This window comes from Neopelma chrysocephalum, unplaced genomic scaffold (genome assembly GCF_003984885.1).
Source record: "Neopelma chrysocephalum unplaced genomic scaffold, ASM398488v2 Primary Assembly neopelma1_43, whole genome shotgun sequence".
Classification (NCBI taxonomy): domain Eukaryota; kingdom Metazoa; phylum Chordata; class Aves; order Passeriformes; family Pipridae; genus Neopelma; species Neopelma chrysocephalum.
In genome coordinates, this window is record NW_020897702.1 from 5922333 (window position 1) to 5983236 (window position 60904).

Genomic DNA, 60904 nt, shown 5'->3' on the forward strand with positions numbered 1-60904 from the left:
AGCCAAGCACTTAGGACAGCATTTTTGTCAGCAAATCTCAAGACCAGTAAAGCGTCAGCACAGGAAGGGAGATTTCTGCAGCAGAGAGAGAAAAGCCAGCCCTGTGCCAGGACTGTAGTGGCTTCCCCGGGTGGGGGGAGCTGTGTCTGGGGCCAGGTCCACCCCAGGAGATGGGGGCACTGGCACACCCTGAGGTTCTGAGGCAAGACATCACCCATGCCAACCTCGCCTTCAGGGCTTGCTGCAGATGAGCCAACAGCATCTGGTGCAAAGCAGCCGCACTGAAATGTTGGCTCACCTGAGGACTTCCCACTGGTGAAGCCCACATGGGTATTTTGTGCCAGGTGGCCCAGCATGATGGGTATATTTCCACTGCTGGGGCATAGGAGACTACAGCTCAGGAGTGTTCCAGCACCAGTGGCTGGTGTTATTTGTCTGTTCAGGTTGCACAGAAATACTGTCACAGGGATTAAATGTTCTGCTACAGGAGAGGGGGCACTGTGAGCCAGCATCTCATGGAACCAGCTCCATTAAGTGTAGATGGGGAAGGGGAGAAAGGATGGCACAAGCTTATGTGATTTGTACAGTCCATTTGCAAGGGATCCTGGGCAGGAAAATGTTGCAAGCCCCTCTGAGGACAGAGAAATATTACAAAGAGACCTACAGAGAAGCAGGAAATATGAGGAGGAAACAATAAAATGAGGTTCAGCTTGGAAAAATACAAGGGAATACAAGTGGGGAATAATATTTAGTAATAACTTCAGTGGGAGGAAAAGAGTGGAAAAACAGAAAATCTGGAGGGAGAAGAAGAGTTCCGGCAAGACCAAAAGTGAACAGTGAATGAGATTTTTTGAAAGGAAGGTCTTGAGGTCAATGTGCTGAGCTGAGACGTGCACCCCAGCTCGCTCTCCTGTGGGCATTAAGGGCCGCATGTAAGCAATGGCTTCTAATTGCACCACACTCCCCATTTTCCCCTAATAACCTTGATGATGGCTGGTAACAGCTGTACAGGGGCATGAAAACCCCCTGCTAATGGGCTTTGTCCTCTGACTGTGCCCAGCTAACAGGTAGGACATTTTGAAGTGGTTCTCCACATGTGTGTTGTGAGGGGGTCACGTCTCTGGTGATGATTTCTTGCTGTTCCCTGCATAGCTCAGTGGTATGAGCACTGTGGTCAGTACTGGCCAAGCCTGATGGGATTGCCTATGGCCACCTCAGGGGCACAGTTCCCCTTGTGAGGACACCATCAGCATGTTGGTGTGTGCTCTGGGCAAACCAGCCTAGCCTGTGTGGGTTTTGCTGGCTTCTGCCCACCATCAATACTGCTCACCCTGCACAACACGTGACTGAGCACTTCAGTGCCCGAAATAGGTAGCAATGTATTGAGAAACAGGGACAGAAACAGGATGCCATACACTGTAAACTGCAAGTGAGCAAGAACATAAATTTAAGGGGTGTAAGCAGCAGGAAAAAAAGAGGAATGTTTGGGGCAGTCTGGGAAGATGGGACTGAGTATTGGGATGAAATTGAGCAAGGAAAGAGGTGTACAGCTTCTTGGGGTGAGTTTCCTGAGCCATGCATCATCCCTCACCAAGCTTCGTGACTTGGTGTGAAGAGCACTCAGCTAAGGTTGCAAATGGGTGATGTCAGGAGCGTTTCCATCCCTTCTTACAGCAATATAAGGCCAAAAATGTATTTATGGGCCATGCAGCAGGTTTAGAATTTTTTAGGCCCTTGCATTTTAAAGAAAATAAGGAGACCATCTCTCCTGCAGAGCAGCTGCATATTCCTTGGTAGGAGCTAAGAGCTGCTGTGCCCATCCTGGTCCCTGGTTCGAGCCCAACTCTGGACTGCCGTGTCCCAGTGCTACGCAGCAGCACTGCATGAGGGTTTTCCAGTTCCTGTATTGCATGTGGACTATTCCTTCTGAGTTGCGATCCAATTGACCTTGGTCTCAGCTGGCACTGTAGCCTATAAAAAGTAAATGCACCACCACTTGTGCTTGCTCAGAGTTCATCAGCAAGTTGCCAGACTCTCTTTCCCCATGCCATCCATAGTTACCACATGGAGCAGGAAAAACCCACCTCTCTCGACCATGGGAAAAAAACTGCCAAGGAGGAAAAAACCCCACATAAAAATACAAGAAAAAGCTTTGACACAAACTGTTGGCCTCTCCTGCTGCAAAGTGCTTGCCACCTCAGCACATCTACTCCAAACCATGGCTGACCCCCCCCTTCCCTGACAGCTTTCTGCTTTCAGCCTTGCTCCCTCGCCTCCCCCAGATGCTAGGAAGTGGTGGCATTTTAGGACATGTCGTGTACAGCCTGACCAAGGCTACTTTTTTCCCAGACTGGTCTTATTTGAGTCATAAACATGCAGATCCAACAAAGACCCAGTTTCCTATCCATGCCCTCTTGGCTCTCCCAGCCATCTGCCTGCCCACAGAGTGCAGTGCCAGCATCACCAGCAGCAGCAGGGAGCAAACACCAGGAAAGCAAAGTGGCCTTGTCCCAAGCTTGCATTATGCCCCCTGGCACAACGGGGGTTTGGTTTTGCTCTTGGTCTCACTTATGAGGATGGAGTTTGCTCAAGCAAGAAGGGTCCCCATGCAGAGGGTGGGGAGAACAGCAGGGCCTCTTACTGAGTTGTACGCTCAAAATGCTCAACTGGTAACCATGAGTCCTACTGAAACCAAAATCCTCCGAAAATGCTGTTTGCTGCAGAGCATTTGGTATTATTTGGAAATGGGGAACCTGATGGGGCCATGGGCTCTGGCCCATCCTGCTCCTGCTGCTGCTCCTCAGCCACCCCTGTGGCCACTGAGACATGAGAGGTCCCCATCTCACCTGATGCTCAGATGCCATCTCCCTGCTCTCCTTCTCTACGAACATACACCCTCACATATGCCCCACTGGGGCACCGCGTTCAGCCATGTAAGTTGATGGGTTTACTGTTACTCTTTAAAAACACAGCAAAAAATCCAAACTTTGTTTTTTTTCAGAGTCTGGAGAAGTGGGCTGGTCAGATATGCTTTTGTAGACAGAAGAAAGTAAATTATTAACTGAAGAAAAAAGAGCCTATGACAAAGCAAACAAAACTAAAGTCACACCGTAAAGTATTTATTAAGAAACAAAGGGGGCTTTTTTCTTCATTTGTAAGAAACACTTTAAAGCAAGTGCTCTTTCAGAGATTTAAAAGCTATATTAAATGGTAACATTGGTTTTACATTATTGTACATGACATTAAAAAAATCACCACATCTCACAAAATTCCTTCTATTACAACTCAGGTTTCTCTGCCTTCAGTTGTAAATTAATTTCTACAGACTTAAATTTAACTTATTCTTTTTTCTTTTTTTTTTTTTTTTAACAAGTAAACAATATACAAAGATTCACCTGAATTTCATAGGTCAGAGGAGGTGTTCTTGCCAGGGCCTGTGCAAGGCAGTGTGTGCACTGGTGGCAGGGGGAGCTGATTTGGTTCACAGCTGGGGAACCTCATGACCACAGAGATGAGCTGCTTGTCTGGTCATGCAGGAACAGGCCAGGTCTCACCTGGGGCCAAGCGCCTCCAGCTCCTTCTGAAGCCACAGGCAGCTGCCAGCTCAGCTTGGGAAGGTCAGTGCAATCACACTACAATGTGGGCATGTAGAAACCTAAATCCCCATGAGACCAGACAGCAGGGTGGGTCCTTCAGAAGCTTGGCAGCACCCAGCTCTGGTGCAACCACTACCTTGAAGATCCCCAAGCACCACGCTGTGCAGGCAGAGCAGGGTGGGCACTGACACCTCCAGCAGCCGGGCACTGCCTTCCCGAAGACGCCCAGCCTGGCTGGAGGGGATGCCAGGTCCCATACACCAATCTTTCTGTCCAGGTTCTGCACACTGACTGGTGATCGCAGCCAGGAACAACAGATCTGGGATAAATTACCTATTCATTTCCCCATGGCAGTGGCCAAACCATTTCTGCCCACTGCAGACTGCCTGTGTGCGGCATGTTTATGAGCAAACCACTGGATTTGGCAAAGTGTCTGCACCTTATGTGTCATTTAAAAACAGACATACAAAAAATAACAGTATCACAGTTATTGCTACATATTGATATAGTATCAGACAATAAGAAACCTTTTGTAATGTCTGGTCTGGTTACGGTAATTGCCTGTTCTTTTGTATAGAGCCTCAGTCTTCTGTTGCAGTGTTTTGGCTGAAGAACAAATGGATGGAAATGCAGAGACTGTGCTTTTTTAAGAGACAAAACCAGCCTTAGTTTGCTACATCTGGGTTGATATATTACAATTAGCATGATCTGATTATTCCCAGCACGCTGTTGCCTTTCCACCTGGAGAGGTGTTTTCTCCAGATGAAGCAAAGCAAGACAGAGCCAGCAGCTCCAGTGTGAAGTGTCCCCCCTGTCCACACCTCACCACCTCCCTGATCCCCGCGGCACCGCAAGCACCCTTGTCCTTTGGTTGGGCCTTTTTCCTTATTTTTAAATACAGCTATGCCTTCCTAGTCCCCTGCCCCACAGGCAAAGAAGAAAAGAGGACGGGTTTCAAACCTGTGCCAGCCCTACCGTGTCCCAGCCAGGGCAATTCTGTGTGAGACTCCCCCACTCCCACTTGGGAGGGCAGGGGACTCAGAAAAGGCTGGCGGGGGAGTGGGACAAACTCCATTTTCCTACAGGCAGACTCAGCTGCAAGCAGGCTTTGGGGCTGACAACTTCATGCATATTCCTGCAGGTTTACTGTTTCATGAGAAGTGAGGTTAAAGCGGGCATATATGGAATCACAGTATGACCTTTCCCTGTGAAGGCAGTTTCAGCTCAGTTGCTGCCAGCTGTACCAAAGCTTTGCTGAGTATCACAAAGAGCAAGCACCTCGTACCATGTTTTTAGTAAAACGTTCACAAAGATTGTGCAAACCACTACTGGGTCCTGATCTTGAGACAAAACCAAATCAAAGATTTCAAATGCACTGGAAGAAGAGCTGAGTAATTCACTTTTCTAATTCCTACATAAATACCAGGGACAAGGAAAACTGGTCTTTGCAAGACCAAGTCTCTCGTGGCATTTAATCCCAAACCAGGTGTGTGTAAGAAGCCGTGAAGGCTGGTACCAGCACCCTGCATGCAGGGATTGCATTGTTTGGCTCTTGATTGTGATTGTCTGTAAAGCATCAGGAAATGTCATTAAGGAGCTGGGAGAGGAGAAGAGAGGTTTCTTAAGTACTGTGGTCTTGTACAGTGTAACAAAACTCTTTCTACGAATTAATTAGGCAAATACTTCTGAGCATGTCATACCTGAAGGGCACTTAATGGCTCCGACATTTATCTCTCAAGTACAGTAATGTGAAATACATATGCATTTTCAGCGTAATCCACCGCTGCTGTAAATCACGCACTGGAATGAGAGCGTATCTGGCAACGTTAATTCCGAGATATCATCCTTACAGTTTCTGGCAACAGACCCCGTTGAAAATAAATGGTTTATAAACACTGTCTGACATGCATGAGCCTTTCAAAATTATTTACAAGTGATGTTCTGGGAGCTTCATTCCAAGGAAGTATTTCTCCTCCGTTCAGTTTAGATATTAAAATCTGCTGGGCGAGGAGGGGGAGGAAGGTATCAGCGCTACACAGTCACAGCTGGGTACATCTTCTGTTCGCTGTTGGTGTGCGGGTAGGGAGACTGGATCTGCCTGTAGCCGCTCTGCAAACCGTCTAGGAAGGGGGGCACCGGGGTCAGTGGCATGGAGTCATGCTGCACAGTGTAGCCCACATATTGGGGGTGCAGGTACTGCCCCTGGTGTGGCACAATCTGGGTGGCCTGCTGGCAGTTCAGCACTGAGAAGTTCGTCGGCATGTTGACATAGACGTTATTCATGGTCCCTTCTGGCAAACAGCAGCTGGTCTGGGACCTGGTCGGTGGGGCTCTGGCCCCTGAGTTGGCGCTGGAGCTGGAGCTGGCAGCTGTGCTTGACTGGCGAGAGGAGGAGCCCCGGGAGGTGCTGGCACTTGGGATCATGGGGATCGTCTCCATCAGGCGGGTGCCCCCAGGGGCTCGACTCTGCTGGGGCTCCTGCTTGGGCCGCAGGCATCTGCAGCAGCAAGCTGCCACCAGTGACCCCAAGATGATGAAGGCGACAAATACAGATCCAACTATAAGGAATGGCACGTAGATGGGCACTGCAACAGCAAGGAAAACATTGTCACTGGGGCCAAAGACAAACCTCAGCAGCTCCAGCAGAAGTCCCCCCTCATCCAAGCAGAGCCCATTCCTCCCAGCACATATCAGTGCAGGGCAAGCACTGACAGCTGTGTGTGCAGCCAACCATTTTACACTGGAATGATGAAAAGGGCTGCCTAAACCAACAGCTTAAGTTTCCAAAAGCATCTTTACAGTTATTAGCAGGGATGAAAGCCCACAGCTCACACCTTGAGGGAGGACAGCTCACTCCTGGTGATGGTGGTCTAGTCCACATTAACCACTGCTCCACCTTTCATCAGACTGCGTCTCCAATATGCCTTGCTAGAAAAATTAGGCAAGATATCGCTAGGTTTGAACAGTGCCTTAGGGAGATACTTTGGGGGCAGGATCCCTGCTGAGGGCTCAGGAGTATAGGGTAGTCAAATACCAGTGCTGCATCACATCCCTCCCCATCACCAGCCCACTCTGGCTTGTTGTCACCCCCCTGGGGAAGGGAGACAGCCAGGCAGTGACCAGACAGCAGTCAGAGGGACTCTGACACCCCACAGCCCTGGGGATGAGCATCTGCTTGCTCTGCACTTCAGCCCTGGCTTTAGGGAGAAACTACAGAGCAGGCAGTGGGGAGACTGCACCATGCTCCAAAGCTTTGCTGCCAGCGGAGGGACAGCATCACTCCTTGCAAGGCTTAATGAAGGGACATCAGGGCAGGACAAGTGAGGGTGGGCAAGGGGTGGGAGCAGAAAGTATGGGCGATGCTTTACTGGTGGGGTCAGGAGCCACCAAGCATGGCAAACACCATCCTTGGAAGGACCTGGGCTCCAGGTACTTATGCACCACTCCCAGGAAAAAAGCTGTTTTCTCTGCCTCAGTAAGAAATGTGCATGGATATATCTGGGAATAATGAAGGAGAGGTGCATCCCTTCAGTGCTTGTGAATGCTCCCAACAACGTGCCTGGACTTCATCATTTCCACCAAAAACCAGCAGCCCCAAGACTCCGGCAGGGCTGTGGACCCCTGCTTGACCCTGTCTGACCCTGCTAAGGCAGTCACTGCTAATGACATGCAAGTTTAACAGTGCCAGTGCAGGGCAATGGCTCCCAAACCTACTGAGCAGTAAATACCAATTTTAAAAAAATGCCTTTTTCTGAGAACTGCAAAGAAGGTTTATCTATCTGCTCAGGTCAGAATACCCCCTTGCACAGCTGATTACAAGGAGCAAGTTATAACCAAAAGGACACAATTCTTCCATCATTTCAGCACTTTTAAACAAAAGGCTGCAAAACATCATCTCCACTTCTGTGCTTGATGCTGCAGCGGCTGTTAAGCAGGTGCATGCACTTGCTACAGACAGTAATGCACAAGTTTTGCAAGAGTAAATCTGTCCTAATTATAACATCACTTCAGGCTACTTCTCGTGTGCTCAGCGTGCATGAATGGGAGCAAGGGTGCTGGGGAGCCACCGGGGCTTTTTTAAACAGTAGTAGAAAGACTTGAGTTTATCCTTGAAATTCAATCTTGTAAAGCCAGTCCTAAGTGGGGATATCTGAGCTGGAAGAACATACACAATTACAGTGGGGACCAGCCAGAGTTCTTTTGAAATATCCTGTTACTTTTTCTTTTTTGCTCATATGCAGTTGTCTCCTTCTCTTTTGAATGGGGAGCACAACTGGGGCTGAGAAGCCCGTTCGAAGTGGCGGCAGAGCTGCGCCAGGCCGGGACTGTGGGGAGTGGTGTCACCTGCTCTAACGGAGACGTAGCTGGGATTTCCAATAATAAGGGCAGGAAAAGCCAGGCCTTCAGCTTGGGCACTTCTCTCTGTGTAACAGCCGCCGCCAGGCCCGGCCAGCCCCACGACTCGACGGAGGAGGGAACCGGCGACATGGGGGGGGAAGGGGCGGGCAAGAAGTTCAACGCAAACCCGCGCGGAGCCGCCGATCTGGAGAGACCCGCGGTGCCGCCTCACCTGCCGCGCCGTCGGAGCCGTCCTTGCCGGGCCGGGCCGGCTCCGCGCCGCCCTGCCGCCGGTCGTTGTCGCAGGTGCCCTGGTCGAGCCGCGCCTCGGCGCTGGAGCAGCAGTACCGGAGGGCGCAGCTGCCGCAGCAGATGGTGGCGTCGCCGCCGTCGAAGCGCTCAGGGCACTGGAAGCCGTCCCGCCAGCCGCCCTGCCCGTCCAGCCAGCCGTGGCAGTACTCGCCGCTAGCCGCGGCCCCCGCCGGCAGCAGCCAGCCCAGCGCCGCCAGCAGCAGCCAGCCCCGCATGGCGCCGCCGCGGGGGCGGCCGCGCCGTCAGAGCCCCCCCGCGCCGGGGCAGCGCCGCCCGGCCCCCCGGGGCAGGCAGCCGCCGCGCTGCGGGGAGTGTGGCCGCGGGTCCCGCCACGGCCGCCACATGCCCGGGGCCGGCCCACGGGGATGCTGGGACACACCGTACGAGCGGCACCGGCGGGGCGGGGGGCGCCGCTACTCGACTCTCGCTCGCCGCCGCCGCACCGTGCCGGTCCGGCCCGCGCCCTCCTCCGCGCCCATGGGCGAAGGCCGGCGGGTGCCCGCGATCCTCCCACCGACGGACTGGGGCGGGCGCTGAGGAGCTGCCAACACCTTCCTTGGGAGCCCCGTCCGGCACCGCGCCCGCCGCGCCGCTGCGCGTGGGGGGCGCCGCTCCCGCTCTTATAGGCGGCGGGGGGCTGCCCAGCGCGCATGCGCCCGCCCCGCCCCTGCCCGACGGGGCGGTACCGCTCCCGCGGCGGGGAGGAGGAGAAGGGAATGAGGGAGAAGGGGACGAGGATGAGGGGATGGGTGCGGCACCAGAGGCCAGCCCGGGGGTCGCGCTGCCCCTCCCCCAAGACCCACTGTGGCTATCCCAGACAGGCGTTCTCCCCACCGCCCTTCCGGGCGCTATGACCGAAGCATCCCTCCGCCCCCAAAAGAACGGCCGCCCGTACTTTTGCCTCACGACTTCTTAAAAGTCAGCGGCAAACCAAAGATGCACCTTTAAACACGCCCGAGGTGTCAACAAAGTTTGTGTTTTCTCCTTCCCTCTGAGACAGCTCTTGTGACACCGATCGCAGCTTTCACTTAAGCTGCATTACGTCAAGTAAAAGAATACTTCTTTTAATAAAACGGCACAAACAGGGCAGCTCTGATAAGGGGCACTGGTTTTAAATCTTGCTGGTAAGGACTGTCACTGCAAGGAATGTGACTGCAAAGTATTGTTTATTTCTCTCATTCTTTCAAGCTTTTCTTCAATGAAATTATTGTCCTTCCCTGACAACATATCGGTCCTTCCCCCACCCTCTTCACCCGCTGTTTTGTTCTCTTTTCAGACACACGCTGGAGCTGCAGGCTTTCATGGAGCTGCTGGTCCAGTGGAGCAGATTCTGTTCAAATTAGGGCCCAGGTAGTTGCATTTTACCCCTTGAGTTTCGCTGTTGCTCGCAGTGAGTACTTTCCCAGCCGCAGCCCTTTTGCAGCTCAGCCAGTGGCTGAGCAGAAGTGGTTCCCACACACATCACACCTTACTTACCTCAGAGATGGTTAGTAACCCGGAGCAGCTAACCTTTGGAAAAGTCTGTAGTTATCAAGATGAAAAGTGGGATTGCAGGTTCTGTGCCATCAAATCAACCCAGCTGGGTGAACAAGATGAAACTTGCAGCAATTTGAATGATGGAGTTTGAGATGCTCCATCTCAAAACCTGTCAGCTCAGGCATGAGAAGCCCACCACAGACAGCTGTGGATTTTGTACACTCCCCCCGCACCACCCACAACACCCATTGCCCAAGACACCCCTGCGCTGTGGGTCAGCGATGAGTCACAGCAAGGAAAGGGGGTTGTCTGGGGAAGGAATTAGAACCATGAGCTTTCGCCAGTGACCTGTCTTTGGTTGTCTGGCAGCCACAAGTGACTGCACAGCAGCTCTTAAATGCCTACATTCACAGAGATCTTCCTACGAGATCGTTTTCTTTAAATCTGAGCTGGAGTCACATTTTCTTAATAAGAAAAGCAGCTTCTCAGTTCTTTTATACGTGGCAAGCAAAATACTTTCCCAGCCTCGTCCTTCGAGTTGATGATTCACTGATACTCAGTAAGGTGGATCTCTTTCAATAGCAATAACAGACTATGAGAAGATAGGTAAAAAGCAAATTATCTAGTCTAACCTATCTATACTCCAAGTTAGGGCCTAGATCACAACAAAGTACCAGCACCAGATCTCCTGCGGAAATTATCTGTAACAGGTACTTTATATATTCAAGCTTGGGATTTGTTTCAACTTGTATGGGTAGCAGCAGAGATAATAGCATACCTCATTATGCTTTTGTAAAACTTAAAATATTTGGCACTTTGCAAAATGCTTTAGATCCTATTTAGCAATAGACTAACTAGTGGAGGGGTTTTTTCCTCACTGTCTTTACAAGCTGATCAGGTAATACCCCTATGATTTAAATTTAAAAGCACACAAAAAAATCCAGAACCAAACTATGCGAAAATACGTAAGTATGGCAACAGTCTTTTCCACTCTGCGACTTTTTCACTCACTTTCTGGTGTCTAGCATCTATTTCAATATAAAATAAACTCACCACTAAGGTCCCAGATCCTGTGGGACACAAACCCCACTTATCCCATCAAAGTGAGTGTTGTGCAGCTTTTAGATATAACTGAAACATCATATAGATGTTAGAGTGGGAAGAGATTTTGAAAGCCTAGAGATATTTAATAATGATCACATAGTCTATAAATCTCTATCTGCTTCACCTTTCTTTTAATTTTTTTTTCTACAAACCTCTGAATTTTTAGTCCTACTACCAGGTGTAGTTTTCTGAGGCCTTTGGGTGAGTAGACATGTTCTTTGCCCTCTCCAGCCAAAAGCATGAGCTCAGGAAAGCAAATAACCACATTTTACTTCAGTAATTTGAAGAACTCACTTGCTATTCTGCTATTCCTGGAAAATCATCTCCCTTAGAGCAGGGAAAATAATAGGTAAAAAAACTTTTGTTAGTTATCTGAAACTGCTAAAGTGCATTTCGCATATAATTTTTAACACTCTGAGCTGTAAACTGTCAGTGCAGCAGCGTAGGGGATAAGCCCATCTACAGCACTTTACAGCTTCTAAAGGACCCAGTGTTTAGCTGTTGCACTGGCTGTGTGAGAGCAGTACCTGCACATCTATATGCCTGGGCACAGAGCTGTGGCACAGCTCCCTGTGCCACTGATCCTTGCAGGTAGAGCTGCTGTGGGATAATCGCCACCATATGCTCAAGTGACTGTGTAAGATCAGTATGTTCTTACCTTGTAAATTCATTCAGTCACTGCATTGACAGACATTCTCCTTATTATAACAAAGGCATTTTTGCCGTTTTCCTACTACAGTCCCTCTACAGATGGGAATTTTATGTGCCTTCAGAGCACAGTGCCTTGCTTTCCTAAGGTTGGCAGGCCTAATTTACTAATGCTCTTTGCAAATACAAACTGCTCCTAATTAAAAAAAAGACAACAATACCAGAAAAGGTGTGAAAAGAGAGATAATAAAAAAGCACGTCTTTCATCCTGAACAGCTCGCGGTTCAAGAAGGGGAAAAACAAGGATACCCCACTTTGAGTCTGAGCTGCTGAACTGTTCACAGCAAGGTACCGCAGGCATTTGCCAGGGCTGGCTGTGCCAGCATGCGTCAGACAGAAAGGAAAGAAAAGAAAGGACAAATAAGAAGAATTTGTAACAATAAGTAAGAAACAACAGTCTCTCTCCCTCCCCCTTCGTGTCCATCCTCCAAGATAATGCAGGAACCCAGACCTCTCACCTTATTCTGTATCTCTGTCTGTTTTGGTTGGAACCTCCTTAGAGCTAGGAAGAGGAAAGCCCTGCAATGCAACTCTCCAAGCATCTGTGAGCTTCTGTAGGTGTGTGAGTGGCTCTCACTGTTAGGGATGTTTTGCTTTCCCTATCACATTTCCAACCCATGCTGTTGCAGCTTGCCATGTTTCCTTGATGGTCAGAGAGACACAAAACCAGCAGCAACTCTTATTCTCTTTTCTTTCTGACCCATTGGAGATAAACTTTAGATAGTGGATGGATGCTTTCTTCTCTTCCCCTTTGGGATTTTCTGTTTCATTCTTGATAGCCTTGTCACTTGGGTATAAGTGAGATTACCTGCTTTTCATTGCCCAGCCCTGGATGCCAAACAGGCACTTTTGTACCTTTCTCATTATATTTAGCTCATGTACCTGTCATTACATCATTACCATCAAAAACTTTTGCAGCCTTATCAGAAACCTTGAAAATCTGGATTTGGGAATTCTTTGGCCCTAAAGTTGTGTCCACGACATTGCAAATCAGGATTGTAAACTAAAACTTGTAACCTAAAGTCTTCTCCCTCCCTTATTCCAGAGAAAATCTAGAATTCATTATCATGGTACTATTGTTTAGATGATTTAGCATGTAAAAGCCAGGCCACGCTTACCACAAGAGCTGCATTTTATTGCAGTTTGTACACCTCTTCGACAGCAGAGATCCCTCTTCCTGGTAACATAAAATAAAGGAAACCATTCCAGTCTGCAACCCCATGTAGTTGTTTGTGTGTTTTTTTAACTTATAAACAAATCACCTTGGAGCCAAGGGTTGGCAATCCCTGCATCTTTCACATTTATCCTGGCAAAGTCGCTTCTCAGGCAAAACTGTATTTCCTGCTGATAAAGCAATACCTTGCTGCCCCCATGTGAAGTTAGTGGGAAGGGTAGTGTTATTGAAACTCCATCACTATGGGTTTTGCACCGGAGAACTGTTGAATTCGACACTGCAATCCATACTGATAGGTTTTACTAACGTAGTTTCCCAGATGAAAATAGTTACCACAATATATGGGCTTAACTTAGTAGGGTTTCCTTCTCTTTACACCCTGGTTATTAACTACCCTTTACACTAGTGTAGCTGCACCTGTGGTAAGCATAATTAAAACACCATCAATACATTTAAAGCTCAAAACTGCCACTCTGATTGTGGTATTAGTTGCATAAGCCTGACTAGTTTTTATTTCTGCTTAGGGACCATATTTAATATCTACATTTTAAAATACACATGTATTCATAGCAAAAAGCTTTCTTTTATTGGCTCTCATTTCCTGGAAAATAATTAGATCAAGATGACCCAAGGAAAAAAAAACCAACACTCACAGAAGGAGGCAAAGGACTATAAAAATAGCTTTGAATGAAATGATATGAAGTTAGCACACTCCTCAGGGGCTGGGCTATGGATCTTCAGTGGCTACACCGGCACTGAGCATGTCAGTGGGCAAAGCTCGGCTCCTGCTGTCAGTGCTCACTGTCTCAGAACACGCAGCAGTGACAGCAGAAATCAGCGCTGGCACCACCTTATCACAGCCAGCACAGACACCTTCCCTATCGCATGTCTGGCTCCAAAATGCACCACTGTCTTGATAATGGGTTTAGGGGATGCAGGCTGAAGGGAGGTGAGCAGGGTAACAGTATCTGTGAGCGCTGAGGGACATCTCCGTCCAAATTTACCAGCGTAGGAGGAGGCTGTTTCTCAGAAAACATCCCGCCAGTTCCAACACAGAGCCCCGTTGGACCAGGGCTTTAGGGAGTTTGTTAGCATTGTCCAACTACTCAGCCCTGATCAGTACAATTGTCAGGCTCCCTGTAGTCTTAGTACACCGATTTTTGGAGTTTCCACTTACTGCAGACTCAACAGGTTGCTGTCCAGTATGTAAAACCCTGGACACAAAGCTGATGTGCACATCTTCAAATTGAAAGGGATGCCATTTCCTAATTAAATTATTATTTCTGCACTAACCAACCACTCCAGACACTGGCAAAAAACAAAAGAATTTTAGCCTTTTTTTTTCAGCTCCCCAGACAAAAACAAAGGAAGAATTACCTGTGGATTAAATCCATCTTCCCACTGCCTGCCCTCACAGTGACACTGGTCAATTTAACAAGGCATCATTTTTATAAAGTTATTTCAACTAAAAAAAGAAAAAGCCAGGAAAGCACAGGAATTTTCCACATTCACACTCCAGTTTATGCCACACAGGGCATAAAGCATAAGCATTTTATCAAATGCAGGCAGAGAAAACTAAGGATAATTTTAAAACAGAAATTTACTGGTGCTCACCTCCTCATGCCACAGTGCAAGACAAGGATTTAGTCACCATGTAGCGAAAGCAGCGTCACCACACAGCTGTAGCCCAGGTTATTGCCTGTACAGTAAGTTCAGTGAGCTCAAGCAAGTAAAAAAGCGCTTCTTCTCTGGGTACAGTTCAACAGGACTTGGTACAGCTAAATTTGCAGTTTTGGGTTTTATAGAGGGATTATATCTGCAAATGAGCAAGAAGCAGCAACTTGTTGTGGAAAACTAACAATATTTATGAGAATATTTTCTAGATCAGGACATTTTTTTATACTGCTTACAAAAGAAGCAAAAAAGACTGTATTGCGTCATTCCTGTTTTACTTGACATTAATACCATAGCTCAAATATGACTTACCTTAAAGATGATCTAGCCTGGCAAGGAGGCTTTGGAATTTCTGTCCCCCTCCATTTCCCAAGGCTAACTTTAAATGATACATCCAGCACTCTGCAGGGATGTTGCATTTTAATTTTACTGTTTCTGTCACTGCTGGAATGGTATCACCATCTGTCTGCCTGAGATCAGGATCTTACCCCTATATCACTTTAGCCCCCATATTTCCCAACAGCTCCGAAGCCTGTTAAGCCCTGATGCCACCCCAGCATGGATACTGCCATGACAGAGCAACATGTATTGACTGCACCAGCTACTGCAGCACTAGAAATAAGTCACAGGGAGAGGGGATGATGAAGGTGACGATTCTGAAGTGTAAAATCACAAATTACTCAGAAGAGTATTTCTAGCTAAATACTGTTATTAATGAAGTATAATTTTAAGCTAATATGCATTTGTATTAGACCTGCATCTTCACTACAGAAATTAAATCTGGATGAGCTACCAGTCCTTCTGCAGTTTCAGCCACTTCTGCACATCCCTGATGCAAGCAGGAGGTTGCTGTTGGCACTGACAAAGCATCATCTTACCTGAAGCCAACAAAAACAATGTTAACAGCCTTCACTCTTTGCTCTCAGAGCAGTGCTCAGCATCAACTTCACTTTGCTATTGCAGGATCAAGTAGGAGCTTTGCCCTGTGGTCCATACTGCATAAGCTTAGTTGGCAGCCAAAGGTCCTGCCCTCCCTGGGAATGAAGCTTGCTGCTGGTTTGGCAGCTGGAGGTATGTGAACATGTGCCTGCTTCTTTAAAGCTATTCTTGTACTTTAAGCATTACATTGCTACTGTGGGGGTAAGCAAAGGCAATGTTAGGTGCAGTGAGTTCCCTCAGACAGCCACCAGTTCCCTTAGTCAGCAACCAAAATAAAAGGCAGAAGAAAAAAAGACAATCCCTGTTTGAAACTGATAAAATGTGCATTGCTAAGTTTAATTTCCATGGCATCAAGGCTAGCACTTTCCTTTTGCTATCGCTTCCGTCAGTTCACTTTGACCTGGTGCTAAATCAGCTGCCTTTGGCATTGCTGTTAAGGATAAAGGAGGCAACACACTGGACGGCTGTGCCGAGCACAGCTGCACTGAACAACAAAGGCAGCACAGTGGTAAGATACAGGTATGCTCATCATCACTCCTCCACACATTGTCACAAAATGAGTGTCTCCAGCAGAGATGGAGAGATGTCCCTACACTATGAAGGACTATCTGCTCACTGCCATTTCATCCACTTAGCATTTGTGCCCCATTCCAAGCTTTTTTTTAAAGATAGACTTTTTTTTTCAGAATGGACACCTTTATCACATGTATCTTACTTTGTCCCCAAATAGAACAACAGTGAAAGTGTTTATGCTCAAAGTTTAAATTCCTTTGTGTGGATGTTGATAAAGAAATAAGGGTAGCCCAAACAGCCAAGGAATGCTAACACTCTTAACAGGATGAGAGGGGTTTGGATGTTTTTTCAGTTTAGGGTATCTTCTACTTAGGTACTCAACCATGGAGTTAATAGACTACCCAACTGTACATAGTTTGTACATACTTTTTTCCCCAAGGTTTCACTCAACTGAAAGTCTACTTCAGCTGCCTGTCATCATCTTTTTCCCCCATGAGAACTTACCCACATCTTCTCTTAATAAGAGTATGTGGTATTTTTCAGAATTTCAAGTTTCGTATAATAAATAGTTTGATTTTGAATATTCATCAAGTCTGTGTTTCTTTCCCATTTTACTACAGCATAGTGTCTGATCAAAACCTCATCCTCCTAGCTTGCTTTTGTGACTGGGACCATCATTGCCTCAGAAGTATATCCTGTTAACACAAAGTGCCATATTAAATACAGAGAGCCAGCAAGGGATTTTTTTGACCAGGAGGTATACACCAGCCTCTATCAGAATTGGATTTTGGAAGCAATTATATGACGTTCTAAAAAGCTGCTGTCCTTCTTCTGCCCAAGCACATGCCTTAGGGTGACACCTGCATTAGAGAAAAGAAAGAGAGAAATCCATCAGTCTGTGAAACATTATTGAACAAACAAATAAAGTATCTTTTGCTCTTTCAGCTATCGACCTGTTTAGGATAGGAATACATATTCCAAGTTTTCCATAAACTGTTCAACAGAAATGACCTGATATCCTGGTGGGGACCAATCTATACTCAAAAGTAAAATCAATGCAGAAGCTCTTCTAGTTTGTAGATGCTTCTAAACTTAATCATAGCCTGTTCATAAGAAGCTAGAATTGGCTTACTTCTAAAAGGTGAGAAAACAGAAAACAAACCATTCTTTGGAAAAGGTATCAAAGCTAAAGAAACACATAGCCTACTCACCTCCTCACTGCAGCAGCCGTGGGCTATAAAGATTAAATTCCCAAGGCTGAGTAAAAAAAGCATTAAGTAATAAACCTCCTAGCAACAGGAGTCAAATGGGTCAGAAGGACTGTTCAAATATTGAAGTTTAACAAAAGTCTACCACCTTAAAGGCGTTTCAGAAAATGTTTATGACCTGAAAACAAAAGGTCACATGTTCACCACTAAACTATGTCCCTAAGCACCATGTCAATGGGTTTTTTGAACACTCCCAGGGATGGCAACTCAACCACTTCCCTGGGCAGCCTGTTCCAGTGCTTGACAACAAGCCTTTCAGTGAACAAATTTTTCCTAACACCCAATCTAAACCTCCTATGGCACAACTCGAGGCCATTTCCTCTTATCCTGTCACATATTACCTGGGAGAAGAGGCTGACCCCCACCTCACTGCTACTTCCTTTCAGGCAGTTGTAGAGAGCGAGAAGTTTCACCTGAGCCTTCTTTTCTCCAGGTTAAACAACCCCAGCTCCCTCAGCTGCTCCTCATAAGACTTGTGCTTCAGACCCTTCACCAGCTTCACTGCCCTTCTCTGGACACACTCCAGCACCTCAATGTCTTTGTTGTGAGGAGCCCAAAACTGAACATAGGACTTGAGGTGCAGCCTCACCAGTGCGGGGCACGAGGGGTCAATCACTGTCCAGTCCTGCTGGCCAAACTATTGGTGATACAAGTGCACCCATCCAAGCCATGATCAGCCAGTTTCTCCAGGAAAATGTGCTGTGGGAGATGGTGTCAAAGGCTTTACTGAAGTCCAGGCAGACAACATCCACAGCCTTCCTGCTAAGTAAGTCACCCTGTCACAGAAGGAGATCAGGTTGGTCAAGCAGGACCTGCCTTTCACAAACCCATGCTGGCTTGCCCTTGTCCTGCCATATGACAGCACTCGACATGATCTGCTCCATGACCTTCCCTGGCACCGAGCTCAGGGTAACAGGCCTGTAGTTCCTTGGATCCTCCTTCTGCGTCTTCTGGTAGATAGGCAACACATTTGCTGATCTCCAGTCAACCAGGACCTCCCTGGCTAGCCAGGGCTGCTGGTAAATGATTGAAAGTGGCTTGGCCAACTCTTCCACCAGCTCCTTTAGTACCCTTGGGTGGATCCCATCTGGCCCTGAAGACTTGGGGGTGGCACAGCAGGACACTGACCATTTTCCTACACACGCTGCATGACAGGGCTTTGTGGTGGTATGTAACTGGCAGCCTCCTGCCACCTGGTGAAAGCAGCATTCTCCATCAGAACTACTGGAATCCTGACAGGACTCCCTTGATTTTATATTTTAATTCATTTGGTTATGGAGTTAATTTATAATTTTTTCCCCAAAAAAGTTTGAAAAAAAAAGAATCAACCATCTAGAAAACAAAACTGCTATTTCTACCTACTAAACAAAACATTCAATCAATACAAGAAAATCATATTACAAATGCAATTGTTTTGTGACTAGAAAAATATCAAGATACAAATATTTGAGATCAGAAGAAATTATCCCCAACTGAATTAAAATGAGTTGTCCCATTCACAATAGGGAGCCTTGCACACTATATCCCCTCACCTCTTTCCACACTTCTCCTCCCTCACCTGATCCATCCTCTTTAAGCAACCTACCAGTCTCGTTGGGTGGAGATGGCACGTCACAGCTGGGCTGGAGCTCCGTGGGCACTGTCACAGCAGGTAACCACTGCCTTCCAGAGCTGCTGTAGGCATCACCTCCCCTCCCTAAACCCACCTGCCCATTTCAAGGAGAAGCTGTACCAGTCTACTACAGGGATACTTCAACCATCCACTGGTGTCTGGAGGCAGCAGCCACAGCACTGAAAGGTACTTAATGAGAGGGAAGAGCAAAAAAGCCTGACAGCTGTTTCCCAGCAATTAGTCCAAAACCTACATAATTTATTGCTGGAAATTTTTGGGGGTAGCCAGTTCTTTGTTCTTAGAGCATAAATGCTTTATGCTCTGTAAAAAGTTTGTTTCCCTAAAACCCTTATCCAAGTTTCTATGGTACAGATAGATTTTTTTATATTGTTACTCTCAATTTCTCATTATGTATCTGCAAGGTGCCTCTTTCATATGTCCTGCTGAGACATTCCAGGTATAACCCAGAATAACATGTAAGACAGCTGACATGATTGACTTTGGATTATTTCTTCTGTTATCATGAGTAGCAGACTGGAAAAGACCAAAGAATTACCACTGACGTCAAAGAGGGAAAACAGGCCACTAAACCTGCATTCCTGAACATTATTTTAATTCAAAAAATTGTGTTATAAAAGCAATCAAGGTTGAAAACACAGTTATGTTACAAATACACAGATGGAAGGAGTATAGCTGCATCTGGATTTTTTGTGGTGAAGAAGATGCATAAACTCTGTCTCACTCCACCTTATCTCAACCTCCTCCCTCACAATCTACAGGAAAGCAGTAAGTGTAATATCTAGCTAACTGATTTGCCAGAAACGGAGACAAATGTGAGGGCAAAGAAAGTTCTGGACCAGAAAGAGGTTCCTGAAACAAGCAATCTAAGGCATAACTCTCTCCCTCCTCCTGCTATCTTCATCATAGAAAGAACACTGAAGAAAAAACAAGTTAATTCTAGTAAAGAAAGAGGTCACATACATAGGTTTACACCACAGCTGTACACCAATGCACAAACTAACACAGAACCCCATCTTACTCCAGTACATACTTTTCTTTCTTTAAAGAACAGATAATCCAGACTTGATTTAATTTCATGGTGTTTAAGTATAGGTCAGCTTCTTAACTTGCTTTGTAGAAAACCAAGCCACACCTTGAATGTATTTGTATTTTGCATTCTAATTACATATCTTTAAACTGGGGGGAAAAAAATAATTTGAAACAGTGTTTACAATGTTGATCCCTGAACATCAGGACTACATTCAACCACCCAAGTAAATATTCTGGGAATATAATTATTTCAAATCCCATTTTGACTTTAGTTTGTAGTCCAGCATGCGATTATTCCATTTTATAATCCCATTTTCACTTAGACTAAATTAAGGGTATAACTGTTGCTTTAATGTGAAAAGAAACAGAGCACAAGTACCCGGGAGGCTCAGACTGCTTCCCAATTTACAAAGCCATTCCCAGCACTGTGTTACATTACACCACGATCCAGGTTCATATAGCACACTATGAAGAGATTCTAGACAAACCCACAATACAATACCTCCCTTCATTCCACACTTTCAATCCAGAGATCAAGTCCCTAAATTCAGCAAGAACAGTTTTGCACTATATAAATTCTAGGAAAAACGATTCTACATATCACCAATGGGGTTTTTGTTTCTCTTATAATGCAGGAGAACAGCAGGAAATGATCTTTCAGATAGGCAAATGTGTATTACAAGGATCACAGCATTATTGTTTTATTGTTTACAGAATGGTAAGATGCACATATGGACAAACAGTACACATTTAGAATTAGTTTCACAAATTAATACATTATAAGAGAGTCCAGTGGTTTAACATATTAATTATTTAAAAAAGCAGTAACAAAGGAATACAAACATTACAGTTTTGACTGCAGCCCAATAAAAGTTTAAAAACAGGTCAAAATCAAAATAAACTGTGAGCTTTATTTTTCCGTGACATTAGAAAAACCACATTATATCCCTTCCTAAGAGACTGCTCACAAAGATGCAATAACATACAAGTACAAAAGTGAAGAATTCTGTGCTCAGTTTCCCTTAATTTTATCAGATCAAGTGACAAACTGAACATTTGTCGAAGAGCAATCACTGCTGAATGCAGACACTTGTAAAACATACAAAATGGTAATAACACTTCAACAATAAAAAGCAAATGACAAAATCTCTGCATAAAAAGCAATTTGGCTCCAAAGTTTCATGCTCACACTTCAATCCAGTATCGTTATTTGCAAAGACTCAATTGATCTATTTCCTCCTTAAGATATTTTTCCCAGATATTCCTAGTGCACACCAAATTGGAGATGCAGCACAACAGGCTATGATGCTGTAATATATAAGACTCATAAACTACTGTTGCAATAGCTTTAACCTTTAAATTACATAATTTCCCCCCTCCATTCATTAGCAGCAACTTATTGTACTATACCTTGTATTAAAAGCAGATACCCAACTGCTTTTAAGTCAATGCCAGCAGTGCTGATAAGAAGCTAGTGAATCAACTCAGTTTTGGAACGGCTAATTCAGCTAATTAGCACAGCATATCCTATTTCCCTCAACTGCAGGGAAAAGCTCATCCAGCCTTGCTTGCACGTAGACCTTGTGGCATCCTGAGCTTTCAGGTGAAATCCTGCAATACCCTCCCTCTTCAGCTCAGGAGAAAAAAAATCCCTAAAATTGAAACAGTTTGGGAACACTACCTATGAAATGTCTGTGTCAAAATCTCAGATACTTCTTTAGAGTTGGCTGCTAAATGGGCCAAGAAAAAAGATTTAAAAAAAACCAAAACCAAAAGAGCTACTAACTACTATCTACCAAACTTCATGAAATAGTAAACTTTTTCAGCTGGTTTTAAACAACAAAACACAAGAAGCAATGATGACATAGCCTGGGACCCACTATTTGAAACTCTGTGGGACCACAGAGCAACATGGAGAAACAGAACACACAAAGAAAAGGAGATATGTCTATGGGGAAAGGTATGCACATCTGTGTTTTATACATATATATATACACATACATACACACAGATGTGTGCACTGTACTGTATATATTTACATCCATATACACAAAGACACCCTGAAGTACATTTAAAGGCCATATCCAAGAACAGAAGATATGAACTCTAGTATTTGTACTAGAATAGATTTTATCTGTACAAAAAAAACCCCAAACAAATATGCATATATTCATATGGTATAAAGCTTATTAACAAAAAATATTCTGCTACTAACATTAGGTTAAATAGATGATTTTACAAGATTCTTTAATAATAATGCAGTATAGAACATTTCTAAAACTAGGGCCCAAAATAAAAATACATAAATGAGTTTCTATTCACAAGAAAATAGCTGTTCAATATGATTTAATTTTGTATTTCAGACAAGGGAAAAGTAGCAAAATTTTTATAAATCTCCTGGGATGCAATTTAATTAATGCATCAATCTAGAAAAATAGACTTTTCAGATGAACAAAGTTGATTCACTTCCCCCTCCCTAAAAGGGAGGCCTATCTTTTCCCTCGCTTGTTTCCAGCTGGAGGTTTCTTCAGCTGAAGAAGTTGCCCTCCTGTCCCAAAGCCTGCAGATGCAGGATTAGACACCCCGAACGTCAGGCCAGCTGATGCTGTGATGCCGGGATTGCTGAAGTTAAACCCAGATGTAGTCGAGCTTCCAAAGCCTTATGAAGGAAGGAAAAATATTTTAAAACATAAGTTATATCAGGACTGCAAGTCTGTTCTCCTTGAAGTTATGAACACCAGGCACTTTACTACCAGCATTTGTAATACTTTATACTAACATTGTAGAACACATTGGTAGTGCACTCGGACTTGCCAAGACAACTTGGATATTACAGCACTAACACAGCCTATCTCAGTGAGTGCAATTATATCCTAAATCACAAGTCTATTATACCATTATCCTACAACAGTAACATCCAAAAGTCCCACTGAAACTGTAAAACAGAAGAACCATTTTCTTGAGATTCCTCAAGTTCTCAGTATAAATATGCAGTGCACTCCTAAGGTGGGAGAGAAGGCAGAAGGTACAGGTGGACCATGGCCCACTCAGTTCACTCACAACAGATAAACGACAAAGCTGGAGTCTGAGCACCCAGTCTTCTTCCTACTAGCTTGGCTACCTTTTCCTGGCTTTATAATATGCATGGCACATACCACACCTTAAATGTGAAGCAGAAAAGGGTCAAAATCCTTGCCAAATTCTTTATATTTAAAAATACCTTTTATGACTTAAACTAAAAAGCAAAACTGGAGACAAAGCTTTGGAAAAACTGAATGACTATGTAAGCAAATTGTGCTATTTTAACTCCTCCACCCTCCTCTATCAGCGTAAACAAAGTGAACGTTTGGTTCAGCTATGAAACAGTATCAGTTGAAGAAAATCTGCCTCCAGTTTCCAGCAACAGTAACACCAACTCATTTAACTTTCTTTTATAAATTTATATCACTTGTGAACAACCAACTTAGATAATAATTGCAACTATTACAGAATGCTATAAATTTCTCCAAGATTAGTTAATAAGAAGCAGAGCTTTATAACTTCCCTTTATGTTCTCTCAGGAAATCAAGAAGACAACCAATCACACAAAATAACAAGTATGACACAAGCAAGTTAAGATTTTAACAAAGAGCTTCATGTAAGTTGTACCTGGAAACCTGTAAACAATTAAAATATTAAGAAAAATGGGACTGATTCACAAGTAACAAAGGGTATATTCTCAACATGCATTACTTAACATTGTTTCATTAGTTCTCTAGTAGTGAAGCAATCCTTTGATCACATCAGTATCTTCAACTCAATGCCTAAATATTTTGAAAGTACAGAATTAAAAACCCAACTGGTTGTCTCCTCAGAATCCTGAAGCAGCTCTCACAAGCCTGTGTCTTCTGTTCTTAATCAGGGAGATATAAATGAAAAAAAAAAAATCTTTTAATAACCAAAACTGTGCTTGGTAAGTTACCTTTTTATTTCAAGTATGTACCTGAGATAACAGGTAAGCATTGCTTCCTATAGAAAATATCATTAACGCCATTCATGATAAAGCTGTATGTGATCTATAGTGTCAGGAGTTCAGCAGGCAACGGTAAAGTGTTCATAAATTACCTCCACGTTGCTGCTCCTAGATGCAGGGATTATTTTGAAGCATGCGGGGAAGGCAGTCTGAGCTTTATTTGAGTAATATTAGAGTAAGAGATGCATAGATTATGTGATAGAAGACTGAAAACATGCTTGTTAATTTAGATACAACTTGGAAAGTAATAGCTGTTATGTTAGAAGTACCATTTAGGGCAGCCATAAAAGTGTAGAATGGCAGAAGGGAAATTCATCTAAATGGTTTTGTCTCATCATAGCAGCATAGCAAGGCCATGGTATGGTACTTCATTAACAGTAAACCAAACCCTAAAGCTGAATACTCAAATGAAAAATCTTCAGGAAAAAAACCCTTGAACAGGGTATACATTGAGTCTTATTCCCATTGCAAGGAAAGAGAATCAGTCACGGAATAGCTCAGTTTTAGAGGGAAGAATCACAGTCTTGAACTATAGCTACAATGTGGTCAGCAATTTCATTGTTGAAATTAGTATTACTTATGTGTAAACAGCCATTTTCAGAAAGTAAATGACAACCTGCCCTTTGAAGGCACAGCCTTTGCATCTCCCTGAAGGGTGTTAAGAGGTTTTGCATCTCTGCTTCCATCAGCCCTTTACCTAGGTAAGCCAAAGATGGGTACACACCTCCCCATAACAGTATTTTTAATTTATTTTAATGCTACAGGGATGAACAACAGTTCAGCAGATCTCAAAGCCAATCTATTTCTGCCTTCATCCCGCACACCACAATGGGTGCTCTAGATCTAAAAGTATTTCCAGGACAGCTTTGACTGATTTATTATAGCCTCTGTATCTAAAAGCTGCTCATAGTACCCATGGGATTATATTCAGGTCCATTTTTCAGCAGTATGAGTATGTCCAGCCATGATCCCACTTGATTATCTCTTATCCCATTTACTGAGGCTGCTATTCTTCAGTAAAAATAAGTCTCCGACAAAAATTCTGAACTCAGCTCTTCAAAGAATATTTAGCATGTGTTTTCACAAAAATTGTGTTTGTACACCCCTTCCTCCCTTAACATTTTATCTATAAATTCAATGGTGATTTTTGTCCTTTTCCCATCACTTTGAGAGTCCTAATGCCCTTTACAACAGCCCACTCACATCGGCCTTTCTAGTTGCCATTAAATAAATAAGAGTAGGAATTAAATGTGACTTGGTTTGGAGTCAGCTTTCCACAGTGCCTATATGTGTTTCAGGGGGAATCCGGAGACACTGTTCCACCTTGCCACTGTGTGCACTAAAGGAACTGTGAGAAGGCTGCAGTTGCTCTGCTTTTCATCTGCTGATACAGTGGACACAACGACCGCTCCTGGATTAAGCCAAATTTACTATTAGAAGACACTCAAGTACTGTCAGAGGACTCCTAAATCTAACTCATACACTTGACAGAAGCAATTTGGAGATCTATAATTTTCATTCTAAGATAAGAACAAACTCATGGAAAACGTGGAGGAGAGTTGGGGCATAATCTAAGCAGCCTAGAAGAACAGGGTGTTGGGTGTTACTAGACATTAGTCTGGGAAAATATTTAAGATCTCATATCTAAACAAAAGCAGCAGCAACAGTAAATCCCATAACCCACATTCACCCCATTTGTCTAAAGAAATAGATTCAGAAACAAGACACAACTATTATACGGTAATATAAACCAGAATATGGTTTCAGGATCCTGTAAATATTAGCTAAGAAACAATACATGTAACAGAAAATATAATCTGGCGAGCCTCAGGCATCATTCAAGCCTATTTATGCACCCTTGATAAAATTAAACTGAAGATCATATGCTATCCAGATGCTAAATGACATAGGATTATGAGTATAAAAGGTTAAAGTTAGTGTGTTTCTGGGATACCTAATTTTTTATAGAGGTGTCGGTTCCATAATCCCAATCTAGATCAGGACTTCATGACCACTTAATTTTCTGGCACAAAATAACTGAAATTACATTTCGTCTTTTTCTATTCCTGGTTACTACCTTTTGCAGCTGAGACTCTTGACATAACTGAAAATCTACATTTTATTGGGTCCAATTCCTGCACTTGCAAATGAGAGACTGGTGGCACTGGCTCCATGACAAAGCCTGGTTTGAGGAATACAAGGAAATGATACCTAAAACTGCCTCTGCACGCCACCAACATAGCTAAGACAGACTTGCTATTTACTTCGGTTTGATACTTCCTTAGTGATGGAGAACTGATTCATACAACTGGTTTTCTAATTATATTTTTAATACGCTAACAACTAAATTATGAACTTTGTACTTTAGCAGCCTGAACTGCTGCAATATTATTTATATAAATAATATATAGAATAGTTAATTTAACATAGGTTTCAGGAAAAATAAGCTACAATATAAAAACATAAGCAGTGTAAGTCTCTCAGGTGTTTCTGATATTAAAAACAAAGCATAAGAAGATTTATGCGTACACACTGTATACTGTAAAATCAGCGAAAGTTCTATCAAGAATTTACTAGGTTGTTACACATTCATGAACATTACACCAGCTTAGTGAGCCATTTCCACCTTATGATACTTAACAGGCCACGCAAGTCATCACTAACCAAGGAAAATCCAGAATAAAAAGCATTGCACTTCCTAATAAATACTATCAAAATGCTACTTTTGTATTAATAGCCATTAAACAAATACTTTGCTTTTAAAAAAAAACATGCTACCAAAAACCAATCCCAGGAGACATGATCCTCCTTCAATCTGCCATTGAAAAAAAGATTGTAAGACAGACTATAGTAATCTATTTACTTACTCGTAGCTATTACTCCTATTTAAAAGGTAAATAGGTAAATGCAAGCTATAGAAGTTACTAAGATTTCAGACATTAGAGTTAAGGAGCAATAGGATCCATATTTTAATTTAATCACCCCCAACAAAATGAAAACAAAAAAGTGAAATGAATGCTGTGTAGTTCAATTGCCACAGAAATGTTTTCAAAGTAGTTAATGTAATCATTTACGAATATATACAGAGATAACATACGCATAACTTACTATTCAACTAGAAAGAGTAAGCAGTTATACACTTTAAAGGAAACCTTCTGGGTTTCTAGAAAAGAATTTTAACTTCACTTGTAAATACAGTAAGTCAAATTACTGGTATATTTGTCACAAAATTTATATACTAATTTCAATAGCTCAGTAACTGCTGCCTATGCATTCAAGTAGTCATTGCTTTTCTGTGCCTCAGACTGCATCTGATCCAATCTGATGCATCTGATCTCCTGATTCCACTCCTAATTAGAAAGACACCATCAAATGGGAAACATTAATGCTCACTCAATACTGTCTACCTAGGAGACCTTTCGCAGAACCTAAAAATTGATCTGAAAATGTGTATTTAGTAAGTAAACAGTTACTTCACTGGTGATATACACATGCACCTTTAAGCACATTTGTTTCAGTAGCTTTCATAGACTGAACACAGCAGTTTGATTATAAGACTTTTGCTTTAAGATAACCTTGAATTTCAAATTAAAAGAAAAAAAAACCAACCTGCACTTAGACTTCCTGATGGCTTACTTGTAGTTCCAAACCCAAATGATGATGCTCCTGTGGCACTACTTCCAAACGCAGAGCTACTTCCAAATCCTAATAGAATAATAGTAAAGACATACAACAAAAAAAATTCAGACACAGCAATTAAAGACACATAGGTTTTGGGTGAGTATTCTAAAACCAAACATAATTCTAAGCAATATTTGGTAAACAAGTAGTCCTAAGATTACTGTCTCAAGAGCATTTTATTCTCAACACAGCACTGTGTTAAGAGTGCAAAGTGGAAAGCATTAGAGAAAAATACTACCTTCAAAATCCAAAACTGAGTAAAGGAAAAGCTATAAAAACAGGTGTTGTAAATTATCAGAGTTCAAGAAATTTCTTTTGAATTGCTGTAAATTGTCAAGAAAATGGTAACCAAATGGGCTAAAACTAAGAAAATTCAGATACAAGTTATATCACTTCTATTACAGAAAGCCATAATCTTCATCTACAGCTCTGGGAGAAAAATTATGCTTAAAACAGAGTAAGCATTTTTTTCAGTTTACATTTGGTTTATTTTAATGTCATGCCTCTCCCAGGTTATTGGAGATAAGCTTTATCTAGGAAACTACTATAGGTTAAACAGAGAACAGAAACAAAATTTTTAACGTGAAAAATCATCATATAAAGGACAGCCATAAACATAGTTGTAATAAAACTCATTCTGTTAGTTTTGTAATTGTCCTTTATAATTGCATAATATAATTTTTTTAAGATTTCAAATCATGTTATTAATACAAGATCACTTCAAAGGAAAAGTAAATTGATACTTGCAGTTTGAGATAGAGGCCAGATAATAGGAACTGTAAGAAAACCATATTCTCTGATTTTGGCTGTCTCAAGAGCTTTTCCAAAAGAGAACAGTATTTGTATTTGAGGAAATTATGCCCCTGTCTTAAGTTTCAAGTGTCAGGGAAAATCCTTTCATTTACTGCAAACTGAGCCTTTACTATTCCTTTACAGAAATAATTTTGATATTTTAAGACTAGTAAGGATTGACCACACTATCTGAAGCAGTGTTCCCTAGTGTTCTGAAATGTTTTAAAATCAAATGAGGTTTAAGGGTATATAATGGCAAGTATCATATGAATGTAAGATAGTTTATTTAAATGATACAGTTTGTGTCCTATCTAGGTTGAAATTGATAACCAGTAATCAGATAAGGTGCCTGCAATTATTTAATGAAGCATAGGATCTGTGCTACATAACTTACATACTTAAATGCAAAAGCCTCTGTTTATCATTGACAAAATTCACAGAAAATTAATCAAGAGAGCAAATTTCCCCAATTAAAATGGTGTTTCCAGAGCATACATTAAAAATTGTCCCATTCAAAAAAACCCAAACCCCGAAGATTAAAAAAACCAAACAAATTTAAGTAATCATTCTGCTATTTTGTTTCCAAGAACACACCTACAGGTTATTTTGCAGGTATGTATTTATTTTTCTACTTGCTTCTATCACATAGTCTTTTAGATTCATCAAAAGACAAACATTTTGCAAATCAATAAGGTAAGCAAACACCTTCCTAAGTAGATAACTAGGAAAAAAAAAAGAATACAAGTCAGCTTTTTCTGACAAAACTAGAAGCAGTTGGAAATGTTCTTTTATTTACATTGGTAAGACTGGTGAACAATCTTTAGTTTATAATGTTTTTGGTAGAAATGGAAGAATTTTATAGGGATTTTTTTAAGGCATTTAAAAGATTGTGGGAAAAACTGGTAAATCAAAAGTGATTTCCTTTTAGCCCACTATTGTGTTTTTTCTTGTTTAGGCGTATACAGATTTTCTTCTATCTGAAAAAGCTTAAAATATGAAGAGAAAGGACATTGGTAGATTTAAAGATAATTTCAAGGTGATTATTTAAGGCAAAACTCATGTAATGTTTAGGTTACATCACCTTTCCAACACTGAGTGATGTTTCATCATTTAAATACATTACAACACCGATTTGTATGTTTGGTTCACAGGCAAAATGTAGAAGTGTGGACTGAGGCTGCAGAGAAGAGAGGATGTAGCAAGAAAACCCACAACACGTTATGTTTGCACTCAGCAGATGTATCAATTTTCTTTGCAGATCTTACAAAAGCTTCAGAGGACATTAGTGTCTGTGGGAACCCCCAACCTACATAGATAGGAAATTTATATGCACATTAGCTTCTACTAATCACCTAAATTCTATCTGTAATTCTACTACTGAGAACACATTATATTTAAATGAAAAGGTCTACATTAATTATATAACTTTTTTAATACCACCTACTCTTTCACAGTCATGTGTCCTCCTGGAATATATTGCCCATTAGCATTATTAATATTCTGGTAAGTATTTTTCCCTCACTTTCAAATGTTGCTTTTTCAGTCGAAGGAAGGATTTTTTCTTCCACCTCAGCACTGAGGCACAGAGTGACTGCTAAAGCAAATCTGTTTCAGCAAGCAGAATCCCAGAACTGAAGTAATTTTTTAAGATTCATTCTTATCTTAATCCAAGCAGAAAAGGGTCCCTATAGTTAACAAGTGAAAAACTTCTATGGATGAGCTACAGCATGGTCTAATGTCTCAGGTGTATAACTTTCATATATGTAAAATTAAGTCAAGTTGGAGTTACAAATGGATGTACTTGATGTATTTCCCTAGCTTTAAGAGCACAGTTTCTACATGATTATTTCTTCCTGTTTATCCTGGGTTTTCACTACAATGGCTTAGCCTTAGCAACTCCTTCTGCAAGGCAGGAAGAAGCCTGGAAAGCACAGACCTCCCAAATTTTAAGGTCTTTCCCTGAAACAGATCATCCTCCTAGCAGAGTTAAAGGTTTGCAAGAGATTCAGATGTGCGGTATAAAATTCAATGAAAGATTAGAAAAGTTAAAGTGTACCTCCAAGGCTTGAAGAACCTAAGCCACTTGATTGCAAGCCAGTGCCAATACCTGAGCCGAATGGCGTTCCAAAACTAACTCCCAGAGATGGCTGTGGCCCTGGTATAAAAAAAATGAGAACAAACTTGCCTTACTCTTTCATAGTAAAGAGGTTCTTTATTTACTTATTCAAGTATTTGATAATGTGAACATCATTGCTTTCAACAAATCCCATTAAGATCCCAAATTTTACCTCATTAAAATTTCTCACTTAACTGACTGACTCTACATTCACCTAGTAAAACTCCAAGAAAACACTGATTATAATAAGGTGAAACTAGTCAAAACTGATAATATAAGAACATAATTTAGTATTTTTAAAAGTTAACCAGTCTCACCTTAAACTTTAAAACATTAATCAAAACCTTGAGATAACTCACAAGTAACAATATTTTGCCACCTTATTAATGGAATCAGAGTAAGGGAAAACCTTCAAATTAAAAACATAAGAACTGACCCTAATGTAACTAAAACTGTATTACCTAAAGTTAATTTAATAAAGAGGATTCTTCAAAACTACTTAAGTATTCCATCCAAATTTAAACAGAGCACTGAGATAAAAAACAAGACAATGACTTTATTTTATTAAATTTATTGTTCATTTTTAAGCAAGTCAAGTACACAGTAACATGACAATTCATTTTTTTCCACACAAGTGATAACTGAGTTCTGTTAAGCTCTGCTACATAACACCATTCAATAAGGTAAAACCACCTGTTTAAATAAGTATTTACAAAAGGCACAGTTCTGTGTACCTTAATGAATTAGATACATTCAAAATTTCAGAGTCAGAGTTTGTTCCATAATTTAAAAAAGTTGACAGTACTTTCCCTGCACATTCACAATAAGATGCAGGACTGTCAAAAAACAATTTCAGTCTGCCAAGATGAAATTTACAGCCTCAATTCCTTTTTTTTTCTCCTTAAAATTGGGGAATAAACAATCAACTTGCTAGCCCATTACTAACACATTTTAAAATAATTAATTCTGATAAATAATTAATATATTTTGACAGTTTTCACAGTACAATCTTATATTCCTGTCTTTTTCAAACAGTTTTCAGTGCACTATTTAAAAAGTTTAACCATTGAAGATAAAATACAGTGCCAAACTCTTAATCCACAGACATCCGCACCTTTGCTCAAGATAGCATCTTCAATTTTGAACATACTTTACATACTGTATCTGTGAAAGTGATGATTTATTCAAATATTACTATAAAGCTCAGATGATTTCAGCCTTTTTCCTAAACCATTATCACACTTGGGCTACTTTCATTCAAAATTTCTTCCTTTGTACTACAAAGTTTCCCATTAGTAATATTTTTACAGAATTTTAAAATGTGAATATTTCAAGCTTTTAAAATAATTTCAGTATTTGAGTATTTAAATGGAAAATCATTTTGAATCAAGTGAAAGGCACTGTATATTGAAAAGTAACATTTTTTGCTAGGAACACAAAATTCTTATGTGATCCCAGCTGAATAACATCTGTATACTCGAAGTAGTGTTAAAACTAAATTTTAAGGGCAACTAAAGTTGTTAGCTTTCAGTCTCTGCTTAGCAGGGAATAGTTGGGAAACCGAGCTATTTTTTTCAACTTAAAAAAAGTATATCAGGTGTTGCAATTACAAAATTTCACATAGATTTCAAACTAAAAGTTGTTTACATCCAGTTTAAATACTGATACGTCTACCTAGCAGCTCTTTAAAAATAAGAAAAAAATTGTTAACAATGGAAAAAGCAAACCCCCCTACACAAATCAGTAATCTAATAAAGTAAAAGAATTCAAAAACACACATCCAGTTCCTTCTCAAGTACACAGGTTTCTATCTCAGTAGGAGGCACTATTAGTGGAAGACCTTTTAAACAAATCACTACAGTCCTCCAGGCCAAGCTTTTTACCGAATGCAACATGCGTTTTAGAGTCAGTAAAAACATTATACTAAAACACCTCAGATCATATAAAACAGGATCTTATTCCTAAGGCTAGCAAACTTTTCACTGAGCAACAGCATATGATATTTGTTGATTTTGTACCATAATGTTCTGAAGGTATCATCACTACTTATAGTTCTTGTAAATAAACATAATCTTCACCAGCAAAAAACAAGCAAGATTCTTTGATGCCAAAAGCACTAGCAAAAAAAAAAAAAAAGGCGCTTCTGGCTATTATAGGTACGAGACAAATTCTTTATAACAAGTATTTTAACATTTTAAAACTTGATATATTTTGCCCCGTAGAGCATTTCAGTTTAATGAATAGGACCCATTACAGAGAGTCCAGACAGGTCAGCCAGATTTCATAGTGACATTCTGCAATTTTTAAATCACAGCTGGTCCAAAGAGTGAACAAATTTAGTGTCATAACTTAGATCTGATTCTGACAAAGTAATACACTGGTTAATTTTAACCAAGGTTAGTATCAAACTGCACAATAAAATTTTTAAGTGCTATAAGGATTTCAGTATCATTTCCCATTAGCACTTGAATCTCATACTGAATCAAGTCAAAACATAACAAAGCATGCTGACAGCTTGATCAAGCTTTGACTAACTCTGTACTTCACCAGTTAAGGAGAGAGTAACTAAGTTGTTGGGGGATATTGTATTTTTAGAGGAGAAAAGGTGAGCTTGAAGAAAAGCCTTTCTTTAAAACAATTTAGTCTTACCCAAGAAAGATCAGTTTCAACCTGACACATTTACAGGTCTCATAGAATTAAAATCACAGAATGCTTGGAGTTGGAAGGGACCCACAAGGATTGAGTCCAGCTCTTAAGTGAATGGCCTCTAATGGGATTGAACTCACAACCTTGGCATTATTAGCACCATGCTCTAACCAACTGAGTTAAATGACTCAGTGCACTAGGATTTAATTTCCTCTAAAAAATCTTACTGTAGTCCAATCAATAATAATAGGTAGATTAGCCACAGTCACTTTAACTTCCATGCTGTTCAAGATTTCCCAGGGAAGGTGGAGGTGAGGCAGAGCTTAAAATTCTAGCTGCTATGGCACAAAAGCATAACCAGCCTCACTCTTATCAACAAAGCTGTGCTCGGACCAAAAATGCTAAACTAGGGAGAAAGGTTGTGTGCAGACAAAAGTTAAGCATAATTTTAATAACTCCAGCTTCAAAAAACTGCACAAAAATTGTATGCTTCAATGTGCACGCCACAGTCCTGGTGTCCTGATTATCCATCCCAGGTGCCCAGTGGAGTGCATCTTTGCTCCCTTTCTTCCATATGGCCAGGATCCACTGGCTTTATTTATTTCAATAGAAGCCAGACATGTCTTGGCATACAGAGAGAACACAGGGTGCCTATCTACACCCAGGAACTGGCATTCCCTGATCCCACAGCTTAGATATAGCTATTAAACTTTTGACTTCTGAAAGCAAATTTGAAATAAATTATTTTTTATCTTTTTCAGAGAAAGAACAGTAACTAACTTCATCTTATGAAAGATTTAACCACATAAACATAAAATATTTTTTAAAAAAAGACTAAGCATCCTGATTCCTTAATACTAGAGTACCATGTATTACATTTTAGTCAAAACCTTCAAAGGCCAGATTAATTTTTTTGTTTTATTCTTATCTTCAAGAACAGCAACAGCAGGTCAGGTATTACACAGACACCCCCTGCCCCTTCTTTACATACACCTCATTTCACAGCCTTTTCTCTCAGAACCTTCTACTATCCCTCATCTACCCCACCCTTCAGGATCTAGATCTTGCAAAGAAATATACACAATTTTAACTTGTAGAAGATAGTTTATCCAAATCATAACATAATACAAAGTTAAAACATGAAGCATTTGCAGTTCTACTGCAGCAAATGGCCATCTGAAAACTCAAACAAGGAAAAGAAAAATAAGAGGGTAAATTAGGATTCCTGCAAAACTGAAAGAACAGACTCTCCTCCTTTTCCACTAAAAGTAAGACAAAAAGTGGTAGCCTTAATCTGAAACTGGGAGAAAGTCAAGCACTGAAATTAGTAATTTAGGAAAGCTATGAAATGCTCCCATCCAGCATGCTTTTAGGACTTCAAGACAACTGTGAAATAGTTTAGACCTGACTAATTCTATTTTTGAACTGGAGGGAACTCAAAGTACCTTTTCTATTCGTCTAACCCTACTTTTAAAGAGTTTTAAGTATTCTTGAAGTGCCACCTAAAACATCAGTGTATCTCTATTTCTCCAGGTCTTCAAGTAAGCTGCATGGAGGATAAAAGTATTCCAACTGTAGTAAAAAATTGTCACCTACTTCTGTTGGTATGTTTGATGTAAGTTAATGGTCTTGCTCTATCTGCATCACTCTTGTATTTGGCACGTTTTTGGCTTTTGAAATACTCAGTTCAAAACAACCAACCAAAAAAAAAAACAACAAACCAAAAATCCAAACCAACCTACACACACTCCCATTTGCTCCTTTCACTATAAAATGTTATAGTATAGTCACCTCAGTTCTGTTGGTACAGGTCAATTCTGCCTTTTTTCTTCTTTTTTTTTTTTTTTATCTTCCTCTCTTCACTCCTATTCCTAAGAGAATATTCACAAAGTCGTGCCATAAGTGGCATAAGTTTACTGAAGTTATTAGCAGCTCCCTTGAATCTGGACTAGTAAGTCCAGGAACTTCAAATCCCTCACTTCAATTCATGAAAATGCAGGAATGACTTTTAAATGTGACATCCCAAGTGTATGTCTTTCATAAACAACTAATCCTGTAATGACTGTAAAAAGTATTTAAAAAAAACCAAATATAAGACAAGGAAAAAGATCAAGAAAGGGTGAACTACTTTGGCAACACTAAGCTGCACAAGCCACAGTCCTACCTGTATTAAAAACCCTGAAGTGTGACATTATCTCATGTTTTCTATTTAAAACCATACATTTTTGTAGACATCATTTCAACAAAATCTCCATGGATTAACACAGCAGCAACAAAAAGACTGTGGCCTGTGACTGAAATGTAGAAGAGAAGTATTTCATAAAGACTTTGTATTTTGTTGTGTTCAAAATATTTTGGCATATTTGTCATTTAAACCCATCTCCTTGCTGTTTAGAAGGGCCAAGGCTGGAAGCACAATGTATTTTCCTCTTAAGGAAAAGGCAAGGACAGTCTAATAATTTGTCAAACTTAAGGTGATTGCTGCATAAGTTTTTAACTAGAATCATTCAAAATATAACTGTTGTTATAAGACAAGAGAAGGAGCTAATATGACTTTCAGTACACCTATGATAAACATTTTAGAAAATAAACAGTGGAATGAGTGCTTTTCATAATTTGCTGACATAGACACATATCCACGTTCAAGTAAAATTAAATGGAATTTACCTCATTTCTGTTCAATGATGACATATTAAGTCAGTTCTCTACATTCTGGAATCCCTCTCAGAGAGGGTTGGTTAGTATAACAATGTCAATTAAGGTGCCTAAAGTTATTTCCTTTGCCATACATATCCATTCTTCATTAGCAGTGGGTCATACATTTCCTCTATTTTGGTCTTCCTCTTACAAACATGCAGAACCACTGACCCACTCTACTTCCTCTACTACTTATTCACAACAGCAGAATGGCCAGCAAAAACTGCTCCAACACCACACTGACAAAGGAGTTGGCTATAAAATAAGCCAGGCATCTGACTTCCTATTCTACAGATGTTTGCTGCACTATCCTTCCTATTCTGTAGCATTTTTTATTCTACAGTTCCAAAGTGCTATATAAAAATGCATTGTTAATTTTACATAGGAAAAAGATAGTATGCATTTAGATATTCTCTCCTCACCAATTCAAAATAATTTACTATAACAATACAGTTTCTGGAAAGAGGCTATACTACGTGTATTCAGAGATGTTACTTAAGAGTGAAGACTCACATTCCAAGGGGTTAGAACAATACAGTAAATATCACTAATACAAGTAAATTCACAAGATTAAGTATCTGTTGTATAATTATTGCTAAGTCTACCCTGCATTTTTCTATTGGCTATGTATCAGTAACTTTGCTTATCACAATGTTTAGATTTTTAGTCTAACACACAGGAAGACTTCATAGAAAATTTTACACAAATTTACTATTGTGGTAACACTAATAATCTATAACTTGAATGCACTCAGACCTGTAGCAGGCTGTTGCTGCTGAGTAAGTGTTGCAGCCATCGCAACGGCTGCTGCATTTGGTATGTTGCTGAAAGGAGTCGGTCCAGTGGTTACACGTGGCGCGCTTTGCCACTTCTTAGCTTCTGTTCGTCTTGCCTCAAACACATCCATTGCATCTCCCAGAAAGCTTTTCCTGTAGCCAAGGTATTGGTCTTTGAGCATCTGAAAGGGGTGGGAGGAAATCATTTTAGTTCCATGTATCTGACATAAACCCTTAACTTAATAAGGAACAACATTTCCTAAAAAAGGCCACAAACCCCCCCCCCCCAAAAAAACCCCACCAAACCAACAAACACCATCACCGAAACAAACAAAAAGCTCCCCCACAGCCCAAAAAACCCTTGTTGGGCTATGAGCTAGAAAGAACTGGTTTGCATCAGCTACAGCCAGAACAGGTTCCTTACTTAAATTTTGCAAAGCTGTCAAGCATAATAGACTAACATACTAAATGGTATCCAAATCTTTCAAAGTTGGTGCAAATCAGCACAATTCAATTTGTATCACTATACCAGCTGATCTAAGAGGCAAACTAAAGACACATTACTAGCTTATAAAATAACACCCCTTTCTTCAGTGTTACCCTTTCTTCACAGTCTGCTTTTGCTCCCCTATCACCTCCACCTGTCTTTCCTTCCTTTCACTTTTGCATTTCTTTCTTAGAACAAAGCTAAAGAAGCTACCAGTATTTTAGATTTCACTCTTGTTTCTGATGCATTTCATTACTGATATTACACAGTCAAAATGCAATAGATCGTTCTGCCTTGGGGTAAGAAGTAGTCCAAGCCTGTTGTCTTGTGCCCCCCCCTCCACTTGCCTATGCCCTCTCCCTCCTCAAAACCCCACCACCTTCTGTGGCAATACCAGCAAGGCCTGTTGAGCAATTTCTACCTGTCACAGATGCGGAAACTATGGATATCTTAGGTAACATAAAAGGTATAAATAGTTTTAACTAAATAGCTGATAGAATGACTTCCATCTTACAATAGAAAATCTTTAAATGCAATATACTTATTAAAGAACAACAGATTCAATTTTATGGAAGGCATACTATGTTCTGTATTTCTGGACAAAGGTATGCTAGTTTCCTAGAAAAGGAGTTTACAGTCCAAAAATTCTGACTCAAGATTTGAACAGCTGTAATCCCAAATCTACCAGCACCAGCAGGCAACACACAAAAGAATAACTTTACTATCACATCAGGAGTACTGTCTGTCTTTGGAGAGAAAAGGCATTTGTAGAACTCTGACAAAATTTAATACAATGCCATACTCACTGCTCTAGGAGCTGACAAATGCCATGAGACATCATAGAGCAGTTCTTAAGGCTAGTCCGTGCTGAATGATAATAGTAGATAATGACATTACCTACTCAAATTGTGCCCAAGCACATTTTACTTTTCACTGACCTGGGATACAGAATGTATGTACATGTTCATACACGATATAAATATATTTAGCAACCCCACGCAAAGATGGCCATGTGTTGGTTGGGTTTGTTTTGTTTTGTTTGTTTGTTTGTTCTGGGGGGTTTTGTTTTGGTTTTTTGTTGTTGGTGGTGGTGGTGGTTGTTTGTGTTGTTTTTTGTTTGGTTGGTTGGTTTTTTGTTTGTTTTTTTTTTTTTTTTTAACAACTTCAGACCTTTGAGTCAAAGTGTATGTGCAAACCAGAAAGCCTACTTTGGGCAAAGGAATGAATTGTGATCACAGCTCTGCCTTCACAAACCACATCACAACCATCAGATAAGGGAGAGATAGCAGTTTCAAAACTGCTCTCCTCTCCCAGCATCTTGTAGCTGATAAACTAAAACAGATGGTTATAATGACAGATTCACTTTAGCATTACATTCGCTTTTCTGTTTTTTGAAGCTTTAGCTTTAAATTGCCTTCCAAAGTATCAGCATTCATATCTACCAACTAGACTAAATCTCAAAAAAAATTTCCCAAAAGAAAAATCCTCAAACCACCTCCTTAGTTTCAAGCAACAGAATACTACTTAAACTGAAGAAAGGTCTTTCCTATTCAGTCACACTGGCAAGGTACTGAAGATACTATTGCTTATACTTGCATACTAATCTGGCTGTTCATACTGAAGAACAACAATAACTCAGCACAAAGACCACTGCATGAGTTCAGGCTACACAGACATCTCAGAAGTGAAGAACCCTGAAGATATTTGGGACACTTTTTGTGTAATTCTGCTGAAAATATGGAGGAGTTCACATATTCCATACCTGTTACCAAAACAGAGTTAACCAAGAGCAGCACAAATATCTGACGGCAGGCAGCTGTAAACCAGTGAGTATCTATGCTGACAGAAGCAATGCCATCCAAGCAATCTAGATCATACAAGATCCTCAGTATTCCTGAACTTTATTCAGGAAAAGTAAAAAGTTTCAGATGTTTAGAGAACTAACAATACTTTGCAGAAGAAGCTTAGAGAAGGAAACAAGATTTAAGATATCTATTTCCATTAAGGAAGTTGGTTTGTTTTGTTTTTTGTAACCAAGAAGGGTTCTATGTTTCCAAAAAAATTATGGATTGTAGAACAGTGACATTTTGTCAACATATCCAGAACTGCAAACGGGAAAAATCAAGCCCATGATGGAAAAAACCCAACCTAACTAGGACCTTTGATACATAAGCATTTTTTCCACATTAGTCTTTTTTCCTTCTATACATACAACTTACCATGAAATCCAGGTTTAAAGAAGTTAAACTAGTCAGAATACAATTTTAACCTCAATTCTTTGATATGCTGAAAAATCTTACATATGGAAACTTACTTTTTTTTTCTCCTATTACCCATTTGATCGAGAGCAGATTTAAATCATCTTTGTTTGAGATCAAGAGGTTATTAGGCAAAAATCAAAATATAAAAGCATGAAATCAAAGACATTTCAAAAACTGATCAACAGTTATAAGGAAAGGAGTTAAATGAAAAACATTTTGTAACCCAAATGATTGTGGCCAGTTGCTATCATTATTACCAGTAAATACTTCAAATTAGACTTCAGTTGAATAAGTTACCTTTTTAATCAAAGCACTTCTCTAGGACAGTTTGAAAATTTTTAGAAGCAGTGAAATTAACAGAAGGGGGGGAAAAATAAAGGAAACCTGAAGATATATTTTCAAAAAACAACTCTTTGCAGTCCTTTCACTAAATACACAGGAACACATGAAAACAACATACCTTTACATTTTCATGGATTGATTGAAGTTGTGCAGCTAAAGCTACAAATGTTTGATAGATTTTCTGCATAGCCATAGACAAATCTGTAAGAGGCATGTAAAAGGCTGGTAAGTGACAATCTCATTACCAGAAGATTTAGTATTAATACTAAATTAAGAAGCTCACCCAAAACCCATAGAGCACAAGCATGTGAACAAGTTAATGTCTATAAGAAATACAGGATTACAGCAATTGGGTGACACAAGGCTTCAAACTTTATTTTGAAAAGTACTCTTTCTCAGATTTATTTTTATATATACAGTTAAGAGTTTCCTATGATTCTATCATCTGCAAAGCTAAAAAACAATATTTAAACTAACTTTATCCAATTACAAAGGAACATTTTCACCTTATCAGCTTTTACCTATGTACAGTTAAATGAAATTTTCTTGCATTTGTATATATTTTCCACTCTTTCTGACTTAAAGCACACTTAAGTGTTCAGTTGATTTTGTCAGAGACAGCAGTAGAATGGAAGATTTATTTACATTTAAAAGACATAATTTTAACAAGCATCATGGGAACTCTTAATCTAGCTCAACCCACAAGCACATCATAAACAAAGAAAAACAATAGGGAGCTTCTTGCTTACAAAAGTCTTGTATTTAGGATATCCCACTTCCTACAAAGATATGAAAGTATTTTCAGGGCATTGACCCAACTAACATAAAATTTTAGTATTAAAGGGGAAATCTCAAAGATTTTGACAAAATGAGGCATCTGCTGACAAAAAAAATGCTTTTCTCAGAGAAGCAATGTACAAAAGTGGAGGACAGAAGAGTGCTGAAGTGGTCTTTTATTGTAAAAAGATCAGCTGCATTTCCTCTGAAGGATGCATATAACCAACTGAAATGCAAAGAGTAGCTATCAAGTTCTTGAAGATGCATGGTCTAGCAATGATTCTTGAACTGAAAATGTCTGCCTGTCCATAGGGGAAATTCTCCATTATAAAAATGAAAAACTGTGGAATTAGTGTCATGCCACCCTGCAGGGTTGTGGAGGCAGTGGTGCCTAGAAGACCGGCCACAAGTTTCCAAAGACTCTGGAGGCAATTTATTGATACTGAATACTAGACACTTCAAAATTTTCAGGACATTCTGAGTCATGGAGTCCTGCATGGCAAACTAAGTTTTTCCTGTATGGTAAAGGCTACATATGCAATACAGTGTTGACTAGATCACTACATCATTTGTTGACAGTATGCTCGTACTGGCACAACAGATTGAGCCTTGTCCACACAAGCAAGGAACCTTTAGATTCTAGCAGAAACTGCTGAAAAACCTTAGGAAAATCTGTGAAGGCATCCCTCTCATACTCTTGATGAACAAGAAGTCTGCACAGAAAAAGAAAGAACCCTCAGGATTCAGCAGATTTTCTACTCTGGAAGCTGGGTCTACACAGTCCTCTTTCTTTTTGACATATAAGGTCCATAGTTTATGTTCCATCCTGTGATGGCAAGATTTTCAAATATCGTTTAGCACAGAAAGACACGCACTTGAAATCACTGCTTATTGCAGAACCTGTATCTAAAATGGCCCAAAAGATAAAACTGTCTATGATCACAGGAATGGTAACCAAACAGAAGACTACTGTCCAGAGGTCAGTATTCTTTAACCAGAAAGGTTTTCTCAAGATTGAATGATGTGGTAGCAAACAAGACTAAATTTTCTTAGTCGATCAGAGCTGAAGGCAATACCAACAGGCTGCAAACTAAGGAAAAGTTCCGATTTTGATCTGGAGCTGGCAGGAGGTACTCATATTTGCCTAGTCAGACAGCCCAGTGGAAGATAGAAGGTGCCAGACATCACCTAGATGCTGGAGGGAGATGTGGACGTCAAAACAAACCAAGCTTACAAATCACACCTCAGAAACTGGATCCATCTTAAAAAGCTCAAGAACCTTTATGAATTTAACATTTAATTCCAAATCCTTACATTGAAGAACTAAGGAATACATCCGAACACTAATTTCTGTACATTAAATGAGAAAAGCCAGCGATAACAAGAGAGGAGAGAGATTAATTACTAAGTTTATGTTAAAGGTATAAGTTTGTTTAATTCTTCATGTATGAAAGATTAAAACTGAAACATTTACCTTGTGGAGTTATGTGTGAATTATTTGCTTGAGTAGCAAGATGATTTTCCAGTTCTTCTATTTGTTGCCTGTATTGCTGCAGCTGTACTTCAAACTGTTCGACCAAGATTCTGAAGTAGCTAGATGAGTAAATCAAAGAAATTGTATAATTATACTTCATTAGTTTACCAATACTTTTTATCTGATCTGTATTAGCTGCCAATTTTCATTCAATTCATTGCAGTGTTATGTTCTATGACATTATTGGCATCACTTTACTACTGGAAGTCTAAGACACTAAGATAAATTAAATGCAGAAATAAAACACTGATTCTATGAAGCACTCCATGCTACAAGAGGCAGAAAAAAATTGTAATAAGTTCACATAATCACAGAATGCTTAGGTTGGACTAGATGACCTTGAAAGGTCCCTTCCAAATCCTCTGCCATAAGCATGGATATCTTCAATGAGATCAGGTTGCTCAGAGCTCTGTACAACCTGACCTTGAATGTTTTCAGGGATGAAGCATTCACTACCTCTTTGGGCAACTTTTTCTAGTGTTTTACCACCCTCATCATAAAAAATTTTTTCCTTATATCTAGTCTGAATCTACCCTCTTCAATTTACAATCATTACCCCTTGTTTTAATAGGCCCCCTACAAAGTCTGTCCCTGTCTTTTCTACAAGCCCCTTTTAAGTACTGAAAGGCTGCAATAAGGCCTCCTCAATTTTTCTCTTCTTCAAGTTGTATCATTGACTATTTTTTATGAATAACAGCAACTCACTCTGCTGGGGCTGTATTTTCGTGCTGAAGACCAGGAGGAGTTTTCTGAGTTCGTAATGCTATTTCTGCATTCTTTAGCTCCTAAATAAATAGGGAAAATTAATAAAATATAAGGTTCTGTATGGAGTGTTCAAAAAGAAAAATAGCTAGGACTCTACTATTCGTTCACATAAAGTATTTTCTTCATATATTTATGTTAAAATTGTGATAGAATCTGACTAGAATTTCTCCAAAAAACAGACTGCCAGAAAGCTGGAGACCTGCAAATACTAACAGAAGTTTGGGGAAGGAACAAAAGATAGCACATACTGAAAACACTTTAAGCACTCAAAAGTTGAGAAAATATTACACTAAGCTGTCAGAGATAAGATCTTTCTATTGTACTTCAGAAATATTGTTATAACTACTGAGGACTAGAGGGGGAAAAAAGGAACATTCAAGTGCAAGGAAGTAACACACCTAAAAGAGAAGAAACAGAGCAAAAAGGATTATTTTGTCTTTTTAAAAAAATATTAACTAGTTTAGAAAAATGCCTCTCTATGGAATTGATCATGTTTTTGCATGATAATTACAGCATACACTTCTGTTTAATATTTCTAATAACTCTACCATTAAGAATTTCTCAGCGCCTGGTTCTGTGATTACACTCAACTGCATCACGTACAGAAATATGAGAATATAATTAACAAGTTTTTGTTTTCACATAAAACTGTTGGCAAGGCACAACTAGAGAACAAAATACAGAAAAAACATCAACGTTTTTACTTTAGAATAAAATATTACTTATTTATATAGCAATACTTGACACGCTAGATAAATAAAAAGTGGTACAGAACTTCACCTGAAAGGCATTTGCATCAAAACTCAAGCTCAAACTGTCTGCAAAGCTAACGCAGACTGATGGACAGAGTTGTGACTCAAGTTCACTAAATGAAAACTAGTGCTAATTACGATATTTTGGTTCCTGAAATATTATGGGGTGTATTTTTGTTTGGTCGTTTATTTTCAAAGTCATCAGAAGAACACACACTTGCATTTCTGCTGCTCCGGAGTCCAGCGCGTTGTTTCAAATGTATCTTCACTAGCAGCTGAATATATTACTGAAACTGAACTAAAGTGGGCACACATTCCCTTCTGTTGCCTCTGCTAGGTAGGAATGCTTTCCTGAATAAAAGTCTTTTTACTGCTGTTGTACTTTTCTGAAAATACTGACATCACAGATTTCAGTCTCCCCTGGTATCTTCAAATAGATCAGAAGTGATTCAATTTTTCATTTTCTTTACAACTGTTTTAGTTTGGATGCATGTGTTAATTTTACTGATAAAGAAGGCTAGTTATCCTACATGAAACAATCAACATACAAACTCTACATAACAAAATTTATATTCATTTATACCTGTGCAGTTTCAACTTTCAGCTTGTCAATATTAAGAGTGTTTCTCTGTAATCCACTGGCAACTACAGACAGAAGCTGTTTCAAAGCTTTAATGTCTTCTTGTACTTTAAGCATTGCTTTAGAGGACATTCTACTAATTTCTTCCTGAACTTGCTTTTGTTCTTTCACAAATTTCCTGGGGAAGGTAAAAAGAGGGGGGTGAAGAAGAAATAAACATAACATATAGAACCTGAAGTACCCAACTGTTTACCTCTTGGTCACATTACTTAAATACCTCTTGTTTTTTTCAAAACCAAGTACTGAACAGTAAAATTACTGTATGGCACAGTACTATCTTAACTTCTAGCTTGCTAATACTGTAAAAGTACAAAACAGAAACAAAAACAAACCCCTCCCCCCAAACCCTTAACTTCAAATAGCAAGTGTTTAAACATGTTACGCTGACTGACAAACTAAGATATTTTTAATGCTATATATATGTAGTAATATATAGCATCTATATAAAAGCAATTACTATTTTGAACTCACAAATACAGTGACATGCAGCCAAGTCTACAACCCATTCCCTTCCTGCCTGAGGGAAGGCTCTTTTTGCAGTTCTCTACTCCATATGAGAGCCATAATACATGTGCAATATGGACATAAGGTTCAATACTAAATATACACGTGCAACAAGCTTAATACTCCTAGAGAGAGATGGCTAAGATTCTAAGGGCATATTGTTGGGCAGGCCCATTTGCATAAATGAATCAAAAAGCGAGACTGAAAAAAGGCCAGACTAAGACTTCAGCTACTAGAACTATCCATCTACTCTGTTCTCAAAGTTGACCTGCCAAAAGGCCTTGGGCTCCATGCAGCCTCCAGTAGGGTGTTCCTGACATAGAGCATCAACAGCACTTCAGCTAATCAATTATCACAAATAAAACCCACTACTTACTGTAGATTTTCTACATCTTGACAGATTACTGGAGGTAGATTTTCATCCTTCAGTGCTTTGCTATCTCTATGAGAGACAATGAACGTTTAGATGGCGCTTTCATATTGCCAAACATTTTTGCATAACTACCAAATATCACTAAAACATTCAAGTGAGTGATTAGTTCTGCACCCATTGCACAAGTGTTGCAGCTAGGAATGATCAGGATTAATGCACACTATAGATACTATGTCACGGTCCAAGCCTGTGATGTAAGCATTATACACATTTGCAGAAACCATTTTTCAGACCAGATGATCAGCCTACAGCAGCTGCCAAATAAGCTGTAGGTATTGCATTTAAAGGAAGAATTGCTGCATTTAAAATGACGAACCAACACTACTAAATTGCTCATATTGCAGATGTTGGTTATGTACATCTACTCTTTTTTCAATATCAAATCAGTAGAAAAGCTGAGATTTTTTTAGCTGTTTTCTAATAAGACATGGACTGCAAAGAAAATCTGACACTTACTCTGGTCTTGTTCCTGTTTTATCACCTAGAAAAATAAAAACTGTAGGTCAGAAATAAAGCTTTGAAGAACAAACAAAACAACCTTAATAAGATTTTAGGGAAGAACTAATGACTACAATCTGCTTGGTTTCTCTTGATAAGCAGAACAGACTAGACTAGCCACAAAAGAAAGAAGGTTTTAATTTACATCCCCTTCACAGATAACTATCTTTTCACAACCAATGCTTCAACAGTTGAGGTGCTAATTTCTTGGCACACCGAGTATAACAAAACATCTTGTGGCACTATATAAGTCACTACAAATGCATAAACAACTGCAGTTGCATAAGAAATCTGTTCCTGCTTTTGCAACCACAACTCACTTAGACCTGCACCCACGAAACGTTCGTTTAAATTCAGCAACAGCAGTTTCATCTCAAATACAAAGGCAATGAACGTTTGCCCACTGGAGTTCCCTAAGAATTCTGCTATTTCAGTAACGAGGTTTTACAGAACTGAAGATGCTACTGCTTACCTACCACCTCCACACTCCAAATTACACATCTGTGGATCAAGATGCCAAATGCCTCTGAGTGATGGAACACAGCTGAAAACAGTATCATGAATAACACAGGTCATGACTATTTCTAGTTATGGCCAAGGGCAGTAATTGCATCCCATACCACAGCAGTCTGCTAGGAAGAACACTCACTCAGAAAGCCCAAGAAACTGGCTTCATCTTCAGCTGGATCCAATTCACGTTCTGTCTTCACTCTCAGTGCCACCAAGACAGAAAGTAGCTATGCAGCTAATGCTAGTACCACAAACTAAGTTTTAAGTTGCACAAGTCAGGTGCTCCTGCCAGGAGTAGCTACTACTTTTAGAAGTAACATCTACTTAAACTGTCTACAGACTGTCACCCAGTACCTTAGAGATCCTGCACTCACAACCAGTCCTTATGCCTTTTGCTAAGGGAAAAAAAATAATCTATAGCAAGTTGGGAGGAAAAAAAAGTGGGAGGGATAAACACCAGAATTTAGGACTTCTTTCTCTGCTGATAACTGAAAAATTAGGCAGAAGACTAAATATGCTTTGCTTTCTCTCTCCACCCACTTTTTTCTCTTTTTTTTGTTTGTTTTGTTGTTGCTGTACATCAGGACAATACTTATAAAGTAAAACATGCAGATTTGAAATCAGATTTTACTACTTTCTGGGCAAGCAAGTACTTCAGATTTTACATTTTTTAACATTCTTTTTAGCAATACATGAGTAAAAATTAGAACAGCTTTTTTTTTTTCCTGCAACCATATTTTAAAGAAATACAGGACAGTCAGCTTTTAGAAGGAAAAGCTTTTATAACCAATTGCAGAGGAGAGAACATAGGTGCTAGTCCCTATCTGTCCTGGGATTCCTAGGGCACTTTTCTTTGCTAGTCACATCTCCTGCTTCCTTTTTTCATGAGGAAGAAAGGAATAAAAACCTCAAAATCATAGAAACCACCACTCTCAAACCTTAACACAGTTCCTCATATAGTAGTACTAACAAGTATACTGACAGAACTAAGTTGCAGCACCTAAATAGGGATATTTGTCAGGGCTGCTTAAGCCAGCACTAGCCACTATGAGAAACACTCCTAAATTAAAACAAAACCACAAAAACAAAACCACAAAAAACAGTCTCCTTGGACATTTCCCACTGCTTAGCTAAGGGATCTCTGCTTATCCTGACAGTCCAACTCACACAGTTCCACTCTTCAATACATAGGGCAATTCAGATACTCATGCAAGTTTCTGCCCTAAGAGATGAACAAAACAACACTACTACCAAAGTAGAATTTGAGTCTGTGGTTCTCTGGTCCTCATTTTATGACACCTGTATGTTATGGAAGTGTTGTGATATCCCAGTATTATAGTAATGGAAATCCCACAAGTACATAGGAATCAAAGCTTTTCACCACTCCCAATTTCGGTAATAAAACACCAAAACCAACATCATGCAGAGCACTCCACTTTGGACAGACGATATGCCCTCTCTTCTACAAGTAAGGAGACCTCTCTCTCCACAACTTATGTTACTCTGTAAAAATGGTTTCATAGAGTTTCTATATTTTTCTTCTCTTTTAGCTATTGGCACATCCAATTCAAAATTTGACTCCTGAATGAAATCAAGAAATTAAATTAACAGCTCTGATTCACCAGAGAAAATGCACATTTTAGAATCAGCTTTAGTTAAGCTTACTCTGGAAGTATAAAAGCAAGACAAATTATTAAGTGTCCACACATCAATGCTCAATAGTTCCTTACTTAAGTATTTTGAAGCTACCACAGAAGTTTTTGTAACTTATTATAACAACCTGATAGAATGTATCAGATAGAACTACGCACCATCAGAAACACAGATTTGAAGAATATCATGTAAAATTAGCCCATGTTAATTGTGCAGGCTTTCAAAAGAAGAAACCAAGTTTAAGATCTTTTACAGCTGGAGAATGCTGATTTCAAAGCAGTACTTTTCATATTAGCACTACTTAAACAGCTCTGTTCCTCCCTCTAGTGACAATCTGACATGCGATGGCATCTCAGCAAGCAGCCCTGTGAGTCTTCACTCCCTGAAAGCTAAAGGGTTTAGATCCTGGTTCTCAAGCATGACACTAGCCTACACTTATTTTTACATAAATAAGTTCATTTACATTACATTGCATTTGCACACAAGAACTTGTTCTTCTGTACAAGCACAATATCTAAGAATGAATTTAACTGAAATGCCTTGTAAGGGAGAGGAAGTTAAAAGTTGACTGCTTCAATTCCCCACTCCTCACACAATGAAATGGTGTCTTTGCTGTAGTGTTCTGACAATTCTCTCAATTAAAAAAAAAAAGAATATTTAAAAAAAAACTTACTCTTTTTGTCTGAAGAACTACTAAAGTCAATGCCACCAAGACCTTCATTGGCAGTAGTTGAAGGAGCTGCAGTTGTCCCCAGAGTCAAACCCAAAGCATTCTGCCCAAGTCCTACAAAAAATCCAAACAGCATTTCTGCACTTCAAGTGTTGATAATTCAAACTTATTTTGAACTAAAAGCATATATAAACTTTCTCAAAGTTTCAGCGTCCATTTACTACACTTGGATTGAAAAATATGCAAAATAAGCAGAGAAGAAAACAAACTGCATGAAGTTTCATACAACTTTACGTGAGTGTTTTATGCAATTTCTTCATGTTACTTGGTAACTAATTAGATCACTAACTTTAACAAAGAGCCAGTTTGAGCCCAATTGATGAAGCTGAATAGCCATAAGACTGTGATAACATGCATCCCAGGGTCCTGAGGGAACTCGCTGATGATGTTGCCAGGACACTCTTCGTCATGTCTGAAAAGCCACGGTGGTCAGGTAAGGCCCCCGGTGATTGGAAAAAGGGAAACATCGCTCCTATTCTTAAAAAGGTGAGAAAGGAAGACCTGGGGAACTACAAACCACTGAGCCTCGCCTCTGTGCCTGGAAAAGTCATGGAGCAGACCCTCATGGAAGCAATGTTACGGCACATGCAAGACAAGGAGGCAGTTTGAGACAGACAGCATGGCTTCACTAAAGGCAAATTGTGCCTGACCAGTCTGGGGGCCTTCCATGAAGGAGTGACTGCAACTGCTGACAAGGTAAGACCGACTGTTGTCATCTATCTAGACTTCTGTCTGGGGCCTTTGACGTGGTCCCAAGCAACATCCTTATCTCCAAACTGGAGACAAGGATTTGAAGGGCAGACTATTTGGTGGATAAGGAATTGACTGGCTGGATGCAGCCAGAGGTATGGTCAATGGCTCTATGTCCAAACTGAGGCCAGTGATGAGTGGTGTCCATCAAGGCTCTGTCTTGGGGCTGGTGCCCTTCAATATCTTCATCAGTGACACAGGCAGTGGGATCAAGTGCACCCTCAGCAAGTTTGCAGAGGACATGAAGCTGAGCAGTACAGCTGACACAACAGCAGGAATGGATGCCATCCAGAGGGACCTGGACAAGCTTGAGAAGTGGGTCCATGAGAACCTCATGAAGTGCAAGGTGTTGCACCTAGTTCAGGAGAAATCCCAGACTGGAGTACAGATTGGGAGAACCCATTGAGAGCAGCGTTGAGAAGACAGACTTGGGAACTCTTGTGGATGGAAAGCTGGACATGAGCCAACAGTGTGCGCTTGCAGCCCAGAAAGCCGATCATATCCTAGGGCTGCATCAAAAGCAGCATGGCCCGCAGGTTGAGGGAGGTGATTCTGCCTCTCTACTCTGCCCTCGTGAGACCCTACCCGGAATGCTGCATCCAGCTATGGGGTCCTCAGCACGAGAAATACACAGACCTGTTGGAGCGAGCCCAGAGGGCTACAGAGATGCTCAGAAAGCTGGAGCACCTCTCCTATGAAGACAGTCTGAGAGAGCTGGGGTTGTTCAGCTTAGAGATAAGGCAGCTCCAGGGAGGCCTCACTGTGGCCTTCCAAAGGAGGCTTACAAAAAAGAGGGAGAGCGACTTTTTACATAGGCAGATAGTGACAGGGTAGTGGGAATGGCTTCAAACTGAAAGAGTAAGTTTGGATTAGATATTAGGAAGAAATCTTTACTGTGAGCGTGGTGAGGCACTGACACAGGTTGCCCAGACAAGTTGTGGATGCCCCATCTATGGAAGTGTTCCAGGCCAGGCTGGATGGGGCTATGAGCAATCTGGTCCAGTGGATGGCATTCCAGCCCTTGGCAGGGTGGTTGAAACTAGATGATCATTAAGGTCTCTTCCAACCCAAACCATTCTGTGATGGCATAACTATCTTTCTGTTTCATTTAAGAGTAGTGTTACCAAAACTACAACAAAGCACAAATTCTTCCTCTAGAGCTGAAAAAAACTAGGAAGCCATGAAATGACAACACTAACAGTAAAAGATTTTATTCAGACCAAAACCCATCAAAATAAGGAGCTTTCAACTTCTGCAGTTATAGATATTTTTATATCATTGCCCTCTCCCATATATGATCAACTTCCCTGAGTCAATTATGACAATGACAAAGATTTCCTTGCATTTTCATTTTAAAGAAGTATTAAGTACAAACACATTTAAGAATAAGAAAGGAGCCAATTATTTCAGATTTAATTTTTATTGTCCATGGACAGCAACACTGTTCTTAACCGTAGCACTGTTAAAAATTACAATTCTGCAGGATTAAGACTTTGTATAAAGTTCAGTTATGAATTTGTGCAATCACACATTAAATTTCAATGTTTTGAGATAGAAGGAGCAAAAAAACTAACTTACCTGTTGCTGCTGTGCTTGTATTCTGGAAGAGTGAACCTCCTAAACCCGCTAAGGCTCCTCCTAAGGAAAGGCCTGTGGAAGCAGTTGTAGTTGGAGCAGTTGTGCCACCCAAATTTAATGTAAAGCCAGTAGTTCCTGCAGAGAAAGGAAACAAGCTTCATGCAGACACTGCATTCAAATGTGTCCATAGACAATTTCAAATAACTGAAAGGTCTGAACAGCATGTTCATCATAATTGGATAATAAACATTTTTTATTTCCTTCAGATTTTTCAACCACAGCCATAGAGTTTTGAATTATAAGTTATTTTGTTATACGACCTCATAACCCTGATCAGTCTATATTTACCTGCAACTATACAGAAATTTTGGCAGTCCCCCAGAACACTAGAGAATCTAGAACCTGGCACAGAATTTATTTTACAGCATAATAGAACTCATAAATGCTACTGATTTCTACACTAAAATGCTGAAATTTTAATGTTTATGCTTAGCATTAAAATATTTACACAAGACACATGATACAAGAACATTTTCATGGTAGTTTGAGCTATCTTATGGAATTAAGCATCCCAGCTTTTGGTAGGACAGAGAAGAATCAAATAGAGAAAGACCACAGGCATAAAGGGACAGAGCACAGAGGGCACAGATAGCTGAGCTCAAATGCAGTCTCCTAAGGCTAAGAAAAATGAACTGCAGTCTAAATTATTATCATGCATGGTGCAGTTCAGCTGAGTTAAATATGACGGCAGGTGTATGTCAGTATGAGAAGTAATTTGGGAAAAAACTTATTTCTGCTAATAGTCAACCATTTCAGGCCATCTGCAATAGGTAGACATTGAAAGCAGGAAGCTTTCAACCTGGGGTTAACAATATGAAAAATGATTTTACATGACGAAGAGCTATTGCTCTTTGTAGCTCTTGCTACAATTCTAATGACTTAGATTATATAGTGTCTACATCACCTGGCATACTGGCCATAATTCTATCTGTATTAGAGTACCCAAATTTAGAACTCAAGAAGCTCAATGAACCTTTTCATTTAAGTACCATAAAATTATGTAAATAATGAAAAAATAAAACATAGAACAGTTTTACAACAGAGATTTACTGTTAAAAAAGCAAACAAAAAACCCCTAAACATTTTCCTACCTGCAGCAGGAGTAGATGTAAGAGCAGATGATAATGACAGGCCACCCGCTGAGGTAGAAGTAACGGGTAAAGCAAATGGTGTGGCTGAACCTGCAGGTTTGTTGAAACCTAAACTAAAGCCTGTAGTAGCTGCTGATGTGGTGGCAGGTGTGCCTAAAAGAAACCCAAAACCAATTATCGCTCTTGGAACATTCTGTTTGAGAACGAATGCTAAATTCACCATCTTTTCTGCATTCTTCCCATTTAACCATCATGAGCACCACGGTGTGCAAGATCACTTGCATCACGTAAAATATCCCCACAGCGCTTTCAAATAAATGTCAGAGGTTTACATCAATTGTATAGGCATTTTTAGCTCCAGAATTTCTAGGGATCCAATAGGCTTTAATCATGGACTGGCAATTATATCTAGTGGCAATCTAAAAAAATTGTAACCAAAAAAAAAAAAAAAAAAGAGCTTCCACCAAGAGTATCTAGTAGATGACACAAATATAGGTAATCGGAGCTATAAACAATACTGCTCAAAATACAGAGTAAAAATTCTCAATTGGATGTGCATACCAAAATGAATACACATATCCTTTCAATTTGCAAACAAGAAAAATTTGTCAGGATGTTATTGCCACAAACTTTGCTTTTGAACACTTCTAAAGTAAAACAAATAAAAGTTCCCACTTTCTGCTGTTTTCATGGTAGGAACACATTTCATATTCTAGAATCCATACTCCAAAGTAAAAGAGGAGCGCGCACGTACATACAGAAACCACAATAGCAAACACATAGTTTGTATTCTCAGTAACTGCTGTTTGTTTTGGATGAAATCATTTCATTCAGCTATTGAAAAGAATTAATGGTCATGTCCATACTACTGGCTTTCATGTATGATTATGCATCACACAGCATCTTCTGGGTTAACAGCTGCTCCTCCCTTCTTCTGCCCATTTCATTTGCTTCTTTATTCAACACTATTTTTCCTATTTATTTATAGTATGGCTTCCTAAGTTCTTTGACTTTGGTGAGTCTTGTAGCACCACCCCCATCCCTAATATTTGTGGTACTCAAGCTCAGTTACGGCTCAGACCTCAGTAGTCCATGTTTAAAAAGAAAAAAAAAACAAACGCGAAACAAAACAACCCAACAATAACCCACATATTCCCGTATTTGTAATGACAGCTGAAAAACAGTCACCCCAGGTGCATCAGAGAAACAAAAAATATTCTTAAAGTCTGTTCCAGTTCAACCCTCTTTATTCTTCTAAAAGAGATAATTACCAAACAGACCTGTTCACACAGAGTTCGTTAGACCAAGAAATTCTGTATTAATAATTCTTTGATAACATATTCTACCTCCCCTCTGCTGAAGGATGAAGCTCATTAGGGGAACATAAAAACAAAGTCTAACTTTTCACTGTGACTGTTGTACAGGAATTGAATAACCCTTTAACAAGTAACAGTGCCCAGAAGTGCAGAGTCTCACTCTGGTCTGCAGCCTCAACTTTTGGGCTGGCATGCACATGCTCAGATATGATCACTAACTGCATTACAGGAAAGATCTATCTCCTGGGGTTTTCTTGTGTCTGTATAACATTAAAATACAAATTACGTCCTTACCTAGTGTCAGTCCTGTAGCAATAGTTGTTGCTGTTCCGGCTTTAAGAATGAGAACAAATAAACAGAGTAAGAAGAGTAATTGAAGACCACAGAGAAGTTATGACAATAACAAACATGAAACAAAACACTGAAATAATGCAACATTATGAGACAACTATTATACAAGTTTTCTTCTGTAGTGTGTTTAAAATAAAACACTAACACAGAAAACAGTATTTGTAAGCACCAGCAGCACAAATCAAAGCACAACTGACTTTAAAAAACATTTTTCTTTATAAGAAACTGCTACCGCTGAAGCTGATTTTAACACAGCAGGATAGCAAATTGTATGAAACTTCAAACAAATGAAGGAAAAACATGGAAACTAGTAATTCCATCAAGTATTTTTATCAGTCATACGGTAGTGTATAACATCAGCATGTAAGCCAGCAGATTTACAGTATAATGAAGAGGATTATAGAGTTCAAACTCCTGTTCAAACACAGTAAAATCCTGTGTCTCAGTTTAGGGTTCTGCCCTACTGGTAACTTGAAGAGATTATTCTGAATACAGTGTTACACCATCTCATATTTTAAAAACCATCTGACTAGAATATCAAAAGAGTCTTTGAGAGCTAAAAGAAAATTATCCCAATGTAGCCAACCACAGTAATACAGGCTTTCAGTCTACTGTCGAATTTATTTGTAGTAGATTGGTTCTTAGAACTTTCCCTATCTACTCATAGCAGCATACAAGAAGAAAAAGACCATTTTGTCTAGCAATATTGGAGTCAAAGTAAAATCCATTATGTCTGTTTGATGGTTGAAGAAAAATACTTCTGGTCAGAAAAGTTCTACTCTTTTGCACTCCGTTACTCCTATAAGAAGCTGTCTGTTTATAGGCTGAATTAGAGACCTAAGAAAATACTATTCTATTTCTTCATGTGTATTGCTAACATTAAAAACCCCCAACAAACCCAGAAATGTTTACTACTGTAGGATTACATTTACTGCATTACAAATGCTAACAATTTCAAAATGTTTTAAAATATTTTTTAGTTCAAAATACAACTCATTCTTACATCATAATTTTGAGCATCCTGGACTTAGGACTCAAGACTTAAATTTCTAAAAAACATCAGGATTCAAATTATGGAACAATTTACACATAGTCCAGGCAATTTTCTGGTAATTGCATTTGTGTTTCTGCAGCACTGGTACTGATGCACATTGAATGATCTCTTAAACTGCTCAATTAAGCTGTTTTACAGAACTATGTAAGTAATACTCAGAGCTACGGAACTACTGTAAAATAGTAAGTACGTTATAATGACCCAGTTTTTGTGGACATATAATTTATTTTTTTACTGCTGAATCAAATTTCTGCTGTACAAGAATTCTTTTCTACCTGTACTGGTGCTTCCTAGTGTAAAGCCAGTGGTTGATTTTGATCCAAAAATTCCACTCCCAAAGCCCACTGAAGGAGCCGATGTAGTTGCTGTAGCAGTAGAAGAGCCCAGAGTTCCAAAATTAAGTCCTCCTGTTGAGCTATTACAAAATAAGACTATTAGCAATGATTATATTTTCGAATGAAAACATCCCCCCCCATTTCAATTTCTTTGAAATGCCATCATTCACTTTCTCAAACCACAAACAACCCAGTTGTGCAAGACAGAGTTCAAGCTCACTTTCTGCTCACAAACAGAAAGAGGAAGCCCATTTCCCTTTTTCTTTCCAGAGCTCTTAACTCCCACTGCTTCCCTGACACTAACTCCAGCATTTGGTCAACTCCTGCTGAACTGCTAGATCTTGCTAGGCCAGTGGGAAATACCAACTTTTCTCTGTTAGATCATCTCATTAGTTCTGCCTGATTATTCTCCCTGTTCTACCGAAATGGGAGAACAAGTGCTAGAGGAAGCACAAAGATGACAACAAATCTGCAAGATCTTTTCAAAGCAGGTTATGAGTCCAGTTAGTTACCTCTGACCAGAAACCTCAACCAGTGCTGCTTTCTGTCATTCTTAAGTGATAAGCAGCAACACAGAACCATATACAGCAATAGTACAGCTCTGCCCTATCTTACCATCAAAATACACTGAAGTATGAATTAATTTTCTAACCAAAACACTATCCTTTTTATACAGGTGCCAACTACAGAGGACCCATGCCTACCATACTTTCTTTTCTGTCTATGTGTCAGAAAGTTACAGAAATAAGCTTCCAGAGCTATTTTCACAGGTGAAGGGGAAGAGAAAGGATGGAGAGAATCAGAGATCAGTCATCACTAGGAAAATTAAGCATTTTTAATTTCTTTTGGGTAACTACACATTTTAGAGGTTTCATGCCAAGTAGAGACCAAGCTTTACATTTAGCACAGAGCACACTGTCATTGTACAAAACACAGGAGAACACAATAATCATTATTATCTCCAATCACAGCCAGATGAGTCTATGATTTTAAAAATTTTGTTCTTAACTGATGAAAGATCAGGTAAATAATATATTTGCAGTAACTTCCTGCTCCCATTTGTGAGTCTTTTTAGAAACAAGGTAAGTTTTCTCTAACTTGGACACATTTTGCAGAAGTATAACAGCAGCACTGAAACAAAACGCAATTTAGACTTCTGGGCAACCGTTGTCAAGGAATGTTTTATGTTTCAAGTGTTCGGTATTCTCTCCTTGTTCCTTCATCTCCTCTCTCCTTTGGTATGAAGGCAGCTCCTAACACAAGTTAAACCCAAAAGTAAATCCTTAAAAAAAAAAGACTATAACTAGCTTTTGCATTAGAACTTTTCAAGCCATCTACAAAACCACTTATGGCAAGCCCAGCAAAAGCTGGTTGCAGGTTCAGAATCGAGGTGTGAGTTACTCTTAAAGAAGTTATTTGGGAAGTAGAACAGCCAAGTAGTTTAGAAAGACACAGACCCACCGTGCCTAGGTGTCCCACAGAATTCAAAACATTTCAGCTTTCTTTACTCCCAAAATTTCAACATACCAAACTTCAGTATCATGACCTAACTGCTCACAAACTTGAACATATAACACGGTGCTTCTCTCCCTAGTCAAGATTTATGTTTCTCATCTTCTTCCAGTCCAGAAAAAGATGACTCTTCTGTGAAGAATTTTCTCATTTTAGCATTCCAGTAGAAGAAAGCTAAGATACAAACTATGCAATTCAGCTCGACAAGAGGACAAAAAAAACCCCGAACCAAAACCAACCCAAATAAAATGAAGTGGCATTTTGCTTGGATTTTAAGATAGAAAGATTCAAAATGTAAGAACAAAGCAATGGCAGCATTTTCAGCAGCAGGAGAAAGCATGGGCCAGAAGGACTATCTACTCCCCAGAGACGGAAGGAAGAGGAGCTCAGGTCACTCTAGTCAGGTCTTAACCAATTTTAGACCTAGAACAAAGCATTGCACCTGGCTAAAACATACGAGAGAACATCAATTAAGAAAGCGTGTAAGTACCTGAACAGCTGTTTGTACAATGCAGGAATTAGAGGGGTTGGCATGTCACAGAAGCTTTGGGCCAACAGAATATACTCTTGGACTCATCACACTGATGAACAACATTTATGCTTGGACTAGACAATAAAGCCCCTTTTCTCCCAACACCTGGCAATACCATCTTAGACCCAACCCAGAAGAAGAACAGCTTCTTATAGTCTCAAATGTATTCTCAAGCAAACCAGTTCAGAGGGATGTTCAAAGAGCAGTAAAAAGGCCTCTTCCTCTATGATACTTCTTGACCAACAGCCCTGAAGACTGGCCCTGCTTGTAGGAATAAATAAATTAATAAGAATACAGAGTGCCATACTATTAATTAGTACCTATTAAATTTTTTTAGGAGATAAAAGTGTCAGCTAGAACAAAAAAAAAAAATCCATCAAAGATATTTAAATTCAATAGGCAGTTTTTAACAAATGCAGATCAACAAGACAAAAGAGCTTGCCTTGTTTCAGTACATTTAGAAAATTGTTTTTGAATAAATATTATTTTAACTTGCTCATTTTAATCACAGGAAACCTGTATTAAAAAAGCATGAAGCAAAAGAAATCCAAACTCTTTACCAAGTCCATATAAGCTTTACTGTGAGAGTTAAAATAAACAAATATCAATTAAAAAAACCCCAAACACACAAAAGCCTAAACAAACCTCCCAACGAAACCAAGCACAGGTAACACAAGAAAAGTCACTAATGTGTAATGACCACAAAATTTACAGTATTACGAGGACCTCAAAAAACTTGTTCCCTCTCATATGGGCTTCAGATCCAGATGTTCTGGTCCCTTCCCCTCACAATGCTAATTCCTGACACTTCTGACAGGTGTTTCCAAATACATCTGCTTCAGGTGAAGTTCCCTTGAGTAGCCCATCCTATCCGTTTAGTTTACACTGCAATGATCAATTTTGCCTGATTACATTTGGGAAATACTCTGATGCAAAGCCCTACAACAGCCCTAATCTTCAAATGAGGCACAGCAGCAAGCTGGTCACAATAAACAGTCTCTGCTAGTACAGCTGTGCGTAAAGAAATAGAAAAGGGTGGAAAAACCAGCAACAAGACTTACCTTCCTTACCTTTACTTTTACCAGGTATTCTGAGAAACCTAAATCATAACGCTTTTAGTACAGAGCCTGCTGTATGCCACATACACATCAATGTGCTCCTTTTACTCCGAAAAACTCTAAACCAAATGCAAGGTTGTATCAGAGAGCACGAGGTCGAACCTAACTTCGCAAAGATATACGGAATTTCACCTTTCAATACTATACATTAGGGTTTCAACACCAACAAGCTTCGTACCGCACACACAAGCTCAGGCTGACTGCCAAGAAACACCTGGACACGCATCTGATGTACATCCTGCGCTCAGGACGGCAGGAAGAACCGCGAAGGGAGGAACCCAGGGCCAAAACAAAGCGAAATGAGAAGAGCAGCTCCCTTTCCTACGAGCTGCTGAACAGATCGCTCCCTACGCTGTACTGAAGGCGCAGCCTGGGAAGCGGAGAAGGCGGGAGGGCCGAGGCAGACACGATGCATCGAGGGCCGTGCGAAGCGCCGAGCGCGGGCCCTGCGCCCCCCCGGTACTGACCCGCTCCCTCACACACGCACGGGCCCAGGCTGGGCCCGCTCGACAGCCCCAGGCCGCGGGGCACGGCCGAGCCCAAAAGCGGGGGGCCGCCGCGTTACCTCGGCGTGGCGGCTCCGAAGGAAAAGCCCCCGCCTGCTCCTCCTGCTCCTCCCGCGCCGGCGGCTGCCGCGGAGCCCAGGGTGCCCCCGCCGAAGGAGAAGCCCGCAGACATGGCGGCAGCGGCGGTGGGAACAGCCGGAGAGCAGGGCCGGGAGCCAGCAGCGGCGGGAGCCGGGTCGGTGGGTGGGTCGGGGGTCGCGGCCCCTCAGCGCCGCATCGGGCCCGGCGCAACTCCGGACCGGACGGCGGCACCAAGCGCGCGGACACAGCCAGCCACGCTCCCTCCGCGCGCCCGCCGCAGTGCACCACGGGACCGCCCGCCGGGCCTTAAAGCGACAGCAACGCTCGGGAGCTGGGCTGGGAAAGACCTCTGGGATTGTCGGTTCCAAGCTGTGACCGAACACCAGCGTGTCCACTGGGCCATGGCACTAAGTGCCACGTCCAGCCTTTCCTTAAACACCTTCAGGGGCGGTGACTCCACCAGCTCCCTGGGATATCCATTGTGATGTTTAATCATCTTTTTTTTTTTTTTGAAATCATCCTCCCCGGAGCCTCCTTTTCTCCAGACTAAACAATGCCATCTTCCTCAGCTGCTCCTCATAAGACTTGTGCTCCAGACCCTTCCCCAGCTCTGTTGCCCATCTCTGGACAAGCTCCAGCACCTCAGTGTCCTTCCTGAATCGAGGGGCCCAAAACTAGACACAGGATTCAAGGTGTTGCCTCACCAGTGCTGTGAGTACCCCTGACTACAGGGGGACGATCACTGCCCTGGTCCTGCTGGTCACGCTATTGCTGATACAGGCCTTCTTGGACACCTGGGCACACTGCTGGCTCATGTTCAGACACTGTTGACCAGCAAAGCATTAGCAGCAAGTCAAGGTGAAGATCCTGGTGTCTGCATGACTGGGGCCCCTCTCCTATGATGAAAGTCTGAGAAAGCTGGGAGACTGCAGCTTGGAGAAGGCCCAAGGGGCACTTACAATACACGTATATTCCTGAAGGGAGGGTGCAAAGATGACAGTCAGGCTCTTCTCGGTGGTGCCCAGTGACAGGACCAGAGGCAAGTGTGCACAGACTGAAATACGAGAGGTTCCATCTTAATATCGGAAAACACTGCAAGAGTGACCAAGCACTAATGAGGTTGCCCAGATAAGTGATGGTTCAGAATCTCCATCTTTAATGATATTTAAAAGCTACCTGGACATGTTTCTGAACAACTGGCTCTGAGTGGCCCCGTGTAAGCAGTGGGGCTGGACTAAACATTTCCCACCTCCACCTCTTTGGGGTGCTACAACAAAAAGAACAATCTTCCAGGAATATCCCCATTCACAAGACACATGGATTGAAAGAGAGACTTGGATAACCAGGGAATGGCTCTTCTTTCCCACACACCTATTTGTCACCCCTCCACAGAACCCAGGGCACTCTCTCCTCAGTGCCAGATTTTCACCTGCCAGCACTGAGCTCTGTGGCTCCCAGCACAGCTGCCATTCCCTGTGGGACACAGTGTGGCGCTGCCCCTGCCCCACCTGCCAGTGCCTCCTGCTGCCCCTGTGCCCAACCAGCCTGTCAGTGCTGGACTCTTCACTGAGCAGTTTGCCAGATCGAAGGGAGATTTGACTGACTTGCTTAGGGTCACACGCCAGCAAGACCACCTCCTGAGTCTCCACACATTTACTCACTGCCAGCGAGTGCCAGTGCTCTTGAAGGACTCACATTAATAGGTTACAGAACAGCACTCTTTATTAATAAGATTGTTACAGGCTAAGGTTCGAGGATTGCTAGTGATAGTATCTGACTACAAAAACATATTTAAAGTAATATACCAATTCAAAGCAATATACTAACAAGCTTTAATCCCTAACAAAAGTTAGCTCAAGATAATCATTCAGTGTGCATAGACAATGGCTCTTAATGCGTACTTATGAGGGAGAAGACATGTTCAGCCCATCGACTGATCCCAGAAGTTACGATACAGTCTTCCTCAACTTCTCCACTTTCTTAACTTACTGTTATACTATTTCTTTCATTTAGGTAAAGCTTGAGTGACTTTAGTCTTAGCTCTTACTTGATGAGTGGTTGTATCTTGGGGGCAGGTATCTCAGTATAGTATCTGAGGTAACCTTGGGATGGGGACACATGTCAGTCCAAGGGGAGTGATTTCGTTACGGTTGCTGGTTCAACAGCAGGTCATCTTCCTTTATCTCCCTTGGCTTTCAGCTGCTTGCTGTGCAGTTCATCATTTAGAAAGTACCATCGAGTTCCCTCCTC

General features: G+C 40.6%; 2 protein-coding genes across 3 annotated transcripts; both read right to left on the reverse strand.

Moving 5' to 3' along the window:
- Nucleotides 1-3367: 3367 nt before the first annotated feature.
- SHISA2 (shisa family member 2) lies at nt 3368-8461 on the reverse strand. The gene is made up of 2 exons (XM_027677700.1): nt 8167-8461; nt 3368-6181 (listed from the first exon to the last, which is right to left on the reverse strand). Exons 1-2 carry the CDS (start codon nt 8459-8461, stop codon nt 5628-5630), a joined length of 849 nt encoding a protein of 282 aa, XP_027533501.1. The 3' UTR covers nt 3368-5627.
- Nucleotides 8462-16448: 7987 nt separating this feature from the next.
- Nucleotides 16449-58850, reverse strand: NUP58 (nucleoporin 58). 2 transcript variants are annotated; one of them, XM_027677864.1, is made up of 16 exons: nt 58633-58850; nt 54846-54985; nt 53460-53498; nt 51850-52002; nt 50699-50833; nt 48314-48424; nt 45436-45460; nt 44923-44988; nt 43986-44160; nt 42591-42670; nt 41826-41944; nt 39693-39775; nt 36465-36666; nt 30306-30404; nt 27386-27481; nt 16449-16694 (listed from the first exon to the last, which is right to left on the reverse strand). In XM_027677864.1, exons 1-16 carry the CDS (start codon nt 58743-58745, stop codon nt 16609-16611), a joined length of 1722 nt encoding a protein of 573 aa, XP_027533665.1. In that variant the 5' UTR covers nt 58746-58850; the 3' UTR covers nt 16449-16608. The 2 variants fall into 2 exon arrangements, with proteins under 2 accessions (XP_027533665.1, XP_027533664.1); XM_027677863.1 differs by lacking the exon at nt 16449-16694 and adding an exon at nt 20437-22423 and having other exon boundaries at nt 58633-58848.
- Between the last annotated feature and the right edge of the window lie 2054 nt (nt 58851-60904).

What these genes read in the sequence shown, in the direction of transcription:
- SHISA2 (XM_027677700.1), bottom strand. Translation starts at nt 8,461, where the DNA reads ATGCGGGGCTGGCTGCTGCTGGCGGCGCTGGGCTGGCTGCTGCCGGCG. An exon ending in CGGCTCCGACGGCGCGGCAG is followed by an intron (nt 6,182 to 8,166) that starts GTGAGGCGGCAC and finishes TTGCTGTTGCAG; the next exon opens with TGCCCATCTACGTGCCATTC.
- NUP58 (XM_027677863.1), bottom strand. Translation starts at nt 58,745, where the DNA reads ATGTCTGCGGGCTTCTCCTTCGGCGGGGGCACCCTGGGCTCCGCGGCA. An exon ending in TAGTTCTTCAGACAAAAAGA is followed by an intron (nt 45,461 to 48,313) that starts GTAAGTTTTTTT and finishes TTATTTTTCTAG; the next exon opens with GTGATAAAACAGGAACAAGA. An exon ending in ATCAGGAAGTCTAAGTGCAG is followed by an intron (nt 22,424 to 27,385) that starts GTTGGTTTTTTT and finishes TTCCTTCATAAG; the next exon opens with GCTTTGGAAGCTCGACTACA.